Source organism: Notechis scutatus, chromosome 3, assembly GCF_049901735.1.
Source record: "Notechis scutatus isolate UNSWTSFEM ecotype Mainland chromosome 3, rNotScu1.2, whole genome shotgun sequence".
Classification (NCBI taxonomy): Eukaryota; Metazoa; Chordata; class Lepidosauria; order Squamata; family Elapidae; genus Notechis; species Notechis scutatus.
Window position 1 is genome coordinate 52,202,917 of NC_142011.1, and position 72,089 is coordinate 52,275,005.

Below are 72,089 nucleotides of genomic sequence, written 5' to 3' on the forward strand. Positions count from 1 at the left end.
ATAGAGTCAGGAGGCTTTTGCCCTGTATCTGCAGGAGCTGAGGGAATTGAAGACATTTTCAGGTGAAGAAGGGGGACAAATGACAGCATTAGTATAACGTGAAGGTGGAGGTGTTAAAAGAGAAAGTTCATTGTGACCAAATTTTTCAATTGCATGCCTACATAAATGCCACACATGCAAAACTTCCATTTTTGCTCGAGGTTCAGTATGCAAAGTTTTCCCTATACGTTCCCAATCAATTAATTTTAAAGACCCCTTTTCTGGGTACCATAGGCACTGAGCTGCAATCTCCTGGACCAGCCTTAAGAGATTTCTCTGTGGTACCTCAGTATTATTTTTCTTCAACAAATAGCCTAATTCATCTACATGCTTACTTTGTTCCTCAGAAAGCGAAGACTTACATACTTACAGAAACCAAAAGGTTGAAGAAACCACAAAGGTTTGAAGGTGCACCAAATCCTTGCCGGACGAAGTAAGAGGGTCCCTCTTCATGCGCCACTTGTTGTGATGACGAGGCAGTCGAGTTGTTTGATCATGAACAACTGAATCATGATGAACTTTATTGGAGTCTAGTCTTGCATTTATACACATTTTTAGTTATCCTCCATCATTGGTTAACTTTGGTTATTGCTTAACTTTTGTTACTGTTTAGCACAGTAATTAATACAATTAATTATCTCTAGTTAAAGTCTAACATATGTTTACTTCCTCTCTCTAATCCTCTAATCCTCCTTTAGATTAGTGACTTTGTTTGCCTGAGTTGTATTTGCTTGGAAACATTCTTTATCTGAGGTTTGCCATCCAAGATTGGAACATTCCTGCAATTACAACTCTACACGTCATTTTTCTTTTTTTTCATAGGTGTTTGCATTCATGAACTTGAATGACCACGACTTTCTTAGCTTTTCTCTGTGCACTGGGTTGCAGTGAAATTCTGGAGTTATGGATATTTTGAGTTTTGCCGCTCATCTGAAAAAGCATTTACCTCTTGAAGTTACTTTGCCTTTGTTACTTACACTTGCCTTCCATCCTATCAGCCTCGCTGAGTACTAACAACTTATGCTCAGTTAAACAGGTGGACACCGATACAAATTGTGTGAACGAGACGCACCGACTATTGTTTACCTAAACCCCGTTTTCTGGAGACGGGAAGCTACAATGTCGTTTGTGGTTCAGTGCGTGGTGGGCAGAAAAAAAGCTGCCAGTTTAAGGGCTCATTGTTGCAAGGATGGGTATCTCGAGAGTGCCGTATGCGCGACTGATTAAAAAGTAAAAAGACTTTTCCTTTGCCAGTTAGGAAAGGGGGAAAAAAAATCTTTTTTACTTTTTAAATCAGTCGCGCTTTGAGGACATGACTGAACAAGCAGATTCTTCATCCCGAAGCGGAGCCACTGCGGCGAATGTGCCGCGGCGAATTTGAAGCTTAACGCTCTTCCCGACTCCGGAAGCAGGAAGGCCAGAGTGCAGCGGCTGGACTCGCTCGGAGGGGCCTCTCGGGTCCATGTTGGATCCAGGCGACCAGACCCGCCCAGGCGGTTCATGGGGTGAGAAGGCGTTCGCGCTGTCGAGAGAGTCACCGCCAAGCTTGGACCGAGGCTGTCGCTAGGGTGGGGAATGATACTTGCAGGTCGTATTTCTTGGGTGGGGTGGGGGAATCCAGAGAGGGGATGGGTGGGAGATCCGCGCCAAGGGGAGTGGGGCGAGAATCAAGTCCCCGGACCGCCAGGTCGTGGGCGTGTTGGGAAAGGGCAACTCGAATGGCTCCTGGCTGCTTGCCTTGTGGCCAAATGAATTATAGGGCAGCCTGCAACCCAATATACGCGCTTCCTGGGAGTGAGCCCCGTTTGAGGTTATGGGGTTGACTTCCCAGGAGATCATCTCTATCAAGTTTACTCGATTAAAAAGCAAAAGGGAACCAGGTGGGATGGAGAAACACAAGCCCTTTTACTGCTGGTAGGGTGATTGTAAAAAAAAAATATCACAGAAATTCATGTCAGAGGCTTCTGACATGGTGTATTCCGTGCTAGAAACCTGAAACGTGCTTTGAGGGATGAGGATGTTTTTTTTGTTTTTAAACAGCTTCATGTACTTGAGGAAAGTTCTAAATCAATAGGTAACTAGTGGAAATCATGCAGTTTAATTTTACAAGACTTTCCCCTTATGTGATGTTACTTAGCACTAGGATGGATGGATGGACAGACAGGTGTATAGATTTTTTTTAAATAAAATACTATCTTGAATATCTACTATAATTAAATTCTTGATCCTGATGTTAACTTATTTAACTTAGTGCATTCAGATAGTTTAGTATGACAGTACATTCTAGGACTCCAGCAAAGAACATTATGATAATATGGAATTATTGTAACCTATGGATTATAAAGTTTTGCATTCCAGTTAGTCCTTTTGACAGTGTCTTGTAATATATGAAATAGCACCGAATAGCTTGTTGACATTTTGAATATATTTAACATAATCAAAAATTCTTATGAGCATCAATAGCAGCTGACATTAAAAAAAATCTGTCAGTAAGAACCCTTTTGCCTAATTTTGGCAAGGGGTCAGTATAGTCAACAGTGTGTCTGTGTGTCTGTGTATACACCTATTGTGTACTATTTACCACAAGGAGCAGTTAAGTGCCTGAGTTTTATTTTGAAATAAGAAAGCAATGTAATATTAAATGCTCTAAGTATGTCTTCCAAGATCTATATCTGTCAGAAGGAGTTGGCATCTAAAGCATTTCAGTTCTCACTGCTGAATTGCAGGAACAGTAGACATGTATGTGAGTGATTTTGGCTGGTTTTAGGACACATGTGAGTGGTACAAGATAGCAATTCAACAATAGTGGATAGAGTCTAAAACTGCATGCATATATAACAGGGCTGAATAACCCACAAACAACCTGAGAGCTGCTTGCCATCCCCAGCACTCTGTTTGCAACCCTAGAACACCTGACTATCATGACACTGAAATCCAGCCATATAGTTTTCATTCATCTGTGGGTTTTAAGTGTGGGAATAGGAGCATAATCCTCAGTGAGGCAAAGCCTCTGTGGGACCTGATGATAGCTCAGGAGGCCGAGTTGTATTTCCAGTCCAAAAGAAATTGTCCCCACCTGTCTCATAGTCTTCATTTTTCTATTCCAGCATTTGCTGTGGTGCTCAGAGCCTGTTACAGAAGCTGAATAAAGTGAAGCTCATTTTTTTCTTTTATTATTTTTCAGTGTTTTAAGTAAGCAACATGGTTGCAACAAAAGTCTATCATTATTTATTTTATTAAATTTATCTCCCATCTTTCATTCAAGAGCTTAAGATATACATAATATTCTCTCCTATTTTCCCCACACCAACCACTCATTGTGCATTTTGCAGAAATGATTGCTATTAACTATTTAGAAAACAATTTTGTTTCATTAGACATTTGCATAGGAAAGGAGGTTAGAGGAAGTACATAGTCTTGTGGACCAACCTCAAGCCAAGTGGTGTATAGGTACTTATTTTTTACTCCCCTGCCATATCTGAAACACCTTTCAGAGTTCAATACATTTGTACTGTAAGTGATGCTTGAATATATATCCACATAAAACATTGCTCCTGTTGTAATGTTTTTACCTCAGAAAACAATCAAATTAGCAGAAGTCATATGAGTCATGCCTATGTTATTTGATACTCATAAATAGCACAACGAAGAAAATATTGTATTAATGCATTTTGTAAAAGTAAATAGAACTTGGCAAAAGCATGTGGAATTTTACTCCTCTGTGCATTTCCCTTTCATTGGGAATTACGCTGGTGCTGATTATTTGTACAAATGCTTGGTGCAATTGGGGGTAGATGTCTGCCTCTTCTCTACTCAGCATCATAAGGGTAAGGTTAGAAGATTAAAACAATGATGAAAACATTTTCAAATAATAATGTTGCATATATTAGCATAGTGTTCCCTCCTGTTTATCTCTTGATGAAAAGGCACTTTTGGTCTTTTCCCTTTCATAGAAATAGTGTTATTTTACTCCAATGCATGATTGCATGGCGTTATCAGACACCAGGACCTTGAAGAGTCCTTTAAGAAGGATTCAGTGTTCTAAATATTTGCTCTTCTCCGAAAACATGTTATCAGATTTTCTGTTGTGCAAGTATGGGCTGCTCTTGGTATTATATTGCTGAGTACTGTACCATAAATAGAGCAGTATCTCATGGTAAAAGAAACAGTGACTGTGTTGTAGTAAATGGCACTTCGTTTGAAACATTTTATGTATAATATAAAGAAATTTTCTTCATTTTCATGGTTTGAGTATTCATTGACTCGATATAGTGTAGATCGTATCTGTATCTGATAAGTTATAAGCACATAAACGATTGCTTTTGCAATAGTGAAATTGCTTTGCATTCTGAAGTTCTGACTCCTACATTTCATTATTTCTTTGTTGTGTTTGATAAAGTAGGACAACATCCAATTTCTGTTCTTTGTTAACTATTATTCATAGGCGTGAAATAGCTGCAGTACTTCTCCAGAAACTTTAGAGAGTTACAGTAATTCTTGATCTGCCAATTCTGTTTGGTATAAACAAAAGAGAACACACAAGTGTTGCTTGATGGTATCTGTTTGTGGTTGACTGAGATGAATAAAATCACTTTATTCCAAGAATCTAAATGCTGATGCCTTAATTCCATTAATTATACGTTTGAATGAACTAGACTTGCTTCTCGCACAGCCAGATTGACAGGCATACTAGAAAAAACCTACTGTCTTCTTCTGTCACCTTCCTTGAGGCACTGGAATAGTTTCTTTCTTAATTGTGTTGAATTTTCCCTAATAGGATTTTTCGTCAGAGGACATGGAGCTTTCGACTAGTGAACTCAGCATTTATGATAAACTTTCAGAGACTATTGACTTGGTGAGACAGACAGGTTACCAGTGTGGTATGTCTGAAAAGGCCATTGAGAAATTCATCAAACAACTCTTAGAAAAAAATGAACCACAAAGGGGACCACCACGCTTTCCCCTATTAATGGTTCTCTATAAGGTAACACAGTTTTGGATTCTCCATGTTTTTGAAGAAAGTGTACAAGTAGTCCTTGACTTATGACCACAATTGAGCCCAGATTTTATGTTGCTAAGTGAGAAATTTGCTAAGGGAGTTTTTCCATTTTACGACTTTTCTTGCCATATTTGTTAAGTGAATCATTGCAGTTGTTAATAACACTTTTGTTAAGTGAATTTGGCTTCCCCCTTGACTTTGCTTGTCAGAAGGTCACAAAACGCGATCACATGACCCCGCAACCATCATATATATGAACCAGTTGCCAAGCATCCAAATGTAAACCACATGACTATGGATATGCTACAACAGTCGTAAGTGTGAAAAAGGGTCATAAGTCACTTTTTTGGTGACGTAACTTTGGTCACTAAACAAACTGCTGTAAGTTGAGGACCACTTGTACTGCAATTTGAAATCTACATAAGATGAAATGTCTGTAGATCTGATTAGATCCATGGTTCTCAGATTTTAGGTATAATGTTAATTTATTAATGACTTGTTAATATCAGAGAGTATCTCAAAAGTTGCAAAACTACTGTGGATTTCACAGGTAAAATGAGTAGCAAAGTCAAAGTTGTTTTTTTGATACACAATGTGCTCCTGCCATTGAAGCTTGCAGTCAACTTGCCAGGAGAAATTTGGGTGGTAAGTCAAAGTGCTGACCCAACTGATCAGGTTTGAAAATAAACAAGGCAACAAACCAAATGACCCTCCTCTAAATTACACTTATGCCATAATGTGACCCCTGAGCCACAGTTTGAGAATCTCTCAGATAAAAATTTACATCAACAGTCATTTGTGCTATCGTGCTTATTGTATGGGAGAAATGTCAGATGGAATTAGTAATACTAATAAACTTATTCTTTTCTTCTCTTGCAGGGATTGGTTACTCTGGGAGTAGTTTTACTAACGGCATATTTCATGATCCAGCCCTATACGCTTTCACCATCTGAAAACACACTCACCAAAAACCATCCGTGGGGTTCCCTCTTTTATCATATCCGGTTGCTGCCATTACCCATTACCAAGAAATACATGCTGGAGAGTAAGGAAATTATCTAAGCATTTATTTCATCATTAAATTAAAACAGCTGGGTGCTTTACGTATGATAAATGCAGATGACATAAAAATCGCTATTCAGTTCTTTATTTTTAAAATAACAATACATTCCTCTTTTTGTGAAAAGAAAATAAGTCAAATCTGCTTGAAGTAAACACTTCTTGGTTCCACTCTTATTTTTGTAACAAAACTTAACAAATTAGCCAGTGGTGGGATTCAATTTTTTTTACTACTGGTTCTGTGGGTGTGGCTTGGTGGGTGTGGCAGGGGAAGGATACTACAAAATCTCCATTCCCACCCCAATCCAGGGGAAGGATACTGTAAAATCCCCATTCTTTCTCCACCCCACAAACCTACTTTCCAGCTCTGTTCTCCTGTGCAGGGCAACAAAAGAAGACCCAGCCGATCAGCTGGGACTCTGGAGGCAGAGAAGAGGTGGGGGCAGGGCCAGTCAGAGGTGGTATTCTGAACTACTCAAAATTTCTGCTACCGGTTCTCTGAACTACTCAAAATTTCCGCTTCCGGTTCTCTAGAACTGGTCAGAACCTGCTGAATACCACCTCTGAAATTAGCTCTAGTGATGATATTTTGATGCTTTGTGCACTAAATAGCATGTCAATCTATTAAGGTATTTTTCCTTATGCTAAAACTATTTTCTGATTGATCTTAAAAGGCTCATTTTGAAGATTTATACATTTAAGTGCTTTGACTCATTGATCAGTAACTAGATTAATTCAGTTTTGCATTTTTGCAGAATGAAACCTAACCTGCTATCACTGAAATCTTGTATAATGAATTTGTATCTCTCAAAACCTATGCAGAATTATACTTATGCCATTTCTGATACAGTTTATACAAGATGCTTTAGAAAAGAAATAATTTTAAAAAGGTTAAATTTCTAATATTTTGTACTCAGCCTTTATATATTCAAAGTCTTGAAAGACTTGATTTGGTAGTTACTTTATTTCCCACTTTTCCTGTAATCATCTGCTCTCTAGCCTACTTCAAAGCACAATTCCTATTTTTTTTCTTGATGGGTGTCACTATGAGAGACTAGCAATAGCAGCTTTTCCCAACATGTTTTACTCATTACACTTAAAAAAATTACTTTGGCACGTCTGCTCACAGCTTTAACGAATAGAAGAAAAATACAGTGATTTTCCGAGCAATTTTATGATGCTTTCAAGTCAAGGAAAACTTGGTTTTTCACCATTTTTGTTTATACATATGGGTGAAATATGTGATCATTGTTGTAACTTTATAGTATTACTGTTTACTAATACATATAAAAAGGTTAATCTGGGAGAGCTGATACGACATTTACCACTTGGCAAAATTTTGTTTGCACTTGGACTATGAGAATTAAGTCAAAGGATCCAGAAAGAGAATCTGTCCAAGAAGTAATTAATTGCACAGGGGAGTGGGTGATTTACTTTCATTAATTGAAATATACAAGGAAGGCACTGTTAAAAAAAACTTGGAATAAATTAGTCAACAGTTTTCCTTTCTTAGAAAGTCATAACACTGATACAATAAGCAACTAAGGTGTAAGACAAACATGGGTAAAAAACTGTTTGAATTGAACATAGTTGAGAAGTCATTACCACTGAAATGCCTTCTCAATTAGGATAAACAGAAACATCATTTTAGAATGTTGCATTCACACATAATCAGGGAAAAATATTCCTAGGAATTGGCTAATTAAATAATGATAAGTTAATGATAAAAATAAACAGAAGATTCTTGCTCTTAGTGATTCATTTAATAGGATTAAATTCCTAGGAGAAATATTTCTAGGAATATTGGGTATTTAAATAATGATAAATGAATGATAAACAGAAGTTTCTTGCTCTTAGTGATTCATTTATTAGGATTATGTTCTATGTATCATAGTGTCATTTCTATGGACTGTTGGATGTTCATAGCAATAAAAAAAATAAAGACCAATAAACATAGCCTAAGAGCTTGCTCCAGAAAACATAGCCTAGTTTCTATTTCTGGAGCAGCTCTCTAAAAGTATCGAACATGAATGAGTCCTAATCACCTCTGTCTTTAAAGGGGAGATTATTTGGTACATGAAAACAGAAAAATTGAACTTACACTGCACAGTTCCAGCTGTTTACTTAGAAAGGTAGGGTGTATCTGGAATTTCATAGAAGAAGCTGTTAAAAGGGCAACTATGTTATATTGTTTCATTCTGTTTTGTCTGCTGTTGATTGGTGGTATTGTGGTCAGTGATTATAATAAAGAATTGAACTGAAGTAAAAAAGCAATTTTGAGGGGGGAAAAGGACAGTTTGAAAAAATTGTAAGACTTGTCTGCTTGAAGGGACAGGACCTGCCTATCACTTTTCATTCAAGCAGTTTATAACACTCAGGTTCCGTTACCTATGTTACTGTATATGCCATTTAAAATATAATTTTTAAAAAATATATGCCATTTAAAATATAATTTTATTTTACCATGTCTTGGAAGGAAGTCTTTTTTTTTTGTTCATTGGGACATAATGTTAGTAGCATATCAAGAATTGCAGCCGAAATTTACTATTCTTTCAAATAACTTGTGTTTTGATTAGAAATCATTTCTCTTCTCCCTCCCCCGCCCCCAAATATTGTTATGTGAGAAGTGAGATCAGGGATGGTGCATAATTCTGTATGCTAAAGGACATTTTTCAGGTTGTCTCAAGGGTTAACTCACTCCATATTGAACAGCATTCTTACCATAGGCATATGCAGCTCTTTGTCTTTGTTATCTGAATAATTTCCTTCTAAAGTGTGATAGAATACATAGTGATACAAATAAATAGAGGTTAATAGAGAAAAATCTGCTGCCTCAGCTTTTCATAGATGTTTTTTGGTTCTCTGCCACAAATCATTTCATTTATGTATAAAATTTATTGGCTGCCTATCTTATCGTAGGGTAACTCTGGGCGGCTTACAGTTACATCTAAGTTAGAACATAAACAGTTAAAATCAAACATTAAAACCAAAGACACATAGTGGGGGTGGGGTAAGGGAAGATGGGATCAATCAGCCACCTCCATTGTGCTGTTCCCCTACTGTCAAAGTTTCCTGTTGTCCATCACCAAGATACTTCACAAAGACCAGAGTGTTTTAACTCTGTTCGAAGCAAAAATCAAGAACATGGGGGTATAACCTCAAACTGACAGGAGAGAAATTCAAAAGTAAGTTAGAAAGCATTATTTCACAGAAGGAGTAGTAAAAGCTTGGAACCAACTTCCAGCAGAGGTAGTGGGTCTGTAACTGAGTTTGAACATGCTTGGGATAAACACATCCATCATCTGACAAAAATTAAAAAGATAAATAAAAAAATAATTAAAATATATAAATTAATAAGAGAACAAAAAACATATTCAAAGGGCAGACTTGATAGATTACTAGATCTTTTACATGTTTCTGTGAAATGGAGATTAAATTATTATTTTCCATTTTCATACCATGAGCTTCTCAGAAGTTTCTTTAGAAATTAGCATTATGTGGAGATATTGCAATCATCTTTGAAAGAAACTGCACGTGAGAAGTCATTTCACACCTACCACAAACGCTGTTGTTTTCTTGCCATTAATATTTGGGTTGTGATCAAGCTAGAAAAAAAGGCAAGATTGTGTAATGCCTGAAATGGGAGATCCCTTAGCCCTAATTTTAATTTGTTATACTCTTATTGTCTTTGAATAATCCATCAAAAGTGTTGAAAGCTCAGTGGTCTGGAATCAAAAATGTGTGTCATCATCCAAAACTGCTTATAAAAAGCATAGTTGATCTAATTCATTCAAGGTGTCAGAACCAGAACTACAACTTGTACTTCAGTTCTTTCTTGTTTCTGGGGGTAAAGGCCCATCCTTCCATCATATTTAAATATATTTCAGATATATTTAAGTCAGGGGTGCTTTGCTGGCTGAGGAATTCTGGGAGTTGAAGCCCACAAATCTTAAAGTTGCCAAGGTTGGACACCCTGATTTAAGTAATGTATACAGTATATTGCTAATTTTATAAATCCTAAAGAGAAGGAGATTTGTTTGAGGGCTTAATTTAAACTTTAAAATATGAAGACTGACTCTGGAGTTTGAACATGTCCCTTAAGAACATATGCCAGCAATATCTTTGAATTGCTCTGGTACAACTGAGAATTAATTATGTATTTTGACAGGTATGCACCTGCCTCAATGAAATTGTTTGGAAAATGTGGAACAGGAATTGTCAGGTGAAAAATAACTTTGGCTCCTAACAAAAGAGGTTCAGATATTTTTAGAGGCGTCTGATTTTAAAGGATGTGGTAAAGTGCCAATGAAGCATTTAGGTTGGCTCACGAGCAGAGTTCCTTGTGGGCAGTGAGCTGTCATTGAAATCTGAAGTACTGTGGTGTGAGAGGAGTTAAGAGTGGTTTTTGTTTTTGTTTGTTTTTGCTCTTTTTTTGCTTTTTTGTTTTGCATTTCAGAACCTTTAAACAATACTTACAGACCCTAATTTATGAACAAGGGTGGAGTCAGTATCCATTCCATCCCTGGCAAAGTTTGCAGCAATAATCTCTTTCTTTGGCAGCTGCCTTTAGCCTTAGGTGTTTGACTTTCAGCCAGTTTCCAGGACCTTTTCCTACTAAATCCATTTGGATGATCTCAATTAGGGCTGCTCTAGAGCATGCACAGAGATTCCCATTGCAAATGAATACGTTCTTTCAAAGACCCACCAGGAAATAATATTGCCCCAAGAGAATGTTGTCCTCTTGCATAATCCAGCTGCAGCATCCTTCCACCACTCCGGTGTGAACTGTAGCCCAATGCCTCAGAGCTATCATCAGGGTTTAAAATGCTGCCAAACATGCTGACTTTTATTGTAAACAGCCCTTATTATTATAACCTGGAACCTAATAGACACATATGTTGGGATAGTTTTTCATGGACAGTCTGCCCTTTTAAAGATGGGCGGTGCAAGTTCTTTTTAACATACTTTGGCAGTTGTTCAGCAGGAGAATTGTTTGCTTGTAATTTCCGACAGCAGAAACATTGTGGGTACCTGGAAAGCTGAAAGCTCTTCTTTTTTTGCATTTAGGATCGTTTACTTTTTTTAATCAGGTTTATAGATGGTTCTACATGAGTGATTCTTTGGAACACTGTCCAACTTATACAAAAATAAGGATTGCTGTGTGGTGTTTAGTTCAGATGAGACTTACTCTAAAATTTCTTGCAGTTTTGTAATCACCACTTGAACATTCTGTAATAGTTTATTAAGCTGTTCTTCACCACTTCACAAGTTTCCTTTTGTAGTTGAGATTTGAGAATACATTTGCAACTTTCTAGATCACTATGAAAAATAGCTTAGGACATGGGTGTCAAACTCGCGTGGTCACAGCGTCGTCATTGTGACTTTTCCCCCCTTGGCTAAACTGGGCATGGGTGTGGTCTGTATGTGATGCATCTGGCCCGTGGGCCGCAAGTTTGACTCCCCCTGGCTTAAGATACGGTTTCTGAAAAGTAAGGCAAATCTGCTCTCTTTAAAGTGATTACAGTCCTTCTGTATTCTTTTGTTGCCCTTTGCTGATGTACCTGTTCCAGATTTAGGGGTTAAAATAACTCTATTCTGACCATAAAAGGAAGGTTTTTTTAGATATGAATTCATGAAGTATTGTTGCTGATTTTGGCATGGAAATGAGTAGGTTTGCCAGTCTAAGGAACGAAGTTCTCCTTCATTCATTGCTTCAGAATAGTATCTAAAAGACATCTGTGTGGCAAAAAAGAAAAGGAAAAAAAAAGCCATTTTGCATGTAGTTTGCAGTGAACCAACTGCAAACTGCTGTGACTGCTGTTCTTACCAGCTGAGGTAATTTGAGGCTAACAGCACCAAACCCTTATGACTTTCGAAACTGAGTTTTAAGAATGTTGTAGTTTTAATTAACTCCTCATGTCTGGCCTTATGTATTGAATTTCTAGCCTTTGTCTAAAATTTTAAGAGCTTAAAGCAAAAATGGAGCCTGAGAGAGTTTGTAGAAATTAATAACCCTATAATGTTTTTTTTTTTTTTCATAAGGCTGGTGGAGGAGGTACGAGGACCTATAATGTGTTTTTATTGTGTTACTAAATAACATAAAAGTTAGTCTCTGCTATAGCTACTAAATAACTTCAACACCCTGTTCATCAGAGATGGCAATTCCGGGAGCATCAAATTCAACTGTTGATTCCTCTCTTTGTTTACATTCTGCCCTTAACAGTGGCAATTAATATGTTTAAATAATAAGGTTTAAATTTTATGACCAAAGTGTTTATCTGTGTGTGTGTGTGTGTGTGTGTGTGTATGTATGTATGTATGTATGTATATATGTATGTATGGTATTCAGCTTTGTTCGGGTATTTTCACACATCATTATAGTTGTGCTTTTAAAGTTGTAGCAACGTTTCGGCAGAATCTCATCTGCCATCATCAGGCTTCTGTATAGTGTTCGTCTGTGAGTCAGACTTTCACAGCCATTTCTGTTTTAAATTTGGTGCTAGCCAACTGTTAGAATGGTTTTTTCTTCATCCTGATTGGTTGGGAGTCTTGGTCTGTATTTATTGGTCTTGGAGTTTGCTGTGTTCTGCTTGATTAGTGTTTCTAATATCTTCTGTCTGTTTTGTAGCGTTCTTTTGTCTTGATTGACTGGCAACATTGTGTTTCCTGTATTGGAGGCTTTTAGTGCGGCTTGGCTTCAAGTAAACGGACGGCTATCATTTATTAAGAAGCTAGGTTTCATCTGGGTTCCTGGTTGGGGTGGGTTTGAGCTGGAGGTGTCGGGGTGTGTGTGTCTGTTTGTGCCCAGGTGTTTGCTTGGATTGTGGCGTGGAGATTTTTTTGTTTGTGAGTGCAGGCTTCCAGATAATTGACAGTCTGGTAGAGTCATCTCTTCTATTCATGCTTTCAGCTCTTTTTTCTGTGGATTCTCTGATAATTCTGTAGCTGGGTTTTTCTATAGTGGCGAGGGTTTTGGTGCTATTGAAGTCGATGCTATGGCCTGTGGCTTTCATGTGTGGACTAGTGAGGAAGTGTGTTCCAGCTTTTTTACTGCATTTTTGTGTTCATCCAGGCGGGTACTTATTCTTCTATTGGTCTGTCCGATGTATGTGGCAGGGCATGATGTGCAGGGGACTTCATATATGCCTTGGTTTTCCAGGTCAATTTTATCTTTGGGGTTTCTTAGGATGGCTGCTATTTTTCTATTTTGAAGGCAGTCTTGATGTGATGCCTGTGTAGTATCTTACTGATTTTGTCTGTAGTACCTCTTATGTAGGGCAGGACAGCTGTTCTGGAGGCTCTGTGTATCCTTATGGCACTCAGCAGATCTTGGCTGTTCTAAAAAAACTAAGCTTAGTAGGACCTCACTGCCCAGGAGCTGACCTGACCTAGAGAGAGTCTCTCCTGTTTATACTGTCTTAGTGTATCCTTGTGCTGCATTTGTTCAACAACATACATGGGGAATATTGGTTCTCTTTTCTAGCACCAAATGTTTCTTCTCTGGAAGTAAGAAAACAATTTGGCATGGAAAGACCCTCTGCAGCATAACATTTGCACCTAGTCATGCCAAGAAAAAGTGTGGACTATTACTGAAGCTGTGCTGGGTGGGATACATATTACAGTTCCTGCTGCTTGGGTGATTGAACTGTGAGCCAATCTTTGAAAAATATGTGGTGTAATCATGGAATTATTGGGCTTACTCAGTTCCTAATGTACATAAAAGTTCTAAAGTTGACTATACTTGAGCAAATGTGTAGCAAGATGTAAGCCATATGGAATTACATTGGTTTAGAATGAATTTTATTGCTGTGATAAGAGCATTTGCTAGGAATTGTACAGAATTACCAGTTATGGCTTGTTTAGTGTATATATGAGTAATATTTTTATCTGGTCCAGGGCAAGGGTCTCTAAACTTGACAACTTTAAGAGTTGTAGATTTCTGGACATGCTGGGTGGAAAATTCTGGGCATTGACATCCACAAGTCTGGGAAGTTGCCAAGTTTGGAGACTCCTGGCCTAGGGTCAAAACCCACCACATTTAGACATACCTCAATCAGAGACCTTGAGTAGGTGGATGTTTCAGTGGTTCCTGTTAAAGTATAAGTGTCTCTCACATATTTGAATTTCATTCAGTTTTTGAAATAATTTTTTTATTGTAATACAGTGTGAGAAATGTTAGAACAAAATCCACTGAAAATATGTTTAATATATAATAAAATCATAACATTGTACAGGACAGGGCTATTTAAAACAACATCCAACTTCCTGCTTTGTACAGGAATCCAAATTAAAATATCCCTAACAAATGGCTGGTTACTACCCATCTGAACATATCTTTGAATACAATAATTAGTTCCGTTGTTAAGTTGTTAATATTCAGAAATTTTACTATTCACTTGAAAATTGCGTCCTGTAGCTTAAATCCATTCTTTCCTGTCTGACACATTGGATATTTTTAATTTGTGAACAAAAAGTTACATACTGTATATACTCGAGTATAAGCCTAGTTTTTCAGCCCATTTTTTGTGCTGAAAAAATCCCCCTCGGCTTATACTCGAGTCAGATTCCCCTCTGAAAAAAAAATGGTGTGGAGTCGCGGCCTCCGGCGGCAGCGACTCCCAACAGCCCCAGCCGGGAAGGGAAAGGCAAAAAGCGTTTTGCCTTTCCCTTCCCAGGCGGCGGGACTGGGGCCGCTCCGGCGGCAGCAACTCCCAACAGCCCCAGCCGGGAAGGGAAAGGCAAAAGCGCTTTGCCTTTCCCTTCCCGAGGCGGCGGGACTGGGGCCGCGCCGGCGGTAGTGACTCCTGACTCAGGGGGCCTCCGAGGGAGGGGAAGAGAGTGACTCCTGCCTCCCGCTGTCATCATCATCTTCTTCTTTTGGGTTAGTGAATCAATTAAACCTTTCATGATAGTGAGATCGTTTCCCAAATTAATTATTTTTATTTTTGAAATTTACCAGTAGCTGCTGCATTTCCCACCCTCGGCTTATACTCGAGTCAATAAGTTTTCCCAGTTTTTTGTGTAGAATTAGGTGCCTCGGCTTATATTCGGGTCGACTTATACTCGAGTATATACGGTATATGAAATAAAACAAAATAGAAATTAAAAAGGGTAGAAGAGAAAAAGGAAATGATAAAACGAACAAGTAAAAAATGAAATTGATGAATATGAAACAAAAAGTTCAGTTCAGCAGATTTAAACCATTTAACATGCGGAGTAGTTTTGATCAAACTTTGCATAAAAAACCAGTTGATTAAAAAAACCAGTTTATATATAGAAACATGTAAGATCATATGAACGTATATCTTCAGTCTGGATTCAAATCCAGTATAGCAGGGTCAGAAAAAAACTTTTCATTTTTTTAATGCCAGACCATACACAATCCAGTTCTTCATAATATATTTCATTTATATAATTCAACAATGTATTCACATTTTTACCTCTGAATTATCGTGGCACCATGTTGATAACTTTATGGATGGTAAATCAAGGTCCCAAGATAGGAGTCACTGTGTCCTTCATAATATTCTTTGAGGATACTGAACTGAAAGCCAATATTTGTTAAACATGTTTAAGTAATTGCACCTTAAGATGACAGAATACAAATGTAATATTATTTAAAGTTAATTATCCAATTTTTTAAAAATGAGGTATTCTAGTTCATTGTTCAAGGTTTCTTGCAAGATTTCAGTTTTCTATTTCTATCTTGTTCAGACATTTGAATTGTCATAATTAATTGTGACTTTGAAAAACCTCAGATCTTTTCCAGTTATATTGTTAATTTCATGTTAAGAATTTAGAACATTTGCATGTTGTTAATGTACCAGGCTGACACTGGAAGCTTGAAAAAAAATTAAATTTGAAATATTGCCATTCAGCAGTTATTTAAAAAATCTACTCAAAGATTCATATGTATTCTTAGATTCCTATTAACTCTCCCTGTTCTTCTGCATCCTGGAATCTACCGTAAGTGCCTCACATTCCTCTTACACTCTCAGATTCTTCAGCAGGAAGCTGTCACCTAATCAGCCATAGGCATCTTTTCAGGAAATGAGCTTTTTACACTTCACAATACAGCAAAAGGTCTCTTGGAACACATTCTTCTCTTTTATCCTTAGTGAACTGCTCTCACAACCTTTTTATTTTTCACATTTTCTTGCTTAGTAGGATATGGTTATATGAAATGTTATTTAAATAATCAAAATATGTATATCGTACTTTTCTACATTGTTTATTGGGAGTCCTGAAGTCGCACATAAAAAACGTTGCAAGCAAAATTAATTAAAAAAAACAAATATGAACAAAACTTAAATCCCCATTGACATAGTCCAATCTCCAATGAACAGAACTAGCTAGAAAGTAATAGAGGGGAGTGGAAATTTGTCTCAAATGGACAATTGAAACAAAACATTTGCTAGCATTGATATGTCATAGAGAAAACCAATAATGTTCTGGAAATTCAGGTATGAAGGGAGGTAGATATAAATTTTACTTTGCTAAACCTCAGGAGTATATAAAAATGAAATGTGTGCTTTGTAGAAACACAGTCCAGGTAATATAGAATGGAGTATTTAATTAGAGGATTAATAGAGTATTTAATATTTAAATACTCTAGAACAGGGGCTCCCCAACCCCAGGCCTTGAGCTGTTTGGAACTGGGCCACGGAAGTGGTGGGCGCACGCTTGTTTGGAACCATCCCCTCTCCTACCTCTCCAGTTCGCAAAGCTGGAAAGATTGGAGAATTCTACTCTACAGAGTACTTAAAACAGCTGTGGTGGAGCAGTGATTAGAATGCAATATTGCAGGCTAATTTTGCTGATGCTAGGAGTTTAATTCTGACAGGTGAAGATTGACTCACTTCAATCCTTCCAAGGTTGGTAAAATGAGGACCAAGACTTTGGAAGGCAATATGCCTGACTCTGTAAACCGCTTAGAGAGGGCTGTAAAACATTATGAAGCAGTATATAAGTGCTTTTGCTTTTGCTATTGCTATTTTATTTGTCAGATAAAGCTAGGTAGTTCTCTGAAGGATCAAGCAGGTTTATTCATCCTTTGTAGGGTACATAAACAAGATCGGCTACAAGAGAGAGGATAAGGAAGGAAGTTGCTTTGGTAGCTACAGATGTTGTACAGAATGAAAAATGCTGTGATAACAAATCAAAATTGTACCCTAATCACAAAGGGATGCTAAATACTCAAAACATAGAGTGATGTTAAAGTCAGTAATGTCTAGACCGGGGAGCTGTCTTTATCCATGGAGAATGTGCTTCTCTCACTTTTTGTCCTTCAAAGTCTAGACAAGGGTGGGAACCCGTGACCCTCCAGATGTTGCTGAGCTGCAACTTTTAGCTTCCCTCCTGTTGGCCAAGTTGATTGAGTCTATTGGAAATTAGACATCTGGAGGCTAAAGATACCCCACCCAGGCAAAGTTTGAAACTCATACGCTTAATCTAGAATGGTGGAGAGAAAAGCCACAGTTTTAAAAACTCTGCCATGATCTTCAACTCTAATTGTTGCATAGAAAGTGTATGAATGTGCTGATATTTTTGCAGATGTATGTTATAGAACCAATATTTTAGAATAATAAAAATCTGTAGCGGTTCAACAGTTGAGAATGATTGAACTTTACACAAAGCTGTAATTAATAGAATGAGGGAAAAATTCACTCTTCATTGGTGGTCCTTTATCATCCCATGACTTCAGCCAAGAATAATTACTTTTCCAATTGTACATTTTAATGCTATATTTTAATTATAGCATGAAGCAATATTGATAGTTTTTTAGATATCTGCAAGTTGTTCATATACAAACCATGCTACACTGAAAACTGAAATAACCCTCGAGTGTCCCTGGGCAAAGTGATAATCTGAAAGGAATGCAGGAGTGTATTTGGAAAAATAGAAGAATAGTTTTATAAAGGTCTAATTCATTTCCCTTGTGTATTTCTGTAGTTACATTTTCTTTTCCCAGACCATTATTTTTCTTCCCCATCTGCCCAAATTCTAACAAGGCCTTCCATTTCAACTACACTTTTTGAGAAGTTTGCCGCCTCTCAACAATAAAATTCAGATTATTTTTTTAAAAATAAATAAATGCCTGTTTTCAATTCTACTTGGCTATTATCCCAATAACAATAACTCTGAATTATCCAACTGAAATATGTAGTTTAAATTATAGCCAAACAAACTGAATAAAAATTTTGAAACACTTTTCAGAGTTTAACAGTTCAGAAACAATGTAATGGTCTCTTTTATCATGGATTTTCACTGTTTGGTCCTAGCATGCACTTAAGACTATAATAGAAATTGCAACAGAGACTGAAATTTGTCATAGAAGATAAGTCTTGACACTTGCTATCCATAGCCTTGCTAAATAGTTTTCCTAGTCTCTTTTTAATTAAAGCTATGTATGATGAATAGGAAAGATACGTCTTTATCAGAAAGGCATAATGAAACTCTTTTGAAAAATATCATCTTTCAGAGAAATGCAAGGTTATGATCAGCTATCCTTTTGAAATAGTTTTAATGCATCTTTTCCAAACAAATCATATTATGATTGTTTTAGCATATATTACATCAATAATTCAGATTAACTAATGGGAAAGAATTAGTTATGATGTGAGAGAAGAAATCTTTCCCCAAAGAATAGTAGTCTTCTTACCTCTCTCTTCTTAAATATAATTCTGGATATTAATAGTATCATCTTGCAAAAGGATAATAGATCTGAATAGGAAATAATTTTCCTAATATGCAAAGAGGTCTATGCTGAATGAGTTACTTAGGTACTCTGTTATTAACAAAACACTGGACCATTAAAAGATAAAACCTTATTTATCTCTGGTGGTTGTGCAGTATCACAACAAGGCCACTTGAGCTCAGCTGCTTTAGTCAAATGAAAGGATTTCCCAAAAGAATTGTTGCGTGTTGTAATTTCATTGTACTAGTGTAATTATTATCGTTCTAATTAAATTGATAAGGAATCACCGTAATGCCTAAATATATTTTGCATGTAAACTACACTTTTCAGTTTTACACTTGATTATCAAATTGCAAGTATTTATCTGTCTTAATCATGGATCCAGCATTATCAGACGTTACCAAGTTCCAAGAGTTTCTGTAAAGTAGATTATGAGATATGACACTTGGGCTATTTCTGATGTGTCCCATATTGAGTTTAAAAGTTTTTTTTCCTTCATGAATTAGCTTTGGATGGTTTCAGTAATCACTTGATATTCCGCAGCAGGTTTAGAAATGAACTGCTAATGATTGGAATTGGTTGCTATTTGCTTAAAATTGAAATTTTGAACGAAGTCCATACAATTCTTTTCTCCTTCCTTTCCCAAAGGATGTCCAGAGTGGTGGAGCTTAGACTGTAGACGGAATATGTCTTTACCTGCCAAGTGTTCTTGCTGCTGCTCCATGAAAACTCTTGTTGCTCCAGTTGATATCAGGCAGTTATCAGGAAAAAACCTGCAAGGGCAGCCTCTCTTGATCAAGGTAACTTCATAGTATGGGGGGACCTGGCAGATGGGGTCCAACCACTTGGACGCATGAAAAGACTTTTAATAAAAGCAGTGTCATCCTTTTCTCATCAGACAGGACAGCATCGTTCTTATGCTGAAATGAAACATTTTCAGTCCCTCTACCCTGAATTGACAAATTTTGTGGTACAAGAGGAGGCAGCTGAGTTATGGAGCAGCCCGCCCAAGCACCAACCCCCATTTCCTGTTTTCTGGTGAGTTTGAGCTGTTAGAGGTCCTCTGCCTCTCTAGAACTAGCTCAACAGTAGCCCCAGCTGACATTCAGTGACGCAACTTTCAGGAGCCCTGAAGAGCAAGGAGTAGGGATGAGGTGCAGCACTAGAAAAGAGGTATGGTTGCTATCCCCATAATTTTCTTTTTTATTCTTTGAATTCTCTTTCTTGATTGAAATGGGGAAGTGGTCCTGTCAATATGCTGATTTTTTTTAAAAAGGGAATTGAATCACATACTAGTAGTAGGCTATGAAACTCAACAGAATGATGGTTTCCTCTTATTCTGGAAAAATCTCATACTTTAGAGGCTAGACTAAGCCTATGTGGCCGCTAAGGGCTACTATATAATATATAACAATTGCTTTTTGATGTTTTGGATTAGACTGTGAAGCCTGTAAACTGCACTATGGCAGCATGCCCACCTATGGAGGAATATGGATCGTCTGTCTGTGTAGATTGAAGGCCGTGCAAAACTTTTGACCCATGTTTACAACATAGATCTCTGCTACCTTACCAATAGGTTCCAGTAAACGTTTACTGCACTGTTTAAATGATTTCAGGATTCAAGTCCGTCCAAGAAATGCAAAAATTCCAGAAACTTTGAAAAAAAAAATCTTTATTTTTAAAAGGAATTTTTGGAGAAATTAAAATTTATGCAGTGCTTAATTCTTAATATCTGTTAATAACCCTGAAGTGAGGTTGTACAAAGTGTTCTGTGCATGGAACACCTGGTTTGGGATGGTCTGTGCATAGACAAAATACACAAGATTTTCGATGCTTTTTCCGTACAGAATCCTGAACGGTGTTTTATTCCTTCTCTGAATTTCCATTTCCCCCCTATGGGTGAAATGCCCTTGAGTGAATTTATTTTATTGTTTCTGTTCTACGAAGTGTCCCTTTATATAGTTTATTGACCCAAAGCTGGAGTTTTTTTTTTCTTTTCCTGGCTGTGGAATCTCTTAATTTTTTTTTAAAGTTGTAGAACCCTAATCAAAAGGCAAAGCTCTACTGATAAAAGATTGGCAGCATTCAATTTCTCTCTCCCCCTTAATTTCTCCTGGAATCCCATCACATTTTTGCGGGATCCTAAGTTCCACTGAATACAGTTGAGAAGCCTTTTGCAAATCTGTGCTTCTTTGAAAATTCAGTTCAAGGTTAAATTCTTTGTTACCTTGTACACCAGGTTTTTTCCTTCATATTTTTGAATCTTCCAGTGGACATGCTGTCTGGCAATGGGTTGGAAGAACGTGATGTTTTGCATAAATATTGCAGGACTGTAATGGTTGATGCTTTGAGTCATATCTGGGCATTCCCTATTTGTGAAATACAGTGCTCCCTATCATCCAATGCTGGGTTGTTGTTTTTTTAAATGATGGACAGTTGGAGTGCACAGTATCTCAGTATGAATCATGACAAGTCTCCACACTGGGATTTCTCATGTTTCCCTGACCTCCATTTTCCAAGAATGATGAGTAAATTAGGATTCCCAAAGCCTCTCCCATGTGGCTTTGGTTAATGCTGGATTAGGTGACGCCTTTCTTTGTTTTATTTCTTCAGACTTTAATTTGCTAATAAGAGTGACAACCCCCCCCCCCCCGTCCGCTTCACAGAAACTTTAAGATTGTATCTGATCTTAGATAATACCAGTCTCTTGACTCCCTGCCTATATTATTTTCTTGGAGAATATCTAAAGTTAGCTAAAGAAGATCCACTTTCTAATCCAAATGCTCATATTCACACATTGACATCTGATTTGTGTATGACTGTGCTTGTGTTTTCATGTCATACATGTTAACTTAAGCCAGATATAGATAGCCCTTTAGGATGACTGTTTTGAAGTGGTTTAGAACTCAGTAGCAATGCCATTGTGAGGTGCCTGCTTTCTTTCTTATTTTCTAAAATGTCCCATAGGCAAAACCCTCAGAATAAATCTCAGATTCTGCAAGAGATTTTTCCCATCTTCTCTTCGTTGCTGTTTCCAAAGGAGATTTCTTTAAAAAGCTGTTTCCTCATCCACCACCCACGGCTTCAAGATAAGGTTGGTGTGCTTAGTATTAAAATATTTCTGTACTCCTTTTTACATTTAGTTTTACACCAGGAACATTAGGCTGAAAAAGAATGACTTTTTCTAAAAGCACTTGTATTCTGTATTTATGTTTAAAAGGCTCTGGTGATGGTTTACGCAATAGAAAAACTAGAGGGCCTCATACCCTCAGATTAAGAATCAAAAAAGATGTGAGGTGAAAATATATGGAGAGAAAAGGGAGACATGTTCTTAGTGCTAACATTATTCTAAAAGGGTTGATTGGGAAGGAAATGGCTGCCCAGAGAGGGCAGAAGATATTGTCTTCTTCAGGGAAGACAGTTCTGTTCTTCTTTCTCACGGAACTGGTATTTATCCTGTCTTCTGTGAGGAGAAAGGAATGGTCTTTAATCCAGTTGGTTATAGCAATAGGAAGAAGATTCCAAGGCTGGGCTGCTCTTTTTTTCTTGTAAGGCAGGTGGTTGAAAACAAGCAATCATAACTGAAACCCAGTAAATAGCCAGTTCTTCATGCCAGGTGTAATGTTGCTGAGTGTTTGTTCAACCCTATCAGATAAGCAATGGGGTGACAAATTCGATGGGTATTGCCACATGCATGTAGAAAAAGGATGGTGCTCTGATTGCAACATTGAACCTGACATTTGCAGATTTTGCTATGCCAGTGTCACTGGATAGATCAAGCTTTAGATCTGCTTGATTGACAAGATCCTTGAGAGATGGTTATGGGGTCTTACTTTTTTGGCTCTGGTTTGATGTTGAAGAGGAACTCTAGAGAAGAAACCGTTATCTTTGCCTTCCAATCTCTGAATTCAATTTTATGTTTTGTTTCTTTCCAGGAAAACTATAAAGGTTTCTGGGTGATAATAAAATGAACACTCCTTTTTTATTTTTCAGACATACAGACTGCAGAACACCTTTGTGGTAGGAAGTGGTCGGCTCAACTTATATGTTATTCCATCTCTCTTGTGCAGAGAACACTGCAAAACATTGATGGTAGAGCTGGAAGCTGGAGATATTGGTGAGAATTGATACAGCAAAAGGAGCTTATCCTAGAAACAGCAAATGCCGCCGCAACTAACTTGTTACTGCTGGGGGAAGCAAAACCTGACTTGTAGCTCCTGACATTTTGCCCTGCTAAATGCTTTAAGCTTTATAACGCAGTCCCAGAGAAAATATATTCCACACCCTATATCTATTGGGAAAAAAACACGAACTCTGTATACACTATGTGGTCTTCTAAACTGGCTTTCTACCCTAGAAAACTGCATCTGGCATTATAGGAAGACTGTGTTGTGTCTGTTGCAGCAGCCAAAAGTCAAAGTGCTGTTTATGGGAAGGCTACACTATAGTAAATAATGTTGCTTCATTGTTGTACAGGGCTGGACCAGACCAAACTTGATTGATCATCCCAGTTCAAAGAAGAGAATGTAGAACTGCTTACGTATAAACATTATACTGGAATATAGCAAAGGTCGGGCAAGCAAAGGGTGGGCAATCTTTTCAGGCAATGACTTTCCATTCTTTTTTTTTTTTAATTACATGAACTTTTATCCTCAAAATCTCATAAAAGAATGTTGAGGTCTCACAGGTTTTGGGCTGAGTTGGGGTAAACTCATGCTCTCTAGAAGTGTCATGAATGTACTGGTGTTTGTAGAGTTTTGAAGTGGACTCTTGAGATTATTAGGTCTATTTTACTGAAGCCACTTAATGAAATTGTTCCTATGAAGACATATGCTGAAGTAATTTTTTTTTATACTTCCAAAGAAATGCTTGCTTAAGTCTTAACAGATTGATTTTCTCTAAGCTATATCCTATTGTTAAGACCAGAACATACATACACACATACATACATACATAATTTACTTTGTGCACGATACTGGTGGGTCTAGGACAACTCAGCACACCCAGCTCAGCATGGCCAGCTCATCGTCACCAAGTTGCCTCCGCCAACTCATTGCAGGACAACTCAACGCCATGGGAACAACTCCTGGCAGGCAGCCAAAGGTAGAGCTGAACAGGTGGGCAGAGATCAGAGCAGCAGCAGCAGTTGGGGGCTTCCCACCAGAGGGAGAGAGCCGAGTGGGTAAGTGAGCAGGCAGGCAGACTGCAGAATGGCAGTGACAATGGCTGGAGGCTTCCCATTTTCACACTCCCTGCCGCTGCCACTGTGATAAGCTCTGGACCTTTCAGAGTTTGGGTGATTGACAGCGGCAGCAGTGTTCAGACCATTCAGTGGCAGTGATAAGGGTAAGTGGTGGAGCGGTGTTGGAAGTCGGGTAATGTCCCATTTTCACATTCGCCGCTACTGCTGGCGAACCGCCTGCGGTGGTGGAGTGTGTAAATATGGGGTGTACTTGGCCTCTGCCACCTCCTGGCTGCCCCACCTGAACAGCCTGAACACCACTGCTGCTGCCTCACACCCCAAACTCTGAATGGCCTGGATCTTGGTGTGGCAGCAGCAAAGTGTGTGTGTGTGTGAAAATAGGTAGCCCCAGCCATCACCACTCTGTGCTCTGCCCATCTGCTCACATGCTATCTGCCTGGCTCGCTCTCTGGTGGGAAATTTCCAGCTGCTGCAGTCGGTCTCTACTCTGCTTAGTCGCTTGTTCTCCTGCCCTGCTCTCCCTTCAGCTGCCCTCACTGAGTTGTCCCATGTTGAATTGGCCATGATGAGTTGTCCCATTCTGGATACGGGCAAGGAAGCTTGTTGAAGTACTTGCATACCATGGAAATAGAAGGAAGGGATGTTTCGGGACATCATCACCTGCAATAGCGTATAATAATAAATCATCATAATCTGATGTTATTGTTTTTTTCCCAAAGGTTTTACAAATGTAGATTATTGGGCAACAAGTTTTAACTCCAGAGGATCTGAACCTGTTGTCGTTTGTGATGGATCTGCTGGCTGAAAACTCAAATGCGCAAGACCTCAATATCACAAAAGATATGGGGATGATACCACTACAGTTCCCAGTGATAAGTTTTGCCTTCTGATCTGCAACGAAGAAAGCCGTGCACTTTTAAAAGAACATTTTACTCAAGGCCACTGGCATACCTTTTCAGATGTTTTGGTAGAAACTGGAAGATCTCTTTCCCCTAGCCTTTTGTAGAGTAATTCTTGAAAACTGATTGCTGGATTTTGTGGGGGGGAAAGTTCTGTGAAGTTCTTTTGACACTGCAGAAGGAGTTGTCTCAAAATATTTCTTTCCAGACATCCTGGAAGAGGTAACATCCGAGCTGCTGATGAATCGGTCTCTGGATCATTGCTTTAAAAGAGAAAACTACTAAAATATCGGATAGGCTGAGAAATTAAAAATGCCTCTTGAGAAAAGCATTTGCTCAGATTCTTACCCTATGTTACAGTTTGAATGCAGGAATTTGACCCACAGCTGCATTTTTCTTTCTTTCACTGTATTGTGATGACACATCTTCAGAATATTCTTTTCAGTGAAAAAAAAAATCATGTCTTTCTACCTAAGAACACAGCATGACTTTATGTAGTCATCACCAAACTTGTGTGGCTGAGGTGGGGTTTATATGCTTGACAGAGAAAGGCATCCCGCAAATATATTTTTCCATCTCTTTTCACGAATGCTGAAATATGTATTCTTGATACTTTTCCCTGGACTAAGTCAGTGGAATGCCAAATGCAGTTTTCCCCGAAATGAATAATAAGAGCCAAATTTGTTAGAGCAATGACTTGGTGAGCATCCTCTTCTGAAAATTAAGGCTTTGAAGAGGGCCTGAGTTGGACATTCCAAATTAGTTACCATTTTAATTTGTTATCATGGTTGAATTGAGCTTGGAAAAGTATTTCTTGAAAGCATTTTCTAAAATTTTGGTTTGAATGTCTCCAGATCTTTTTAAAATCAAGGTGGATAGTGGGCAGAGTTGCACTGTGGAATGTTTAATGTGTCCCATGAATATGTTTGCCATTCTCTACGAGCATTAATTGCATTTTCTCTTTCATTAGCATTGTCAATGTTTGATCCTTGATTGCCTTTCCAGGTTTTTGCCTTTCCTCATGGTTCTTGTGAACTCATCTATCTAACATCTTTAGAGGGGATTATTTTCCAGGGCTGAAATTGTAGAGGTGTCTCCCTTGAGTGAATCTTTAGGTTCCTGTTTTTTCTAAGATAATTTGCAGATGTGTCAGGCTGAAGTCGGGCCAGCAGTGAGGCTAGTGTGCATATTTGTACAAGTTTATATGCTTTGGGGGATTCTTTTATCAAAATGTAATAAAATGAGAAGCTGAATTGTATTAATTTGTGAAGAAAACAGTTTTAAACAATGGACTAGAATAATATCTTTGTTTTTAGAATCTGTGGATTAATTATTAATCGCTCAGCAGAGTAACATAAAGGAGCCTGTCATCATGATGCCATTCTTGTGGCATAGTACAAATAGATGTATTTTGTTTATTTCCTTCTGTTTCTGACTGCAAACGCATGACTAATTGGGGTATTGAAGGACTAAATTATGACAATGAAATTAGTCTTGGATGGTTAAAGGATTTGGGAATAAATAAATTATAGGACTATGAAACTTAAACTTTTAGAAGGTGGGAACTTAATCTTCATCACTGATGTTTCACTGCATGCTAAGTGTTTTTATCTTTTTTAAAACAAATTTCACACATTATAATGTCACTTTAGATTTGTATAGAAAAAAAGAAACCTTTGTAATCTGGGCTAAGTATTTTGCTAAAGTGTGTGCGCGTGTGTGCATGTGTGCGATAATAGCTATAGAAGTGGCAAATGTATTGTTTGGTTTTTTCATTAATATTTTCTATATCATTTTATATGAGAATAAGCTCAATTAAGTTTAATGGCACTTGCTTCTCAGAAGGCATGTATAGGTAACGGATGAAAAACCTCATTGTATATAAATATTCTAAGTGGAATTTCTTACCTGATATTTCTATACTTTGGGTGGGCTTTTTTTAAATGAAAAAGCTAGAAGGTTTCTAAATTCTCTTTCATTCATTCTTTTACCAACGTTAAATATAGACCTATCTATCCAGAGAATACTGCTCGCTTTGAACTGCATGTTGGTCATATTTTTAATTTTTATGCAAATAATTTAAAAGAAAAAAAAATCCAAAGCATTTTGGATGACAAAGACCACTTTACAAGTTAAAGAAAGTTGTTTCTGCTTTGGTAGTGAAATATGTATGTTTAATAGATTTATGTCAGTGATGCTCACTGTTTAATAATGTGCTGGAAGGCAGGGAATTGATGTCAGTCTAAGGGTCCCTAGATAACAATTTTTTAAAAGGGCAAATATTTCCATAAAATGGTTTGGGGTTTTCTCTCTCTCTCAAATACAAACCAGGATATTGTTAGCATATTGGACAGAGGGTAATGTATCTATCCTACTTTTGGACTCTGGCTTTCCACGTGCACTGTTGTCTTTGGGTTGGCTTTCAGATCTGGGTTTAGGAGGTGCTGTGCATATGTCCAAGTCTCATTCCCTCTGGAGTTTACATCATTTGTTTTCAAACTTCCAGTACATTTTCTCCTCCTTTTCTACAAGCTGCAAGGAATTAAAAGCAGAAGTAATTGCTCAAGAGGAATCCGAGATCCAAGTTTCTGCTTTTTAGCTGATTAAGAGCATTTACTTAGATAAGGCTCTCAGTTGTTTCATTTGGAATGCATACTACTATTGGAAGGCATCAGGCAGGCAAAGACTCTCACAGAGCCTTTGCCAATGAATGAATACATACATATTTGTTGTTGCTATGTTTTCAGCACTTTTGCCACTCTGTTGCATGATATTGATAGATATATATATATATTTTGGCAGAAAATGCTTTAGATTTCCTCTCTGATATTCACTGTATATGTTGGTCAATCTGCTCTTTGCATCTTTTGGAGAAACAACCTCACTGCTCTGTTGTGCGGCAGCACTTATAAAACTTACACATTACATCCTGTAGGTAAAGTCCTAAACTAGCATTGGTAGTTTGTTTCTTGGTTAGGTTCAGTGGCCAAGATGCAAATTTTGGTTTGCTTAACTGCATAGCAGTGAATGACATATTTGTCCTTGGGCAAACAGCATTGAATTGATGAACTGAAGTGATATAATGAGCAGCGTTTACTGAAGCTTACCCAGCTGCCCATTCACATCTATGGATACTTGGGGGTTCAGATCACTATGGTTTTCCTCCTAGATTTCAGTTTTTAAACCTCAGGACCAAGGTATATATAACAAGGGCAAACAAGCTTTATAAAATTTTGTAAACAATTTCAGGGAAATCATACAGGGGTTTCTTTTGCACACAGTAGAAATTGCAGGTACAAATAGTCCTTGACTTACAACTAGTCACTTGGCATGAAATTATGACAGACACCGCCCCCTCTCCAAAAAAGCCTGTATGTACCCATTTTTGAAGTTACGATGGCTGCATGCATACACACTTTGTGGTCACATGATTGCATCTTGAGCACTTGGCAGCCGGGGTCACCTTTACAGCCATTTGCAAGCATCTCACGGTCATGTGACCACAATTTGCTATGGTTTTTTTTTTTTTTTTTTTGCTGGTTTCTGGCTTTTATTTCCAATTTCTGGTAAAAGCCACCCATTGGGGAAAATCGATTCACTTAATGACTGCTGCATTTGCTTAACGAATGCTATGAAAAATGTCAAAAAATTGGGTCTCATCATGTTGATGTTTTGATTTGCGACCTCAGTGACTTTACATCCATAATTCCAGGCTTAATTATACTCTTAAGCTGAGGACTACCTATAAATTATTCATATTTATAGGAGAGTTTTGTGCTTGAAAATAATGGCAATTTTGAAATCTATAACTTTGGCAGAGCCTATGGTATAAGTTAGGGCTGCCCAGTTCGGCCTCCCTGGAGCCACTGTTTGCCTACAAAGACAAATCTTCACCAAAAATTCAGCTACCTTTGAATGGAAGGCATTTATATCTCAGAATATTTCTGGTTTATTTTGTTTGTTTGTTTGTTTTGGGAAATGTACAGCTTAACAAAGCCTGGAAGGGATAACTTTTTAAAGAAACAAAATTATCTGCTCTTTTACTGACTAAGGGAAATTCTCAAGTTCTTGTTTTAAAGTGTGTTTTAATATTATTTGTCCATGCACAGAATAGTGAAAATGGGTCTCATTGCTACCATATACAGTATATTATAAAGGCGAAGGGTTGCCTGGGAAGTAGTTATTTGTGTGTGCTTATTGAATACCCATGTAGTCCAAATTATGGAACTTTTCATATAAATGAATGTAAATATGCAATACATGCAGAGTTTTATGAACAATTATAAAGTAATATATTGCAACTTCTTGTAAATATTGGGAAATAGTTGTAAAGAGTGTACATAAATCAGATTTATATGTTGAAAGTAGAGGTCAATTTTTACTTTTTGCAATTAAATATAATTGCTGATGCACTTTGTCCCATATGGCTTTTTTCCTTTGTTAAATAAACAATGTTCTATCAAAAGCCTCTGTGTATATATGCTGTATCATGAAGTATTTAAATTGGCATGGGGGAGTATGTTTTAGCAATATGCCATCTGCCAAGAAGGGTGGGGGGGGAACAATTTAATTGCTGAAGACCAGACACATACAACTTATATATAGGTTATTTGGTTGCCAAATTTTGACTACAACGTTTGTGACTCTGGGATTTTTTGAATTAAAGAGGGGCTTAGAAAAAGGAAAAGGAGCATCTATTATAGACTCCTGGAAGTCAAGGATATTTCCTGGAAAAATGTTGTCAAAGCATGGGTGTCTTTGGGGAAGATATTTTGGAAATAGAAGGCAGATAACATCCGTCTTGACATCACTGACATTTTTATGCAAGAATTGGAGATAATGAGAAGAAATCAATATATATCAACTAAGCTATTTATTTTGTTCACTTCTTGAAATACAGAATAAGGTATTAATAGCATTAGACTCCCAGCAAATATTAAAATATAATGTTTTCAAATGCTGCTGAAATGAGTAAGCGAACTGAGATATTTTTTTAAAAAACAAGGCCCTAATTTCATAAGTCTTTATACATTTAAAGTCACATTGAGCTGTACCTGAGAAACTATGAGGATTCAATGCAAACTCTGGAAAATAGTGTATCCTTTTGTCAATGTGCCACAAAGGCAAGAGAGTACATTATTACATTTATTTCCAAATAAGATTCCTAATCATGAAATTGTTCCCATGTGATAGTGGTTACGCTAATTTAAACACAAAAAATATGCATTATTATCATCACTAGATATGAATTGAGCATACATGAATATTGCACACCTTCGCCCACATGGAACAAATGAACTTCATTGTAACCTGAATTTTCAGAGCACAGGATTAAATTCATGTTATGAAGATAGACTAACGTATTTTGTAAGCATCATTTAAATGGGTAAGGCTAGGTACATGAAACATCAGCATGCATTCACTTTCTAATCAATGAGGATTAAATTCTGCCTTGCTCCCTGCTTCCAAATCTGAAGAAATAGTTGAACATCTGTCTACAATACTAAAATGTTGATCTTAATTGGAAGTATAGTATGTTGTGCTTTCAGAGTTTCAGATAAAATATGTGTAGGACTTGGGGTATGAGAAAATTTCATGGAGAGAAATTTCACGGAGAGATAAAGCTACTATTGTTTCCACACTTTTCTAGAAACACTCTGTTTTGGTAACCAGAATACTATGAGGCATTTGTGCATCAAATTCTATCTCATTTATTTGGAAGCAGTCTAATCACGATATTTGGGATATGCTGTCATTGAAAGAGAGATGGGAAGGTTAAATTTCAGATTTTTCTAGTGAGTAGGGTGTGTTGAACTATGCCTGTATTACATTTCATGCTTCTACATCATGTGTAGAAACACTGCAGTTTTGGTACTTCAGTAAGATCTGTTTTTATATATTTATGTGGGCAATTTTGATATGGAACAATATTTACAACAGAGTTCAAGGAGTTCATCTTTTAGGCAAATGAATATTTTTACCATTTGACCACGTTAATCTCCTAAAACTATACAGATGAGTCATGTGACAATGTTGGGTAACATTGCCATGCACATGGATGAGGCCACAGCTGCCTACTGTGGTTCTTGGCACTCATTTAAAATACCTGTCTTGAGTTGTCATTTTCTAGGATATTCTGAAATAATTGCATTACTGTTCTGAGCAGAACATTCATATGCTCCTAATATGTTTTTATGCATAGGAATAAGAGCCTCATTGAAAGTCTGTCATCTTGGATCTTAGGCTGCATTTTGTCAAAACCTAAAGCACGTGGCTGTTATATAACTATCTTTTCAGATATAACAAGTATATTATAGTCAGATCATATGTTCAAGGTTAAAGCACTTAATAATGAGAGATAAATTCTTTATGCATTCATTTTAACATTTATTTACAGCCTCATAAAGGATAAGTTTTCCTGTCTGAGTAGAAAAATGTCATTCTGTAATTGGTAACTACAAATAGTTCTGTGAATGGTAAACAACTAGTTCCCCAACCACTTTTCATTACTGGCCTATTAGTACGGTACAATACATGCACAATGTTAACTTTATCCAGGTCCATATAAATACACCAAACACAAAACAGTAAAATCAAGCTAATTCAGCATCGTGGAGGCTCATAGGAAACTTGGTGAAATGAAGATGCTTCTGGCAAATTTGTTACAGAAGTATAATAGAAGTATTGATGGAAGATTGTGGTCCAGGTTATTAGAAGGTATCTTTTTGGTTTCCCTGGTACACTGGCGATGCATTAATACAGTGCACTGATACAGTTGGTTTTGGTGACTTAGTAAGTTAGGTAAACCCAGCCATTGACAGTTTTGTAAATCACAATTTATGGTTTAATATATGAGGTAAATGTAATTATGCTGTATTCAATAAATGGTAATTGAATCTAGCCAGCAACAAATGAAAATGCCTTGCACTCTACTGAAAGTGAATGAAAATCTTAATTCACAAATGGTGGCATGCCTTCACTACATTTAAATATGAGATTTTAAAAACAAAATCTATTTTAATAAATCAGGTTGAAATGGGAAGGGAATTGGATTGTCAACACTGTCCCTATGTTGAAACTTCCATACGCGTCTGGGAGAATTGCAAAACAAACATTAGTGAAGCAAAGAAAAATTCAGGATTCTTACAGGAAAGGGAACATATGGGGCTTTTCATATGTTTGTTTAGATGCCTTAATGGACATGGTCTGTATTTATAAAAAGCTGCTAAGATGTGGCTGGTCCAGAAAGTCATTAGGAATAGAACATAAAGTGGAACACTTCCCTGCTGCAAGTAATTATTGCTGCTAGGAATATTTCCTTGAAGTGTCAATAGCTATTATCTAATTTATGTATGTTCTTATTTATATTTTGCCTTTAATTTGCTTACAAATATAAAAATTTAATAGTTGAATGGTATGTTTCTGAAAATAGAACTTTTAATGATACATCAGAAAATAAACATGAGCCAAAAAAAGGTACTGGGATAAAATGTTTATTTCCCAAATACTTTCAGGTCCTAAGACATTGTTGGAAAGTCAGAACAAGTAGGAGGCATGACAGAACCCTACTTGAAGAGAATTCAACAACTATAGAGCCAGTGAGGATGATCTGAACTCTTTTCAGTTCAGATTCAGGTCTGAATCTGGGATGGAAGCCACATTGGTCACTTTTGTGGATAAACTGTGGTGGGCCCAAGAAAAAAGGAAAGCCATTCCTCTGATGTTAAGTGGAAATCTTGGTTGCCTTAAAGACCATCCATCATAGTATTGTTCCAGGCTATGGAGATCTCTCTCTGGTAGGCTAGTTAGGGCTGGACTGTGCTATAGTATTGCATTGAGTCTTCTTCATGTGTGTCCAGTTCAGTCATTTGGGAGGAGAAGAAAGATCCAGTTGTTGGGTGCTCCATCATGGTAGACTGCATTGGTCCTTCCTTTTATTCTATCTCTCTGAAGGCACTGGTGGAGGTATCATCAATATATATGATGAAAGCCCATTATTCAGAGTCACTCTGGGCCAGGAAAGAGGCAGTTGAGATCTTGCCTTTGTTCCTGTCTTACTGCCTGGAGATTGGAGCAGCATATAAATCTAGAAGATGAGTGAATAAGCTTATCTACCCAAAGTAGGAATTTGAATTGTGCTTAGTAAGCCAGATTTTCCTATAAAAATATCAAACTCCATATAAATCTGTAGTTTGAAGCTTATGTAGAGAAAGCAGCTGTTAGGTATAACATTGATACCAAATATGGTTTGGGTGAATAAATATATAAAACTTAGATATCATGGTTTAAGTGCTTATCACTTTAAGCACAATGCAGCAGGCAATTAGCCGATTAAGGGTGCGGTTAGAAGTTACAATATAAGGAAGCATTAGAAGCTGGAAAGCTTACTGTCTGTAACTGTGTGCTGCTGCGACTTACTGTGTGTTACTGAGAATAACTGTGATTACTGACTGTGAGTGCCTGTGACTGAACTGTTATTGTTTGCTACTGTTTGCTGATTTACTGCGTAATTCTACTGAATATCCAGCGTTTGTTTCTCTGGAGAGTGAAACCGGAGGAGGAGAAGATATCTTTATCGGCTGATAAAGATATTGCAAGGACTCTTAACTTGGACAATACTAGTGAGTCTTACTGGATGGAAATACTGTGAATGAATTAATGGACTGAATGACAATGCTTAAACTCTAACTGGATTAAAAACTATTTAAACTACAAACAGTGTTTGTGTTCAGTGTGTGTATACTCTGGGGCCCTTCCGCTCTCCTTTGGTTGCCTGGCTTGACTACTGCTGCAATACTCTTCTAGGGGTTAATTCCAAAACCCAAACATTGGTTATGGGCCCAGCAGCATAGTCTAACTAACCAGGATATAGCAGAGAGAGTTGGTGTGAGTTGCACATTACTGTAAAAACAAACTGTTTTAATTAGTTTAAAATAGTCAAAATATCTGAAGAGTAATGGCACAAGTAAATTTGTCACAACTGTCCATGATATCCAGGCTGGATGGAACAAACTATGTTTCATGGTCAATGAAATGTAGTTTACTTCTACGCAGAGAAGGTTTGTGGGACATTATAGCAAACCCACCAGATGTGAGTAGCTGGGATCCTGCTAATGATGATGATAAAGAAAAGTTACAAGACTTTAAACTGAAGAATGAGCAGGCTTTATGCATCATAGGACTGACTCTCTGTGATCAGCAGCTTGTCCATATTCGTGGAGAAGAAAATGCTGCAAACTGCTGGGAGAACCTCAGGAAGATTTATGTTCGGGACAGTGTAGGAGCACATATAAATCTTACACGGAAGCTTTTTCGAACGCATCTTCAGAGGAATGGAGATATGTTAGTTCATTTAAACTGTATGAAGAGCATTTTTCAAGATTTGCAAGAAAAAGAGCTTATATTTAATGAACTGCAACAAGTCTACATAATATTATCTTCATTAGATCAAAGCTATGATGACTATGTGACTTCGTTAGAGGTATTGCCAAAAGAAAGACTCTCATTAACCGAGATTACAGGCAGGCTACTAGAAGAAGCCAGAAGAAGGCGTGAGCGTGACGAGCTGAGAGAAGATAAGAAAGAAGAGAAATTATCTTCAAAGTTTGAAAGAAACCAGCAAAGCAAAGTAAAGCACCTGGAAGAAGAGAATTTATCTTCAACGGCATACACAATTAAAAAGTGTTTTAATTGTGGAGGCAGAGGACATTTGGCAAGATTCTGAAAAAGAGAAAAAGCCAGAATGTAAAAAAGCCAAAGAAAGCATTTGAACTAGCCACGTTTAACAACTCTGATGTGAAGAATAATCTATGGGTGGTTGACAGTGGCGCATCCCAATGCATCACAAGAGATAAGACAAAATTTATAAAAATGTCTAAAAGCTCTCAACATATATCTCTTGCTAACGGCTGGAACCTGAAAGCGAAAGGTCAAGGTTTTGCACGTTGTCAGTACATAAACCAGGATATAAAAATGTTGTATGTACCGCAACTAAAGTTTAATTTGCTTTCAGTAAGGGTATTAGATAAATTAGGTTATGTAATTACTTTTAAGGATAATAATTGCATAATTGAAAAAGATAACAAAGGGTAACTGCAGCTTTAAATGGAACATTATATGTCTTAGATAATAGTAAGAAAGGGGAGGCACAAACTGTATTTAATAATATTAAGCCTCATGATGAATGTATCCATTTATTGCATAGGCGTTTGGGGCATGTAAATTTTAAAATGCTAAAACGTACAGTTGAGTTATCTGAAGGAATAAGGTTAAAACCTTGTGATAAATATTTGCGTTGTAATGTTTGCTGTGAAGATAAGAGCAAAGTATTGCCTGCAAATAGGCTAAATGGTTTCAAAACAAAAGAACCTTTAGAAGTAGTATTTGCAGACATAATAGGTCCAAAGAAACCCAGTATGGGGGTGCTAGATATATACTGAGCATTATGGACCATTATTCTAGATATGGGTTTTGCTATTTAATGAAAAGCAAAACTGAAACATATCAACATTTTTTCAATTGGCTTAGGTTTGCTGAAAGAAAGTCTAAACGGCAACTGATAACCCTGGTGACAGATAATGGTACGGAATTTATTAATAACAAATTCCAGAACAGACTTAAGATAGCTGGAATAGAGCATAAGAAGTCTGCTCCATACAGGCCAGAACATAACGCTTTTATTGAAAGAAGAGGCCAAACACTACAGGCAATGGTTAGAACAATGTTAAATGATTCTGGGTTACCTGATTCTTTGTGGGGAGGCTACAATGTGTGCTAATAACATATTGAACAACGTTGTTAATACAACAACAGGTGAAATACCATTCACCAGATGGCATGGCAGGAAACCTGACCTAAGTTACCTGCACACATTTGGTGCACCAGCATGGGTGCATATTCCTGCACAACTCAGAAAAAAGGGCAACATAGAGCTAAAAGATTTTTCTTCGTTGGTTATCAGGCAAACCATAGGGCATATAGATTTTGGGAGAAAGGCACATCTAAAGTGTTTTGTAGTGCTAGTGCCCAATTTCTAGAACATGAAGGATGGGAGAAATTAGAACAGGATGCCAATAAAGATGTAATTATTGAATCCTATAGAAATCCCATTAGTTATCCCTGTAACTTTAAAAATAAAGTAAAGAGAAAAATACAGGATGAGATAGTGCCCATAAAGGAAGAAACAGATTCAATAGCTGAACAGGATGAGGAAGATGAACAGGTAGTAGTTCAAGAAAGTCCTCCTGTAAGCCCTGTAATTCCCAGAAGAACTACACGATATCTAGACCGCCTGATAGGTATCAGGCTAACACAGTGTGCCAGATTAATCAAGTTCCTAATTCTGTAGAAGAAATTAAAAAGTATCCTAATAAGGAAAAAGAAAGATGGTATGCAGCAATGAATAAGGAACTGAATTCATTAAGAGATATGAAGGTGTATGAAAATGCCAAATTACCTGCAGGAAAGAAAACCATTGGCTGCAAATGGATTTTTAAGGTAAAAATAGATAAGGATGGTAATTTAATCCATAAGGCAAGGTTAGTAGCCCAAGGTTTTAGGCAGAATGCTAATGACTATGATGAGGTGTTTGCACCTAGTCTTAAGGCAGCAACCTTGAGAGCAGCTTTAGTGTGGGCAGCTAGTAAAAACTATATAGTTAACCATTTAGATGTGGAAACTGCTTACTTGCACGCCCATTAAAACATACTATTTATATGAAAAAACCTGTTGGTATTAAAAGTGAAAATAAGGATAATAATGATTGTTGGTTGTTAAAGAAAAGCCTCTATGGTCTTAAACAATCAGGCTATGAATGGAACCAGTATATTGTAAAGGAACTAGACAATATAGGATTTAAAGCTGGTTTAGCGATCCATGTTTGTTTAAGAGGGAGACAAATGGGAAAGTATCATTATTATTACTATTCACAGATGACATTGCATTGATAACTGAAACTAATGATGAAGCAAATAAAATAATAGCATCATTAGGAAAGAGAATAAAGATCAAGCAATTAGGGAGATAAAGAAGTATCTCGGTTTGAATATAAAGAAAACACGGAAAGGTTTTAAGATATCTCAGGAAGATAAGATAAGCAAATTGCTAAAAGATTACAAGATGGAGCTTTGTAAGCCAGCTAAGACTCCAATGAGTCAGGAGTTTAGCAATACTGATGTAAAAAGCCCTGAGTTTGATAAGGTGATTTATCAATCTTTAATTGGTAGTTTGAGTTATATTAGTAATTGGTCTAGACCAGATATATCGTACTGCGTGAATCAGTTGGCTAGATTCAATTCTGCACCATGTGAAAGACACTGGATTGCAGCTAAGAGGATATTAAGATATCTTAAAAAGACAATGAATTATTCATTGTATTTAGAACCAAAGGGTGATTTAATTCTGTGTGCTTATGCAAATGCTAGCTTTGCATCAGAAAGAGACACTAGAAAGTCGACTTCAGGAACAGCCATAATGCTGGGTAAGTCATTAATAGGCTGGAAGTCAATTAGACAACAGCATATAAGTTTGTCTACTATGGAGTCAGAATTCTCCTGTTTATCATTGTTATGTACAGAATTAATAATGTATAAACAAATGTTAATTGATATAGGTATAACAGTAGATTATCCTATAATTATACATGAAGATAATCAGGCAGCAATTCAAATGGCCACAAATATTGGAGTAAAAACAAGAAGCAAGCATACAGATCTAAGATACCTAAACGTGAGACAATCTGTAAGAAGTAAGATGATTCAGCTAGAGTACTGTATGTCGGAGGACAATTTAGCTGATAATTTTACTAAAGCCCAAGGTGCCAGTAAGCACCAGGAGAGTTGTGAAAAAATATGGGGTTAGATTGTAAGGTATTATATATTTATTTCACCCAAAAGGGGAGTATGTTAGGTATAACATTGATACCAAATATGGTTTGGGTGAATAAATATATAAAACTTAGATATCATGGTTTAAGTGCTTATCACTTTAAGCACAATGCAGCAGGCAATTAGCCGATTAAGGGTGCGGTTAGAAGTTACAATATAAGGAAGCATTAGAAGCTGGAAAGCTTACTGTCTGTAACTGTGTGCTGCTGCGACTTACTGTGTGTTACTGAGAATAACTGTGATTACTGACTGTGAGTGCCTGTGACTGAACTGTTATTGTTTGCTACTGTTTGCTGATTTACTGCGTAATTCTACTGAATATCCAGCGTTTGTTTCTCTGGAGAGTGAAACCGGAGGAGGAGAAGATATCTTTATCGGCTGATAAAGATATTGCAAGGACTCTTAACTTGGACAATACTAGTGAGTCTTACTGGATGGAAATACTGTGAATGAATTAATGGACTGAATGACAATGCTTAAACTCTAACTGGATTAAAAACTATTTAAACTACAAACAGTGTTTGTGTTCAGTGTGTGTATACTCTGGGGCCCTTCCGCTCTCCTTTGGTTGCCTGGCTTGACTACTGCTGCAATACTCTTCTAGGGGTTAATTCCAAAACCCTAACAGCAGCTTAACAAGCAAGCTATATATAGTTTATTAAACCACAGTTTGACAATGGGACATGTTTTTCAAGGTTTGAGGTAAGGGATGAAAGTAGGACTGGGTATAAGGATGGTGGACAGTTTAAACCCCTCCTGATAAAGCCTTAACACTGATAAGAATTTGTGAGGTTAGATTATACCAGTGCAGGCACTTCAAATCACTTCAGTACTGACAAATATAATTGGGTAGAAGTGGTCTCTCAAATAATCTGGCCCCATGCCACAAAGGGCTTTAAAGGACAAAGGTAGCACATTGAAGTAGATCCGGAAGCGAACTCGAGAGTAGACCATCTTAGAACAATCCAATTGGGAGGTGACTGAGGCATGAGTATAATATAACAAATAGTTATATTAACAGTTCACAGTTAAGGAATGGCATAACTGGCACACAAAATGAAGGTATGCAAATGCCCCCTTAGCCCTAACAGCCACTTGCTCTTTGAACCCAGAAGAACCCCCAGTTTACATTCTGAGGCTGTCGGGATCTGTACAAGCAGAGCACCCAAGACAGCATAGTCCTAGATCTGACAGGCCCCAAAACTCAAAGACACTCAACTTTGCTCGGGTTGAGCTGATGCCTATTGTTCTCCATCAGGCTTTTACGGAGATGTATAATTGAGTATCATCAGTATACTCATTCCATGAGTGATGGATGATCTCACCAAGCAGCTGCATGTAGATGTTGAACCCTGTGGCACCCCACACTGTACAGGCCAGGGGTGGGATCTCTTCTTCCCCATTCCACCACTTACTGGAATTGACCCTGGAGAAAGAAGGTGAACCAGGAAACACAATGCCACCCATTCCCAGACCCTTGACCCAATCCAGAAGGATACTATGGCCGATGGTATCGAAAGCAGCAAAGAGATCAAGTAGGGCAAGGATGAATTCACAAACTCCATTCCATCCTCATCCAGGACTGAATCCTGACTGAAAGAGATCTGGAAAATCCACTTCAAAATCCAAAATCCTCTGAAGCTGCTGTGCAACCACCTTCTCCACTATTTTCCCCAGAAAACAGAAGTTAGATAATAGATAAAAATTGTCCAGTAGAGTGGGATCCACTGATGACTTCTTGCGCTGGGAGCAAACCAAGGCCTCTTTAAGAGGTAAAGAAACAAACCCCTCATTCAGGGAAGAATTCACCACAGCTAGAATCCATTCATACACCACTATCACGACCCTGGGCCAAGTTGACAGGCTGCAGGGGTTCGCAGTTTGGCTTGGTGTTCAGTCCTCCAGACCGGGGGTTGCTGCAGCAGGATCTTTCTGGACTGCCTTCTCCTTTTGGGATTGTACCTTTTTCACTAGCTCCCCTTCAGGGTTTTTTGTTTTTGTTTTGCTTTCCCAAATGTTTGCACACACAGATGTCTTCAGATTGCTTTCCCACGTTCTCTAATGCTAATGTAGACCATTTCTTTTTTCTTTCTTTTGGTGTCTCATTGTTGCTCTGATGCCACAAGGATCAAACAAGGAACAGATCGCTCCTTTGAACCTATATTTCTGCTGTAGAAATGTTTGTAACAAGTTGAGTTTCACAAATGCAAAAAGAACATTCATTGGGATTGTGCAGCTTCGTTCCAAAGTGCCTTCCTTCATTGCAACTTAAAAAAATGTAAATAACAAAAAATGGCAAGGGGAAACTTGCAGCACTGTTGTGTGTGTGTGTGTGTGTGGGGGAATGTAAGAGAAATATGCTTCACCACATCTGGGCAGAAATGATGCCCACTGGGAGATGTAAAGGTTGAATGGAGCAAAGACCTTCTAGGACAGACAGGAAGACTTGTGGCAAAGAAAGTTTATTTACTTAATCAACCGCAAGATTAAAAAAAAAAAAAAAGCATCTGCTGACTAGTGGAGAACATAACACATCATCAATCCAGGATAAAAAGGTTGCAGAGGACAGTGACCGGCAATGAGAGGAAGGGGTGTGCTAGGCATTGTAGCAACGATAAACCATCCACTTAAAAGGCTTAAAACCTTCTAAGATGGAAAACAGCAGTTTTGAAGTGGAGCTGGGGAGACTCCATTTGCAATAGGATGGGAGTCAGTGGAGGGTGACCTTCATTCTAGCAGTCAGCAAGTGGTGGGTGGCCCATTCTGAGTATGGGACAAGCCAAAAGAGCAGATCTGTCTTTGGGATGGAGAATCCAGGGTGGCCATCAAAAACCTTAGTATTGCCATGGGTCTGGTCTGGTTTGCTGGATCGCAAAAATTGGGGTCGGAGAACTGAGATAGAGGTCATATCACAGTCCCAGCCAATGTCTTATGTGTTTTATGACCCTGGCTGTATCCTTATTGGCAGTTCCGCAGACTCTGTGTCTCCTCAGCTGTTTAGCTGCACTCTGACTTTTACGCTCACTAGAACTTAATACAAACATAAGCAAGGCCAGAAAGAGAAAAAGAACAACAATCCTGTCTCTCATCACAAAATGCAGCTTCATGTTTCAGACTTCATCGAAGTCATAAAGCAATTCAAAAGTATAGCAAAAACACTGCATTGGCAAACACAGGAAAAATACAGAAATTCCTAACAGTACACACATTAAAACATCTTAACCATCTGGCTGTTTGAAATGTGTTTTGAGGGAGGGGAGTGAATTATAAAGAGGATTGCAGTTTTTAGAATGTACTCCATTCATATCTACAATACGCACATGGAGTTGGAGCCCATCCCAAAATAAATTTATTTACTTATATTTATATATTTTTTTATCCTGCCTTTATTATTTTTATAAGTAATTCAAGGCTGCAAACATACCTAATACTTCTTCCTTCTTCTTAGCAACAATCAGAGATGGTATTCAGCAGGTTCTGACCAGTTCCGGAGAACCGGTAGCAGAAATTTTGAGTACTACGGAGAACCGGCAAATACCACCTCTGACTGGAGATTTTACAGTATCCTTCCCCTGCCACGGCCACCAAGCCACACCCACAGAACCAGTAGTAAAAAAATTTGAATCCCGCCACTGGCAACAACCCTGTGAAGTGGATTGGGCTGAGAGAGATTGGCCCAAAGTCATCCAGCCGGTTTTCATGCCTAAAGTGGGACTAGAACTCACAGTCTCCTGGTGCTTTAACCTCTACACAAAACTTACTTCAAGAAATTGGAGACTTTCTTTGAGCTATTCTCACATTCATGGCAGGAATGAATAGAACTCAATATATAAATCCTTGTGACATTCAAGATATGTCAACAAAGTATGAGCTATAAGAATAAATATTGCATAGACATATTTTTTTTTGTATGGTGAAGAATCTCTGTTAAGTTTTATGTCTGCTGTTGGAAATAGCATAGTTGGGTCTCAAATTAGTTCTGCAGGTTCATGCACCTTTGCACCTGCCTTTTTGATCCTATGGCCAAAATGTAGCCACTATGACATTGGCTACTATGTTCAATATATATGTTTTCAATCTTATTGATCAATCAGATTTTAGATGCTACAACAGAGTTCCCCATTCTTGGTTTATCCAACTAGCTAATTCTAGCCTAGATTCCAATTTCTTTAAGTGTCTTACATCAAGTGTTGCCTGCAATATTGATGGATCAGGTGAATTTATATAGATCACGGGTGTCAAACTCTCAGTGTCACGTTGCCATCATGTGATGTTTTGCGAAGGTTTTTTTTCCTTTGCACAGCTAGGATGGGTGTGGCCTGTGCATGACGCATCCAGCTCATGGGCTGCAGTTTGACACCCCTGATATAGATGATGGAGAAGGAGACCAAGGGAAGCTTATTTTTAGACAAAAACAAATATATTATGAGGATTTGACATTCTTCTGAAATGAATGTGTACTACAAAATAACCCTATTAAAATAATGCTGCTTTATTTTTTACGCTGTGTTCAATCTGAAAGGATTTTCTAATGGAATTTTCCTGAATACAATTAGTTAATGACCTTATTTTGGAATAAAAACTTGGAGCTTATTCATCACTTCTACTAATGTACAAATTGCTTTTTTAAATCACTCCTCTGCTAGCTTATTTATTTTTATAAGTGTAAGGGGTCTATAAAACAAATTGATATTGTATAAGCAGATTATGAATAACACTCATTTTAATGGTTTTACTTTACATGTAAACAAGTTATGATTAGTAATAGTAAACCAGCCCATTAGCATTCATCATATTTCACAAGTAATTGTTACTACATATTATGGGAAGCTGACAAACCTGATATTGTCTGAAATATCCTTATGGATTTACAACTAAATTCCTCATTAATGTCAATGATTCAAAGATTCATAGCAGAGTCTGGGTCTACACAATTATATGGTGGATATGCAGAATGCAAATAGACATGATAATTAGACAGTACTAATTATGACAACCTAATTTCAAGATTAGGGCTGCTTCCTCTGTAATTATTTTATTTATCAGTCCTTAGCTATAGCGATCCACTTAAGCAAGAAAAAACCAGCCAACCAACCATTATTTAAATGTAACACGTGCTATGTTTTTTGAAAATAATGCTAGATAGCAAGATTTGTACTTTACGCAGTATTGAAAAACCTGAAATGGTACTAAATTTCTTTGACCAAGGATGGAAGCTAGAAGTCTTTAGAACTAAAACAAACTAAAAACAAACAAACAAACAAGCCATGAGCAAACAAACTATGAACTCTGGATTCATGCGAGTTTCAAAATATAACAATCGTATCTATTTTAGATAAAAAATATCATCTGGAAATATAAGCAACTACATATTAACCTTTTTCAAAACCCAAGGTCAGGTAGTATGGGCAGAAGGAGAGTCTCTTATTGAATTATTGCAGCACATTTATTTTTTTGTTCTCGGTTTCCAGAGGATGTCAAAATAATATACATTACACACCTTTTTCAGTTCAACCAGGATCAGTGCTGTGAATGCAAAATTGTCACTAATATTTTTTCCATCTGAGTACAGGGATGGCAAACCGCAACCTCCATGTAGTTTGCAGTCCATCATATCCCCATATCTGAAAAGGATTGCCCTTTCTTATCACTTCACCTTGCCACATTTCCTGAGCCTGAGAGGATCATTGATGGTCTGAAAGGACCCCAGGGCTGAGTCAGTTTAGCAATGGCTTTGATCCCATTTCTTTTTCCCTTTAAGAAGTCAGTATTGCTGATTGCATCACTACATGAAATCCTTGTGTCCAAAGAGATTTTTTTCCAACGAGCGAAGAAATTCTGGTGGGCAGTTTAGTGTTAAAAGTGTTTGGAGAAGAAGAATGTGAGGAGAGCGTGTGGAACATGCACGGCTCGCTCCAGTGGGTTAAATTTTAGAGCTAATAATGTGTCGAGCAAAGCTTGGAGCAGCCTGGCCTGCCAAACAACCTGCCCTTTACCAATTTGATCAAACAGCCATGGCTTCTCTGACTGTCCCTGAAGGACCGTTCATCTTCCATCAGTGATCCTAGATGAGATGGGTGTGTTCCCTCTGTGGCTCTTGAAAGGCATTTCTAGTAAAAAAAAAAAAGATAAATATCCTCCTTGCAGTTCTTGGGCTTTGGGTGTTCCTTACTCTGGGAAAGGATTTAAAGCTGTCTGCCAGACCCGTGGGCTGTTACAACAAGACAGTGCCACAATGCTGAGCTCAGGCCTGCGGATTCCCCTCCTTTCCCCCCTCCTCCTGCTGCTGCTCGCAGAGATGGAGCTGAGCTGGTCCTTTACAGATGAGGAAAAGAAGCAGATCGTGGACCAACACAACCTGTATCGTTCCGTGGTTTCCCCGTCAGCTGCAGACATGCGGAAAATGGTAAGTTTGTTGGTGATGGGCTTGGGTGAAGTTGGGGAATTCAGAGATTTCTATCTCTCATCACGAATACATGGCAGCTTTTCTTGAGTGTTATAAAAAACGAATTTAAAAAATAAACCCCTTTGGTGTCCCTGTGTTCAGTTGATGAAGAAAAGAAAGGTGAGGAATTTGAATTCAATGACCAGTTAAATGTGACCTTTCTGGACATGCTTTGTGACTCCTGGTGTATTTTACAAGTTAACTACTTTTTAAAACAACTGTGAGCTAATTTTGTGCAAAGGGTAATGTGTGTGTGTGTGTCTCTCTGTATGTGTTTCTCTGTATCTTTTCTGTTCAAGTCAATCTGTTCACCTGGAATTTACAGAAAACTAACTTTTCTTTTGGAACTTTTGAATGGAGCAATTCTCTGATTCTTACCAAATTCCTGCATTTCATGAATTAAGAGTTATGATAAAAGTATTTTGTGTGAATCTAAGGTAAGGAAGCCAGTGTGGGCCATTGTTACAGGAGTTCTGTACTAAGTTATAATACTAGGGCTATAAACGTCTAAAAGGGCTTTCATTTTTGGTATGAAGAGCCCATAGATATTGGATTATAGTTTTATTCAGAAAACATCTTCTGGGCTTTTACAGGTGGGTGGTGACAGGGGTATATGTATGCACGTTTTTTCCTTTTAGAAGATATGGTTTCAGCACATGAAACTCATTAGTTGCATGGGATACAAAACAGACTTTTTACACCCCAGTTCCGCTACTGTTCTATGAAAGATAATAATCAAACAGGAATTTGCTGTTACTGATTGCATTATTTTCCCTTCTCCATGCCTGCCTGCCAACCAGCTGCAACTTCATTAAGGTTCTGTTTATAACAAGTAGGATAATACTGACAATGTTACTGACGACAAGGTAAATATATTGACCCACTACTTCCCACTACACACGCACATTTTTGTGTATTTTTTAAACTTTTGCTGTTCAGACTGGTTTCTGCCCCTCTTATTAGTATTATTTTGGTTGGCTTATTATTATTATTATTTTGGAGGGTACAAGATACAGATTCAGACTCTTACAACCTGTGTTAACAAAAGAAGAATCTCAGGATTTGCTTTGCTTGGTGGCAATCTAAGGCTGGACATCTCCCAAATATATTTGTAAATGAAGGCAAACTGTTCTGTTGGGATTTCAAGTAGCCATTGATGGAAAACCAGCAGCACATTTTGAGACTATGGCCATGTTGTCCTGTTGCCATAATGGGATGACAATTGTTTCTGGAGGGCAGTAAGGGATGATGTCACTCTCTATTAATCCCACACTCATGCCTAAATCAATGTCAGGAGACATTTTCCTGATTCACATCCAAAATACACTTTTCTACGTTATGTCACCTTGAGTTCCTGCCCATTTGGGTTAGTATGCTTCAGTTCATTCAAATTAACTCCAGCATTAATTGGCTCCTGTGATGAAGCAGAAACACTCCTTCAACTGAAGCAGAGCCTACCATGCGCTTTCAAAACTTTCGGAGCTGCATTTTACTTTGAATTCTAGGATAGCACAGTGACTACAGGTGGTCCTTGACTTATGACCATGATTGAGCCCATGATTGATTGTGGAGGCATTTATTAAATGAGTTTGCCTCCTTTAACGACCTTTCTTGCCACAGTTATTAAGTGAATCACTGCGGTTGGTAATGTCAGTAACCCCGTTACTGCCGAAACGTTGCTTACAACTTTAAAACCACAACTGTAATGACGTGGGAAAATATATATATCTTAAGTAGGGTATTCAGCTTTGTTCAGGTATTTTCCCATGTCATTATAGTTGTGCTTTTAAAGTTGTAGCAACGTTTTGGCAGAATCTCATCTGCCATCATCAGGCTTGTGTAGACAAACACAATATACAAGCTTGATGACGGCAGATGAGATTCTGCCGAAACGTTGCTACAACTTTAAAAGCACAACTATAATGACGTGGGAAAATACCCGAACAAAGCTGAATAACATACATACATACATACATAGTCTGGACCCAATTTTCTCAAGCCTTTGTAGAATGAAGGTGACATGAGCACAGGAGCCAAGCAGTAAGCACAGACAGGCCCTTTCTTTCAGCTGGTGGACAGCTGCATCTACTGAGAGCTTTGAGCAGGTATGAGTAAGGTAAGAAAAAAATATGGAGGGGAAAGCTTGCTAGGGGAGAAATTTGTCCTTTGCCTGAAAATGAATTCAAGTAGAAATGATTTGTGTAGGGGATTTATTTATTTATTTATTTATTTATTTATTTGATTTGCCAATTGTTTACAAGATAATAAGTATAAGTGTATACATAGTTGTGAATACATGAAATGGGTACATATAAGAAAAATAAAAGAGGAATAAGAGAAACAATAGGACAGGGACGGTAGGCACGTTAGTGCGCTTATGCACGCCCCCAACAGACCTCTTAGGAAAGGGGTGAGGTCAATAGTAGACAGTCTAAGGTTAAAGTTTTTGGGGTTTGGGGAAGAAACTACAGAGTCGGGTAGAGTATTCCAGACATTGACCACTCTATTGCTGAAGTCGTAATACATTAGATTGGAGTAAATACATTAGATTGGAGTAATACATTAGATTGGAGTAAAATGAAAGGGCGATGATGGCTGTTTGCTCATAGCTGTGGCTCAGACCACACCTCTGCCTTGCGTTCTGTGTGGTTTTTAGCAGGTTGTTCCCAGGAGTCCAAGTGAACCTGCCATGGAATCCTGAGAATAGAGTCTTTTTGATGACAAACATCAGTAGAAATGTAGCCAAAGATTAAAGGGCCGTGGCAGATTTTGGTGGGCTGTTTTCTCATTCCTTTTACTAGCCTTGAAAGTAGAAAAAATATATGAATTTCCTTTATGGGTTCATCCAAGGAAGCATGTGTCATTGGTGGCCGAAGGCTGCATTTTATCTTTGTGATGGAGGAGAAAGATGCAGCAGGTGGATAAATCACATCATAGCATAGGTGGTGCTGGATTTTTCCATTTATCTATCTCTTGGTTTGGGGAGAAAGTTGAGACTTTGCTTATTCTAAAAAAGGTATCTGTGAGTTATTATAAAAGAAACAACCTTTCTCAGGATAATATAAACACCATATGAAGGCAAGGACAGGGAACGATGCCACAGACTAAATAAAAATAAGGGCCCACCATAATAGTAATGGCAATTAATGCAACATAAAATCCCAATAATTACGTGGTAAAGACAATCTCCCTCCAACCAAAGCAAAGTTCTGAGAAACGAAAAATGTATTGAGACTGTTCTTAATTGTCCAAAGCCTGTTTTAGGTCTTAACACTTCAGTATTGAAAGACAGCAGTGTAGTCAGATTTGCATGGGTCATAAAAAGGGCTGTGAAGGCACAAACGCCGTATTAGTAAGACAGTGTCTTCCCAGATTAGCTCAGGTGTCAATCTGACCATCATACTTTCAGGCCATGAGAAAAATGACTGCTCTGAATCAATCCTTTTCTCTTATTAGAACTCAGTGCTAATCAGTCTGGCTGACAAGGATATTTGCCCACACCTAAAAAGGGCTGGTGGGGCTTTGATGGTGTGGCCCTGCCATCACCTTGTTGACCCCAGGGGCTGACAGTCCTCTTTTGTTCCCTTTCTTCCCTAAAGCATGAGAAAGACCTCTAAGGGTGCTACATTTTGCTCAGGGGTTTTGTGAATGGAAGGCATGCCATGAGCAAAAAGCATGAGCAAAAAGCAAGATCCCATTGAGTTCAGTGCAATTTTTTTGGGAAGGGGGGTGCTTTTGGCTCATGCTGATTCCCTCAATTCTAAATGTGCTTGTCGGATGATTATCTTGACAATCTGCATCAGAGTTATTTATTTTTTAGGGCAGGTTTTAGGGTCCCATGGTTAGCTCCTTTTCCTGTTATGAATTCCTGTCCAGAGTCATGCTTTTTATTTTGTTTGGGTCAGTAAGTGCTGGTTGTCATGGAAATACATACATTGAGCTATGCTTGCCAAGCCATATTTAATGGAATGAGAAATGCAGCCATTAGAGCCTTCCATTTGGCTGTGAATCACAAAAAGGGGATAACACAGCCAGCCTGGCTCTAAATCAGCATCTCAGTGATTACATCTATGTTCGTATGAGTTTAAACCATTTCATTTGCAATCATCAACATGCCAGCCTCAAATAGATGTTAGTCCTTAACTTACCACCATGGTTGAGCTGGAATTTTGTTCGTAAGTCACTGGGGTCATCAGTTGAGTCACCCTATCATTGTTTTCACTATGCTTGTTAAGCAAGTTGCCAACATGATTAAGCAAATCATGCAGTTGTTAAGTGAATCATGGAAACATAAGTCAAATCCAGCTTAATGAACACCTTTTGTCAGTTTTTGTTTTTTGCCAGAAATACAGTCATTTGACTGTGAAACGCTGCAGCTGGTCAGAAATGCAAGCCAGTTGCCAGGGGCTTTGAGGTGTAATCACTTGACTACCAGGGGGTGATGTGGCAGTTGTAACTTTGAAGACAGGTTGTAAGTAACTTTTTGAGTGTGCCGTAACGTGGAATGGTTGTTAAATGACTGGTTATAAGTTAATGGCTACTTGTACATTTTGTGCTAGAATTGGAGCAAGACTATCCAGCAGTTGATTAATCTGTTTGAAATGAAAATCTCATTATTTATCCAGTCGATTGGAATAGGCAGTGAGAGTGTAACATAGGGGTCCCCAAACTTGGCAACTTTAAGACTTGTGGATTCCCAGAATTCTGGGAGTTGAAGTCCACAAGTCTTAAAGTTGCCAAGTTTGGAGACCTCTGGTGTAACAGAACACATGTCATGTAGCCCACAATAATTCTGTTGCACCAGTCATGAAACAGGGACTTCCACAAGGGGAAGGAAGCCAAAGAAATTCAAGATCGTAGTCATGATAACTCAAACAAAGTCCTCCACCTTTTGTAACCTCTCTTGCATGCACAAGGCTCATAAAATGGGTGCCTTTGAATACATAGTTGCGGTTGTTCTTTGGACGTTTTGACCACATCCCAGCCCTGTATGTGCAGCAGGGTAGAGAAGAGGCAAAACAAGATGTTGATGGACAGCCAAGAGAGTCTTAGATAAAGACCTTCATCGTCTGTCTTTGGGAAATGGCAGCGATTATGTGGATGAACTCTAAGTGGAATGGTACTGTAAAATATTGTTTTTAAAATAAAAAATAACAAACCAGTCAGAACATTTCAGAACAGCTTCACACTATTTTTCTTTGTCTTTGGTTCTTCAGCCATGTTTTCATTCATTTATCCAATATTTGAATGTATGCTCAAAAGATTGAATTAGACATGTTTAAAAAGGCGGCTTTATTGAATTTGGAAATCTTTGGGGTAGTTCATTTATTTTCTGGTTCTCTTCTATGATTATTCTGTCTAAATGATAATAGATTTTGCTTGGATTCTTATTTCTATAAAGATAGGTTAGCTGATTACAGATAGTTCTCGACTTATAATCATTTGTTTAGTGACCAAAGTTACAAGGGCCCTCAAAAAAGTGAATTACAACTGTTCCTTGTGTGTAGCATCAGCACAATCATGTGATCAAAATTTGGGCACTTGGCAACCTGCATATATTTATGAGGGTTGCAGCATCCTGGAATCATGTGATCGCCATTTGCGATATTCCCAGCTGGCTTCCAACAAGCAAAGACAATGGGGGAAGCCAAATTCATTTAACAACCACATAATTCACTTAACTGGACTGATTCATTTAACAGCTATGGCAAAAAGTTTGTAAAATTGGGTGTGACTCACGTAGCATTCATCTTGCCTAGTAACCAAAATTCTGGTGTTAATTGTGGTCATAATTGTATGCCTTTTGTTGGGACCCAAGATTGCAAATGTTTGTATAAGGATGGATTTTTCGGAGAGGTCCCAGTTATGCTCCTTTGTTCTCATAATTAAATCTACCATCTTGAATCTTCCTCTCCACTAAGATTCCAATGCAGCTGGTTTTTGGTGCTGGATCTTGAATCTTCCTCTCCACTAAGATTCCAATGCAGCTGGTTTTTGGTGCTGGATCTTGAATCTTCCTCTCCACTAAGATTCCAATGCAGCTGGTTTTTGGTGCTGCTAAAGCACCAAGACAATTCCTGGATCAGAACTTTGTTTAAGAGGTTTGTTGAGCATGTTATCTTTGCTTATTTAGGAAGATGACATTTGGAGGGAATGCTATCTATTGCCATGGAACAATAGATCCCACACTTGTTTCATGTGTTTGATAGGTAGGAAATATGAAGGTACGTTTTCTGAGTGTTATGGTGCAGACAACTTTGCAATGATCATGTATGTCTTAAGAAAGAAAAGGGATTCACCTAGGTTTCTCAGTGAGATGAAGGAATTTTGGACACTTTCATACAAAGACTTTAGCTGCTTGTTTCGGCTATATCTGAGATCAGCATTAAAAACCGCAGGTTGGATTGTACTGGGTTGGTAAATTGGCAATTGGGTTGGATTGATGCTCAGTTTTCATTATGGCCCCTGCTGTCCTTGACTGGTGGTTCCCCTGCTGCTTGCCATTCTCATCCATGCACGGACAGCAAATCTTACATACTAGAACCTCTGTGGATAATTTACCAATGCCTACCTTTTCCTTTCCAGCATTATTCCCTCCTTATTAGTCCCCATTCTTTCCTTTGCTCTCCCATATGTTTGCACACTCCTCAGGGGGGGCATCTTCTAATCCCCCACCCCGTCCAATACAAGCCTTGCTCAGTCTGTACTAGCCAACCTGCTCCTCCCTCAATCTTCTGGGTTTGATGCCCATTCATCAGTGTACTGTTTGCTCTTCTCTCTAACCCCCCAAATAAGGGTCTCAGCTGGATTCTCTTCTTCTTCACAAGATGAACAAATTGACCAGCCTTTTTAACTCAGAAACCAAAAGAATAAACCCAGGATCATCAAAGAAAACACGGATTCTGCTCCTCCAGCTCTCAACCCTGATACACAGAAGAAGATTCTGACTTAATTGGAAATTAAGCTCGCAACTTATGGGAATGGCAGTGTCAGTGCGGGGAGTATCAGAAGATTATCAGGCAAAGGATTTTGGCCAGGGGAAGTCAATTGAAGGCAGCTGCTTTACAAATCTGACCTCATAAATTAGGCTTGTTTAGCTTCGACTGAGCATGGGTGGGGAATAAGAGCTTTAGGCATTTAAGGGCTTTCTAGAAAGGAGATATAGTGATAACCTATAAGTTATGTGTATTCCTTAGTTTGAACAACTTGGATTGACTCCCTCTTGGAAACCAACTGTGGTACTTGACCATTACAGTTAGAATGGACATTTTGCATCTCAGACTGACTCAGTCACAATATGATCTTTTGTGACTTGGGTGAAAAATTATATCAGATTTATAGCTTGACCAGCATACATCACCCTCAGTGCATTTCCTAGTTTATGACCGATTCATTGATTTTCTTTTGGAGTCTAGTTTACTAGGTCTTGCCAAAAGTTTAATCTTTCTGTTTTTTACATTTTTAAATAGGCCAGCATATTGTGTGATCACATACTTTGCTGTACAATGTGTGTGCCCAAATAAGCATCATGAAAAGAAGAAGAAAGAGATGGACCAGCTATGGATATGGCTACTCACAATAAGTGTTAATGTGCCTCTGTTTCCTACTGTTGATGCTTCCTCAGATGAACTAAGACTCTAAGATGCTAATCTTGTATCTTAGAACAATTAACCAGTGGAATGGTCGGCCTTCATAAGTTATGGGTGTTCCATCACTGGAGATTTTTAGGTATAGATTCTCCTGCTTGAGCAGGGTGTTGGACTAGAAGACCTCCGAGGTCCCTTCCAGCTTTGCTCTTCTGTTGTTCTGTTATCTCATAGCCCAGGCCAACCAAAGGCCTGCAAAGCCATATCTGTAGGGAATGGGATCAAAAATTTTAAATAGTAGCAATTACTTCACCCTGGCATTCTTCCATAGGTGTTGCATGTATGGTACATGTAAGAAAGGCCCAAGGGCCCAAGGCTTTAATTGTGGGCTTGTAGTTGCCATTTGGGGCTTTTGTGATATCATCTCTCACACATATCCTAGCTTCTGTGAAGGAGCAGACTAAGCTTGAAGTGCTCATCTGCTGTGAGTCAGTTCTTTATTTGTGGAAGAAAAAAGATGCATGTCCATGTATGTGTGTGTATTTGTGCATAGTCTGTGCAAGTACAAATATTTAAATATTTAAAAATGACATTACTGTAGAACAGGGATGTCAAACTTGTGGCCCACAGGCCAGATGAGTCACGTGCTGGCCCCGCCTGGTTTAGCAAAGGGGGAAAAAGTCCCGATACGTCACGTGATGCCCCACTGTGACACGGCAAGTTTGACACCCCTACTTTAGAACTATCTCAAGGGGTCAGGTTTCTATCCTCTTGTTCTGATGTATATTATAGTTCTGGGTTTCTTTCTATAGAGCTTTTAATAATGCAGAATTGTAAAAAATCCCTTTTCTCCAGGAATTTGCAACTTCAATAAAACTGGGGTGGTAGAAATGCGGCTTACTTTAAACACAAATTCTTGAAGAAATGGTCTCACCTGCTTATTGGTTCCAACCTGAAATGGTTGAAATTCTGAATGTGGTTCAATGATCCAAACTCTTTTATCAATGCTTATTTTAACGAGCTACTTTCCTTTCTTATTAAAGCCACCTTAAGCTTTAGGATTACTGGTTTTATACTAGAATAAATGTGGGAAGCTTTTCTTTCTGTTAAGTATCCACCCTAAAATCAACCTTTTGACTCTGGTATCTCCTTGTGCCATTTATTTTTCTCTCCCAGCCCTGCCCAAGACCAGATGAGCAAACGTATAGTCTTTGTTCATTTGCCATATAAAAACAGGATAATTTGAAATAAGAAAAGTTTTCTATGGTACATCTGTGTTACTCAGTTGGGTTTCTGCAGGTTTCCTTATAATACCTCTTGTCCTCAGTCACTGGCAGGGTTCATGGGAACAGTGAAAAGCTCCACATTGAAGAAGACTGTTCTAGAGCAGTGTGGTGGGGTTAGATAGGGCTGCAGATCTCTGTAATCCTAGAATTGGCCCACATTCTCACTTTGAATTGGCTGTCTATTGACAGAAAAGGAAGAGCAGGCGATACATTGTAGGTGCTCTGTGTTCAACTCATTTAAAAAGGAAGTTGTATTTTATATTGTCTTGAATTGCATAGAAATAGATGCATTTCATTATTATTGCACTATATATCCTTTCTTTCCCTTCTATTAAATCTTATTAAAAGAGTTGGATTTTTCAGTATTGCGTTGCCATTTAGTGCCAACTTGGATTTATATAGTAAAAATATGCTAGTCCTACATTTAGGCCAGAGGGAAATTGTGAAAATGGCAAGTCAACAGTAGACTTCTGTAGAGATAGATGATTCCCTGAAGTACAAATTCTATTGCTTTTGGTTCCATTCATCTTTGGATTTATTTCCTTTATAAAATCAGATATGCAACAGATTCTGTGAACTTACTGTTTTCAATGAGATTGAGACACAATCCGTTCAAGGAAAAATCCATAGTTCATTGAAATCTAGTACAAATTAATAAGATTACATCACTAAACATATGTCTATCTGTGGAACTGATAGTTTGAATCTTGCCTAATACTGTATATATAACTGTGACCAAGTTCTACAGAATAATATGGTCTGCACCAGAAGCCACATTTATCACAGGGATACAGATCCTACGTTCCATATCAGATCGACACCACTGTTATGTTATGTTACATCCTTTGGAATTAAAACAAATTTCATTCCGTTCTTGACTGAAGCGCTGAGCATTCTGCATTGCAAATTAGTCCTTTCAGGATGTCGGCTGAGCCCTTCTGCAACTGAATCTATGCCCTTGCCTGACTATTTTGCATCAAAACTTAGAGACACTTGGAACTGTATAACAGAATATTATGTACTATGGTGCACAACTCAAGTTAGCGCTCAGTTCTATGGTCTAGAACTGAGCACTAACTTGAGTTGCATACCATAGTATTCCCTAGTCATCTTCCATACATAAAAGTTATTCCTGCTTGACAACTGCTTCTAAAGTAGCGTAAGGAGCACAGCTGGATAAGAAGGGCCTGTCTAGCACTACACTGGAGGGATCGGTTGACAAACAGCTGTTGGACTCTATTAAGCATTGCATGCCAGATGTTTGCATTGGCTCTAGTCTAGCACAGCTGTTCAATTAGGCATGTGGTGGCAGGGAGTGTTTGCATATTTACAATCCTTTCCCCTTCATGGGAAAAGAGGATTCATACCAGCTACTGGCCAGAGAATCTTCCTCTACATTATGTCAAATGAGGTGGCAGCCTGTGAGTTTTTGGATTGAACCTCTTTCTGATAGGTGGGCCAGATTATTGCACCAAGAGAACATTTTTAGATGTATCACAGCCCTATTGCATAAAACCCTGGCTTGGTCTAATGACCTAGTCCAGCACAAGAGTTAGCCTCACTCCTTTCTTTTTCCCTTTCCCTTTCCCTTTCCCTTGTGGGGTGGGGTGGGAGAGGGAGGATATGTGCTACTTTACTTCATATGAAGATAGTGCCATGGAGACTTTAAAAATATTGTATTGCTATCGTCCAAAATATTACTACCTCATTCAGCAAGTTTTCAGTAAACCCACTTGATAGGTTTGGCACTGTGTAAGTTTGCAATATGTACCATAGGATGCAAGGAAAGATACTGAAATATTTTTAAAATGTTGTACGGCTGTTATAGCCATGGATTAAATATAAAAATAGATGTTGACACTGCCTGTGTTACATGACATGATATGGAAACAAATATGCTTATCAAGTAAGGAAGATAAAAACATGCAGAATCTCAGTATTATAGCTCTCATTGCAAATAGTTCTATATGGCATATATGTCTGAAAACTCATCTTTTCTTTACATCCTCTCAGCTTCCTTATTTCAGCAATAACATGAAAAAAGGAACAATTATGCAATGATTTAATAATCTTGAATTCTGATGACATACTTACCTTTGTAAATGTTGCTAGAGGAATTCAGGAACCAGCATTCATTTTCTTTAATAGCCAGAAATTATTAAGATTGTAACCTTGAGACGCTTCCACTTTCCAAAAGTCACTGAACAACCTGGAATGTGGGGTATATGAACTAATTTGGATGGATGATATTTGGCATACAAAGTGCAAATGACTCCCAGCTGAAACCGGGAACAACCCTCAAGATTCTTGACCCCATATTTCTAGCCCCTAATGCTGGCACTAAGTGCAACTATTGCCAGGAAGCCTGGGACTCTGGCCATTTTTCTGGGTATTCATTTCTGTACTTTGACCCTCTGGGAGATTTTGATGTTGATGATGTTTTGGATTATTGTGATTTCAGCACTGGGATTCAGAACTGGAAGCCTTTGCCAAAAACTACTCAACAAAATGTATTTGGGAACATAATAAAGATCGTGGCTACCGAGGAGAGAATCTTTTTGCCATGTCTGGAAACCTGGATCTGGAGACAGCGGTGAACGATTGGTATATTGAGTACCAGTATTATAACTACAGCACATTGGCATGTGAAGAAGGGAGAATGTGTGGTCATTACACCCAGGTATCTAATTATATCTTGGTAAAGGCTTAGAGTCAATGCCTACGAAGTGGTGTATCATTGTGCTATCTCCTGAAATGAAGAGCCCCAGAGTGATAGAGAGCTTATAAGTGAAAGAAAGATAAAAGTTATTCAATAGAGCACAGAATTGACAGTGATTGCAAGTGAGTGGATTTTTTTAGGTTCTGAATTCCATTTTAATTCCCAGCTAAGATTATAATAGAGAAGTTGTTCCCTTAGTCTTGTGAGAGGCATCTTAAGCCACTTGTCAGTTACCAAGTTTTCTTTTTCATTTCAAAAGAGCTTGGGTGCACACAGTGCTGGTTAGATTAGTATATAATATAACTTTTAACAAAACAATAAATCCACTTCCATTAACTATAAATTAGATCCATCAACTGTGACTACAATTCTAATGAAACCAATGGGACACACATTCATGAAAAAGAATCCTGTCGATTTTCAGTGGTACTGAAATAGATGACATGGTCTGAATTCAGCTGAAAACTCCAACCAGTTCTTGCAGTTGGGAAAAGTTCATTTTCATGTCCCTTTGTGGGAAAGCCATGAAATTATCATCCTGCCCACCTGCAGATTTCAATCTTTAGTCCTGGTGGATTGTTTTCATTTGACATTGCTCTTATATTTGTTGAGAACGAATGCTAATATTTCAATAGGATGTGTAAGGCTTGCACAAGACTTGTGCTATTCTCCTCTGTAGTCTATCTTCACAATGTTGTTTAAAGTAGGCAGGCTGAGAGGAGTGACTCAAACCCATCATACTTCAAAGCTGACTGAGTAGTTGAACCCAGAACTCCCCCAATCTAACCTTGAGATTATTGCTAAATGGAAGGGGTGCAGTTGCTTCCACACTTTCTTTCCAAAACAGTATACAGGATACTGCATAATGTCAATTTGTATTTTTTTAAAATAATAATAAATGACGACTTGAAAATTTCTGATCTTCTGATTCTCTAGGACAAGGGTCGCCAACCTTTTGGACCTCAGGGACCACCAAACTCATAATTTTAGATCACAGGGACCACTAACTGGTTCTGTGGGTGTAGCCTAATTTGTGAGTGTGGCTTGGTGGTCATGTGACTGGCTGGGCATGGCTTGTATGTAAATATTATATTTATATAAACATTGAATTTTTTATTTTAAAAAGAGCAACTTTTACCCAAAATCAGGCAAAGCAGGCAGGCAGATTGAGTTGCTCACAGAATCACAGATTCATTCAGAGATCTATCTATCTGCCATTGGCTAGCTCAGTCTGTCACATAAAGTTTGCTTGCAAGCAAACTCATAAAATTTGCTAGCAAGCAAACTCACAAAATTAACTCACAATACACCATGTATGTAAATATTGAATTTTTTATTAAAAAAGAGCAACTTTTACCCAAAATCAGGCAAAGCAGGCAGATTGAGTTGCTCACAGAATCATTCAGTGATCTATCTATCTGCCATTGACTAGCTCAGTCTCTCAAATTTGCTCGCTGTGAGTCTGCACTGAATTTGCTTGCAAGCAAACCTTCAGTCCTAAGGGAGGTTCGGCTGTACTTAAAAGCAGAGCTGAAGATCTAAAGACGAGCTTGAAAGCAAGAAATCCAGCCATTTCCTGCTTCCTAGCTAATCTAAATCTCCTAGCACAGCAGAACAGATGATGGTTGGAAAAAGGAAAAATAGCAATTTAGTGGCCAAGTTTACTGGGTAAGGAGTGAGTGGGCAGGGAGGGTTCCCGCGGGCCATCTGGGTGGCGTAGCCTTGTGTTTCTGTGCAGCCTGGATTAATTGCTTTGGGGGGGGGGTGCTCTGGGGGTGAGATTTCTCTGTGGCCCACCAAAATTTTCTCACAGCCCACCGGTTGGCGACCGCTGCTCTAGGACTCTTAATATCTGTAATGTGGCCTAATGTGAATGAGCAATGAGTATCCCTACCCTTGTAATAAGACAAATTGGATTTTATTTCAAGGCACATACACATCTTGTGATGAAAATAACGAACTGAGGATGGAGAGAGAGGAATTGTCGCATGCCAATCCCCTCATGGAGAAATATTTGATTAAATACCATCTCTAACAAGGTCAAGTCTATGCTTCTAAAGAAGGTGAAACTGATAGTAACGTATTGCTTCACACTAGGAAAAAAATGCACTGTAAACTGTAATAGGAGGTCAGGAATGAGCCTTTAGAAAACTTAGGTAAAAATATTGGCCAATATGTGTGAAAAATCCATGCATGCACAATTTGAAAACTTGCTTGAAGAAAACATATGGATAAATGTCCCAAAGAGGCTTTATCAAGAGACTTTCTGGTTTTCTCCAAGAAGCTTCTTCAGCTTCATGAATTCCATTCAGAATCTCCATAGACATGTGGATAAATGGTTTCAGTAGTTAAGTAAAGGTTAGGCAGATGTCACCCATAGACATCCTTTTGGTCTGATAATGAATAAATGGGCTATTGCTTTCTTCCATAGGTAGTTTGGGCCACCAGTGAACGTGTTGGCTGTGGAACAACGTTCTGTGAAACCCTGGAACTGATAAACGATACTGACATGCATTTGTTTGTTTGCAATTACCACCCCCCGTAAGTTTCTTTCTCCCCCTGCTTATTGTTTCCTCATTGTTCTGATGCTCTAAAGCTAAAGATTAAAGAAAAAGAACAGCTTGTTCCTTCATTCTTGTGTTCCACTACAGGTCCATGCAAACTTTGTAGCAGGGAAGAATCGATACTTCCACTTAATCAAAAAACAAATAAGAACGGACAGGGAAGTTTTGTAGATAAGGGGTAGGAAAGCAAGGGAACCAACCATCTTTCCCATAATCTGGGCAGAAAATGAAAAAGTGCCCACTGGGAAATGTGAGATTAGAATGGAGTGATGAATTTCTAGAAAGAACAATCATTGGCTTATAGGCCATCATTGAATCAATCAAAGACTGTAAGAAAACAGTTACTGACTATAAGATTTATCACAGGAACCTGGATGCCAAGGATAAAGTTGCATAGAGCAGCAACCAGCCCACTGGAAAGGTGGGAAGAATGTGCCATGCCCTGTAACTAATTAAATATGTTGCTGTCAGTGGGTTGGAAGGAAGTAGAGCAAACCATCTGCTTAAGCTGACTTAAACTGGAAAAGAGCATTCAAGGAGTGCTGGGCCACCAGTGCACAAACAGGATTCTACTGAAAGCAAAGCAAGAGTTAAAAGACTCCACCAACCCATGAGAATATATTGTTTTGATGTGCTGATGGAAATTCCTCAGCTGTTGCATTGGCAGTTGCTTCAAACAGCTTTGCAGTGGGGGTGAGCCATTCCATAATCAAAGGGATCTGCTAACAAGAAGGTGACACAGAAAAAGTCAGTATTGCTCCCCACGAAATGTAGTTGCAAACAGTGCACCACAAAACTGCCTCATTTACTATGTAAGAGTGTGTATCATAGTTGTATAACTATTGTGTCAGCAGTTTGCAATATTGGATTGTTTGGTTATTTCTTGTAATTTCTCTTTTGTGCTAGAAACCTGTAAAATATGAAGTGTGTATGAAGGAGTGTATGCAGGGTATAGCAAACCCTGACACATATAAAAAGTGGACAGAACTTCAATCATATCATCATGGTCACCTATTCCAAGAACATTCCTGAATATGAACTAATATCAATAATGAATATGCAAATGAATTATCTTACTAAGTGTTAACCTATTTTGAAAGTGAATAGTTCAAAATGACTGTGTATATTCAATTAAACAGAGTAGCTCTAGTAATATTTCACTTTCTTTCAAGGCAAGTCAGCCACAGAAAATATAAATACAATTTATAGAATTAAATATACAGAATTACAACTGCTAATCCGATAATGTTACCTTGTACAAAAGAAGCATTATTCCATTTCTAATTAAAGTATAACTAACATTTGATCACAGTATGTAATATTAATAATTGTCTGGATTTAATTGTGTATATGTTTCTAGTTCTGGAATGTGTTAAGACCCCTAGAGATTTCATTGTAAACCAATTTCAGGAGTCAATCTTACCTAAATTGCAATTATTCTCGGTATCAATCTTAAAATTAAAGAAAAATTGTTCTTAAATTAGCCTAAGTTCTGGAGTAAAGGATTCACTGGATGATAGTTAATTAACTTTTGGAGTATAAATATTTACACAAATATATAGTTAGCATGAATACAATTATATTCTCTTTTTCACCATTCAAAGAAGGAACATCCCAGGGGATAGTGTTAGAAAGTAAAGATGTTAACTGTGACCACACAAAACACACCACGACCCCTTTAAAATGTGTTGTCAATATGGTACATGTAAAAATGGGGTGAGATTTTTAATGAACAGATGTGGTTGTCATTTTGACTTTATTTTAACTTCTTTCCCTCACATATATCTCTGAATCAAAGTATGCAAAGTGCCAAATAAAAACACAAATACTTAGAAATTTATTACAAACGTTTACATGTCCAGAATACATAAACATGTGGACAAATGTAAACTATGTAAATTATATTATAATGTAAATGTAAATTACATAAATTATTGCAGAATGACATAGCATCTTTTTCTTAGCTCTCTCTCCTTATGGAATTCCTGGTATTAAGTAATCACTGATGGATACCAAAGTTGACCACTTTCTATAATTTAGTGATTGCTACCTTCTATAGGAGAGGAACAAGCTGCTTCTGCTTTGCTCTTTTGCATCACATGTCCACTTTTTAATTCCTAGGGGAAATATAAGGGGACATAAGCCATATATCCTGGGAGATTCATGTTCCATGTGCCCAGATGGCTACTCCTGCAACGACAATCTCTGTGGTAAGTTGAGAGGCTAAATATTCTCATCTGACTGCAGGTCTGAAAAAAGGCATCTTGTTTATGTCCTAGATTAATCCTTTCCTTCGTGATTATCTGTTGAGTTTAAATTTAATTAATTCTGCTGCTAGTAGCTACTACATAAATACACCATTTCAAAAACTGATGACCAGTAGATGTGTTTGACTTATACTGTCCTAAGAGGGAAGATGATTTACTTTTTTAACAATTCAGTAACTGCGATTACTGTGATAAAGTGCATGTCTAAAATAGATTAAACATTTCAGACTAAGCTTTCTGTCCCATGTGACCACAAATCAAACATATTTCTATGGAGACAGTGATATATTCAATTGAAATCCATCATGAACAAAGTAATGAGAGGATTACTTCATCTTCTCTCATAGCTATGCTATTCTGAATAATGAGGGGATTAAAATATGGACATTTATTGCTGACAAATTACCCAAGAGTTCCAACTGAGGTTTATACTGGAAAAGAATGGTTTTAAATCACTATTTTTCTCTCATGATGAAGTCCTTTATAGCTCAAAATTCTTTCCAGGTCTGTATAGCATCTACATGAAGATGCGAAAGGGAGGTCATTCAAAGGCATTAGGTTAGGCCCAGTAACTGATGATACCTAGTTATTTATCTCAATCCCTATCTGACCAAGTGATGCTATTAAGGTTTTGTCACAGAGCCTGAGGCTGATGGAGATGACTTAGGCTAAATCCTGGCAAACAGAGTAGTGCTTATAGATATTGGAGCCATTCAGTTCCAAAAAACTCCAATTACCAGAATCCTTGCCTACCAACTAGTCGTTCAGTATCACCATCAAATTATGATGGTGCTGAATGAATAGTACATATGACTCGTCCTCAAAGTTCCAGCTGGTGCACTTTGATTTTAGTTACGTGATTACAATTTGGTTATTTGGCAATCGGCTCACACTTAAGATGGCTGCAGCACCTTTAGTTATGTGATAGCTGTTTGTGACCTTCGTTTCAGCAAATGGGAAGCTGGTAGGCAAGATCACAAATAGCCCTAATAGCCTCCCACCCAACCTCCCTGGACTTGCATGGTGCTACATATAGCCACTGGTCCCCAATACCCTCCCACAAGAGGTGGTATTCAGAAGGTTCTGACCAGTTCTGGAGAACTGGTAGCAGAAATTTTGAGTAGTTCAGAGAAGCAGAAAATACCACCTCTGACTGGAAATTTTACAGTATCCTTCCCTTGCCATTGCCCACCAAGCCACGCCCACAGAACCGGTAGGAATTTTTTTTGAATCCTACCACTGCATCCCACTCTTTACCTGATACTCCCACCTTTCCCACTTAATGACCCAAGGTTATGACAGCAACCAGGACTGTCCGAATCGCTGTTGCGAAGCAATGCAGTCATGTGACATGGGCTTTATGACCTGGTCACTTACCCATGGCAATTCCAGTCCCAACTGCCTTCACAACCCAAGGACTACCTGCATTGGTTCTCAATGGGGTTGCAATTCTCCAGATAGAAGAGATCTGAAATTTAGGGGCTCTTCTAGACTCTTGGTTCCTGCTCAAAAAGCAGTTGCAAGCTGTGGCTATGTAAAACTTTGCATAGTTCATTTTGTGTGCTATTGCATTCATAGCAAATAGCACACAATGCAGGGAGACTATACTCACAATCATTTATGCCTTAGAGATTTCTCACTTGGACTATTGCAATATGTGTTCCATGGTGTTGTCCTTGAAGACAGCTCAGTAGCACCTTAGTATGCCTATGTAAACTACTATTGCGCGAAATGCACTCATGGAATTCCCAGTTACCAGTGGAATTACTAGCGCAATACAAAGTATTGATGTTCCTCTATAGGATGGCAGAAAACCTGCAGCACAGTCTGTCTCTAATTATCACTGACTAATTTACAAGATCCAATAGGATTGGCATGCTCTGGATTCCATCAAGTAAACAGGTCACAGTGACTGCCTCATGGAACAGCATCTCCCAAAAGATTTGGCTAACACCAACCCTCCCATTAAGAAAGTTTGGAAAACCTATATTTTCTCTTAGGCACTAGACTGGGTGGTCACATAAGAGAAGAGACCAAACATTTCATACTAAGCTTTCTGTCTCATGTAGCTACAAATCAAATATTTCTGCTGGAAATGTGAATATGTTGTTGTGCCTTACTTCTAGATTTGCTATGCATTTTATTTCTTTATGGTTGTTTTTTTGTTGCAATGCTTTATAAACCCCGTTAGTCACCTGGAATTGATATGTGAATAGGCAGCCATATGCATTTAATTAATTAATTAAAATCATGAGTTGGTCCTTAGGAATGTGGCTTTTTGATGAAATTTGATTGGAATGATACAATTGTCTGCTTTATGGTGGTTTGCAAACATAACATCCCCAGTCAGGTATGATAGATGTGGTCTAAATCCTTTTCCTTAAACATTGTCATCTTATGGGACCTCACAAGGACCTCTTCTCGATAGCCATCCTGTCCTTTAGAATAGCTTTCCTTATATATTTGCCTTCCAGAAGGTTATGAAACCTTGCCTCTTCCCTCCAAAATTGGGCTCGGTTAGAAGATCAATGTTCTGGGAATAGCAATAGCACTTAGACATATACTGCCCTATAGTGTTTAACACAACTCTCCAGGTGGTTTACAAATGTCAGCATATTGCCCCCAACAATCTGGGTTCTCATTTTACTGATTTTGGAAGGATGGAAGGCTGAGTCAACCCGTCAGGATTGAACTCCTGGTGTGTGGGCAGAGTTAGCCTGCAATGTTGCATTCTAACCACTGTGCCACTAAGGCTCTGGTGGGTATGGAAGGGTAGGAAAGGATATGATCTATTGTTACATTGTTTTTATGGGTTGTTGTGAACTGCCTGGGATCACTGTATGAGATAAGCAGCCAAGTAAGTTATGGGTGAGGTAAAAGGAAACCAATGCTAATGGATATGTACACACATGTTTCACAGTATTTTATGTCAATCGATGCTAAATATGAGAATAAATCTGTTGTCTGTGATAGAAAATCCCAGTGGTATCTTCTTCTTGATATTGTTTAAAAATATAAGAATTAAATAACCTTTTCCTAATCTGGTACCCAGGTTGGTGAAGGCTAAACTAAATAATTAACGTTCATTGCGTCCTAATGGAGTCCTATTTAAATGATGCTCTATTTGCAGTGCCTCTGGGAGGCCCAAATGCTTATTTCATCTTTTATTTCATCTTTTATTTCTTTTAAGAAATAAATGTCTGAACTCGGAATTCCTTACAATGGATTGCAATGGAGTTTTCCAGGGCCCAACTAAGCAACACTGGCATCTGTTAAAATCCAGATAGCATCTAAGTTAATTTAAAAGCAAATGTTTACGTGCTGCTTTTTAAAGGCATCCAAAATCTTCAACCTGGGATAGCCTCATACATAGTCTCTTACACAGCAACCCCTTCCAGTAGCATAAAAATGTGTGTTGAACTACAATGCTATTTCCCTGCCCCACAAATTATTGCTGACTTGCTGTCAATCTATGTATTTTCTACCAGATCCCACCGCTGATGTAGGAGAAACTACTGTACTACCCACAGTCCCTGAGTTGGAAACAACTACTATCCTAACTGCAAGCCCAAGTTTGCAGTCTATCATAACCGTTTCAACAGAACACATACCAGGAACTCCCCAAATTGGCACTGAAACAGGATCAGAACCTCCCAGTACAGATGATCAAGGCACCGCTTCAGGCTTCCAAATTCGCACCGAAGCACAACCCATTGTGACAGAAGGGCCAGATGTGGTATCTGACCTGCACGCAGGCACGGATGGGATTGATGAATTCTTGATGACCACAACCAGTGCTACGTCTTTTATAAACGTAATCCCTTCTTCTATTTCTCCTGAAACGGAAACTGAAAAAACTACTGGCACAGAGCAGCCATCTTCTACTGATGTCTTAATCACAACCCAAACATCCCTGATCAAGACTGAGCGACCTGTAGCTACTCTCACAACTACAAAGACTGTCTCCACTCCCAAACTGCCATCTGTACCTAAGCCCCCCTCCGTGCCCAAGCCCCCTCCGATCTCAAGCCCCCTCCGATCTCAAGCCCCCTCCGATCTCAAGCCCCCTCCGTGCCCAAGCCCCCTCCGTGCCCAAGCCCCCTCCGTGCCCAAGCCCCCTCCGTGCCCAAGCCCCCTCTGTCCCTAAGCCTCCCTCTGTCCCTAAGCCTCATATTTTTCCTAAGCCACCCCCCATCCCTAAAGAACGCCCCATCTCTAAAAAACCAGCACGCTATCGTTTGATGGCCTATTCCAAAGCCATCCAGAGCAGCAGCAATTCTTTCCAGTCTTCTGCAGGTAAGGCAGCCTCAATATCTGTCTGCCTGCCCTGCCTTGGGTGCAAACAGATCAGCCAACCAGAGGACATAAAGGTTGCGCTTAAAGAGCTGACCTTCAGGTATCCCTATGCACCTTGCTATGGCTCCCTTCCCCGATGGCAACGACACAGCAAGTGCAGTTGGTGTGGGCACACTCAAAACAATGCACTTAGAAACACCAGGCCTTACTGGCTCCACACTTCATAGTTGTACCTAATCTAACGTATTTACAGGTAGTCCTCAACTTACAACAATTTGTTTAGTGAACGTTTCAAAGCGACTTATGACTGTTTTTCACACTTACGACTGCTGCAGCATCCCCAGGGCCACATGATCAAAATTTGGGGTGCTTGCCAACTTACTCATATTTATGATGGTGGCAGGGTCCCGGTCCTGTGATCTCCTTTAGCACCTTTCTGACAAGCAAAGTCAATGAGAAAACCAGATTCACTTAACAACTGTGTCGCTAAGTTTAACAGCCTCAGTGATTTATTTAACAACTATGGCAAGAAAGGGTGTAAAATGGGGGAAAAAAATCACTTAACAAATGTTTCACTTAGCAACAGAAATGTTGGGCTCAATTGAGGGTGTAAGTCGAGGACTACCTGAATATGTAAACTCCTTCCTCCTTTTCCTTTGTTCTTGCTTGTATATGAGTGTCCGTGTGCACATTTGTGCCTTTTTCTCTTTTCCTGTAGCTGAGCAAACATTCCATAAAATGTGGATGGAATTGGTACAAAGAACAGAATTTTCAGCGAGGCTTGTTGGGAATCGTTCTCTGTTTCCACTACTTCTACATTTTCCTCAGTTCAGGCTGTGGGAAAACATCTAATTTCTTCTTTGCTTTTCTCAGGATTTTGGCCTGAGTCAAAGTCCAGTAATAACAGGCCCTTGGCTTGTGTGTCTGATCTGAAGCCCTGACGCAATTTTCCACATCACCTTACTTGTGGCATATTTATTTATAGGATTTTGCCCGCATGCCATTCTCATACCTCCCACCCTGCTTTTGAGTTAGAGTTAGAATGTCCCCAGTACGCTCTTCTTTATTGATCTGTTCTCTGCCAAAAATGCCAGACTATTAAAAGAAATCTGGAACTTGAAAATGGAATAAATCACACAGGCAAAGCATAGGCATGCACCTTTACTGACTTCTTTAGCTTATTTCAAAATAGGAGTTCATTTGTGCTTTCTTGGTGTAGATGCTGAAGCTTTCTGACCTAGAAAAAACATAAACGCAAACAAACTTCTGGATTCATCATATCCTCTGGAAATGTAAGGCAGGCTGATACTGTACTGCATGTCCTATTTGTGGAATTGGATACAGTAAATGATTGACTAGGAAAACTTGGCTAAGGAGTTTCCAGAGAAACCCAGTATACAACAATTTAATCTTAGACTAAATAAGCAATGCCCATGGGGATAAAATATTGAGTGTGAAGTGAATGGAGTGTCCTCATCCAAATGTTACGTACAGATTTTTTGAAAAAACTTTCAGGACTCTTCACTATTTTGATCAGGCAATATTATTAATGAACGATTTAAAAAAAAAAAGCTGCTTTTGTGTCTGCATATGTAAATGGAATCATTTTGTGAGAAATGATTCTTTCTAAGCTGTCATGCAATGTGGTTGATTTAAAAAAAAACATTGTAGCCATTGGATACAGGAAATCCTTGACTTACAGCCATTCATTTAGTGACCAAAGTTACAAAAGCACTAAAAAAAGTACTGATGAGCCTTTTTCACGCTTATGACCATTGTTCATGTGATCAAAATTTGGATGCTTGTATTTATGATGGTTGCGGTATCCTGGGGTCATATGATCACCTTTTGTGACATTCTGGCAAGCAAAGTCAAGAGAAGCCAGATTCACTTAACAACCATGTTATAACTTAACAAGTGCAGTAATTCACAATATCTATGGTAAGAAAGGTCATAAAATGGAGCCAAACTCATTAACAACTGTCTTGCTTAGCAACAGAAATTTTAAGCTCAATTGTGGTCATAAGTTGAGGACTACCTATACAGACATGATGCTTGATTATTGGTAATCACATTAGTATCTCTGTGAACAGGATGCATTTAAGTTCAACCTGAAGCTACTTGATGGTCCTGAAATGTTTCAGTCATTTACGTAGGCCAGAAGAGTCAAGCTTGCGTCATCACGGTGGTATCATGTGATGCATCATGACTTTTTCTCCTTTCGCTAAACTAGGCATGGGCATGGCCAGCGTGTGTTGCATCCAGCCCAGGGCCGCAAGTTTGACATAGACATTTATTTTGTTAGTTTCAATGGTGTTTACAGTACCTTCAAGTGAATTTATAATTGCAACACTATATCTCCTCTAAAGATATGGATAGCTACAATAGCACACTTCATTTAGCAAGTCAGTTCTATGGTGTAGCATCTTTCATTTGAAGTACCACAAGGAATTATTATTATTATTATTATTAAGAATGACATATGAAAACTTACTTTAACCCAGCTGAACAGCATATAGAAAAGTTGCTTTCAAAGCTAACAGTATATGAATCTTAGCTGTTGTGTCAGACAGATATTCTGTTTTGCAGCAATATCAGTTGACATGTTTGAATGCTTTGGTGCTCTATTCTGGAATAATTTGTGACACCTCATAATATGACACTGATATTACCTTTCTGTCCATCCCTATACTGTAGATTAGGTTTGTCTGTACTTCACAAAGATGATCAGACTGTTCGTTGGTTGTGATCTTGATTCATTCCCATGATTCCACAGGCAGTGATCAATCTTGAAAAAAATCATGTCTGCAGTTTTTATATTTAGCTGTAGCTAGCCTGTTCCCCCTCCTAATGTAGAGAGATGTTTGATGTATTGCAGTGTAAATTCACTCAGTTGTATCTAAAATAAATCAGGAGTATCATCTGCTCCTTATTAACCCCAATTAGACAGCAGGAATGTGTGACTCATGAAAATATGAGAAATGTTTTCAAAGGCATAACTAGATAAATGTAGCTTTAAATTATGAAGAACGGAGGCCCAAGTGTTGCAGCTGGATCTCTTTACACATCACAGCCAGACAAATGCTGATCTGATCCATATCTGTTACAGTTTTCAGAGTTCACCTCTTGGCAAACCTCAGCTGGCCTAGCTAAGAACCAGTTGAAGGTGCCTCTTGTAGCAAACATCTGCAAATGCTGTATTTTTGTTAACGGAACCTTGGGAAAGGTACAGCATCTTCTTAAATGGTACAGCCTTTTAAATGGTACAACAAAGCAACATTGCAAGGCATGATTTTTAATACTTCTGAAATAAATGTTATTTCAAAAATATTTTGCCTATAAAATGCATTGGTTTTTTTTATTGGCTAGCTGATCTTTATGACAATTTATTAAAGGGAAAGTTGAAGCGGAATGTCTGGGAAGCTTTTCTTGGTTCATATCAAATAGCCCATACAACAACAACAAATTTTACTAAGGCCATTGGCCAATCAACAGGTGACCTATCCCACTGTGCTTGTCAAATAAATAATACCCTAATGAGGCTTTCAATTTTTAAGTAATCAGCCCCTGGAACACAGGAAAAAGAGTTCCTAACATGCAGCCATGAGGTGCATTTGCCACCCTTTACCCCAAGCCTATATGATATCTGCATGCACATGTGTATATATATATACCTGTTTGCAAATATGTACACATTTTTGAGATGCGCGCATACAGGGGTATTTTCAGGTAAAAATTTGCTAACAATTTTTATTGAACTTTTGCAAAAGGTAAAGCTGTAGATTTCATTTCATTTGATACTTATTTGGACCTATATATGTTAAGTTAATCACTCTGGGATTGTTGTGGTCTAAAAAGTACTTTATGCATTTCAGGGAATGATTTTAAAATCTCTTTTTTATATAATCAAGTTTTTTTATTTCAATCTACATACACAATACATTAACAGTGTGACATCAATATATCACACATTTTAGTATAGGCAAAGTTAATAAGACCAATCATATCTCTTAATACACATATTCACATTAAGTCACAATCCTTCATTGCTTATTTTCAACATTTCAATACTCTCTCCTAATGCCAACCACCATATCAGTTAAACATACCTAGTAATTTCATTATTCAATGTTCTCCCCAATTTTTATTTTTGTTTTAAATAAAAAATTCTAATTTGGCAAGCAGTGTGGTTCCAGGTTTCACATCTCAATACAAACATGACCATAGTTACCTATTCATTTTATTTATTCAATTTCATATCACATTATCCTTATTAATATTAAGTATTATCTTATCAAATTCCAGTTCATGTTATAACTTGTTTCATTTTTCTTAGGGTATTCTCATATCTTATTTTACAATATTATCTAAAATTCTTATCTCATTTCTACGTTCATTTCCCATATTACCTTTTTCCGTCACATTTGCAATTTTATCAATTTTATTCTATTAATTCTAAATTGTCCGCTCTGGTTAATAATTCGAGCTAGCCAACTTCATTCTACCTTAACACCAACCTTCCTATTTACTATATATCACAAATATATATATATATATATATTGTCAGATTCCACAGTAGATTTTCTCAATCACCTTATAACTCATCTATACCAGTGGTGGGATTCAAAATATTTTACTACTGGTTCTGTGGGTGTGGCTTGGTGGACGTGGCATGGCTTGGTGGGTATGGCTTGGTGGGCGTGGCAGGGGAAGGATACTGTAAAATCTCTATTCCCACCCCACTCCTGGGAAAAGGTTACTGCAAAATCCCCATTCCCTCCCCACCCCACTAACCTGCTTTCCAGCTCTGTTCTCCTGTGCAGGACAACAAAAGAAAACCCAGCCAATTGGCTGGGACTTGGGAGGCAGAGAATAGATGGGGGCGGGGCTAGTCAGAGGTGGTATTTGCCAGTTCTCAAAGTTTCCACTACTGGTTCTCCAGAACTGTTCAGAACCTTTTGAATACCACCTCTGATCTATATTAATCTAATCAATTAATAATAGCAACTGATATTAATCTTTCCATAATGATTCTCATTTCATCTTTTTTTTTCTTATAAATCACTAATCATCAATTAACATACAATATTTTTATTATAAATTCCCATTTCCATATTTATTTCATTGTTCCATGTCTAATGTAGCGATAATCCTTTAATTAAAAAAAGAGAAAGAAGAAAGTAACTAAAGAAAAAACCATATCAGTTACATTCTTATCTATTTTCAGTACTTATTCTTATGTATCACAACATGTTACCTTGCCGAACCTCCTTCCCTATCCTTTTTTTTCACCCATTATCTCTCGCTCTCCTAGCAATGTAATTCCTTTTCATCCTTGTTTGCTTCCTGTTTCTCTTTATTATCTGGTCCTTTCTCTTAAATCCCTTTTTCCCCATTCTTATTCCTCTCCATTTCTCATTCCAATTATTAAGTTTTTCTCCCTCCCTCTTTCAATTTTTTCTTTTGTACTTTCCTTTTCTGCTTTTCCCCCTTCTCCTTTTTTTCATTTTCTGAACCATTCTCCCTTTTATTATCACATCAGACCACAATTTTTTTTGCCTGGTTCACACTCTGCTTGCTGCTTCTCCCCTCCAGCAAGCAGTTTCCCGGACTGTTCTTTATCTTTGTGGGGCCAGTTTGGGACCACCGCTGCAACTTACCTTTGGAGGGTTTTTTTCCTGTCAGGGAGGGGAGTTGCTGCTCCCCTGAACCCTCCAGGCGATTCCCCCTTTCTTCATCACCCCTCCAGGGTGGTTCCGGTCTTAATCAGGACCCTCCAGCAAGTGAGCTCGGAGCAAGGCTGCGCACGATCACGAATTCTACTCTGACTCCAATGAGGAACAAACCGGAAGTCTGATTTTAAAATCTCCTGAGAATGAAACCTTTTAGAAAAAGGGGACAAATGCAGGCTGGGGCTGCATTTTTAGGACTCCTTTTCCTGTATTAAAGGAATTTTTAAAAAAACTCCACAAAAATTAAAAGCATATTAGGTTATTACACATTTTACAATGCACAAAATACGATTTGTCCCCCAAACACTCATGCTAGGGTTCTGTTAATTATTTACTTTATTTTGGTGTGAATGTCCATAGAATTAGGTTTAGCATTAAGCTAAGCATGTATCCCTTGGTTAACTGTCATCCTTTTTTTGATGGGATTAGGTTCAACATACCTAAATTCAATCCTACAGTTAGAGTTATGACCTTGCAATTGTTGCATCATGAGGAGGGAGAGAGTTATGCAGGTCATATCTGGGGGGAATTATATTCGTCACTTCTAGGTGACCTGATGATGCCCCAGTTAAAAAAAGTATACATTCTTACTAATAGTTGAAGACTTGATCCTATCCTGAACCTTAGAAGAAACCAATAGCAACTCTGACTGCCCTCTGTCCAGTCACCTAATGGGTGTATGTGAGACAGCTGTGCTTTGCCTCAATCAAATGCTTTGTGCTGCAAGGAACACAATGTGCCTTGACATGTTCCTTCTGGAAGCTTCCTTCTCATGCCAATAGCTGGGAGAGGTTTCAGCACTGAGCACGTGGCATCTTTATTTCATTGTTTAAAAGCCAGACATTGCCAATCAAGGCAGTTTTTAAGAAACCTCTTGAAGCAAAGTGAGTCTGCCATGACTTGTATTACCCAAATACAATATCATATGCAAGATCTTCCAGAACCATTCAGATTTTTCTCTGTATTTCCAGCATAACAAAGATGAGGTCAGCTGAACAAACAGAATTCAGCAAGTATGTACAAACAGTTCTGCTCTCCCCCCTCTGTTGAATGTTGGAATGTAACAAGTTCCTTATTACTTAACTATCCTACAATTCAAAAATTAACTATCACTCTGCTGGCAATGGCACAGCTTTCATTGAAACAACGGTATTCCTAAGAGGTTGCTGCTAATGAATTTCCCAAAGAGTTAATCAGGGACTCAGTTAATCTTAGTTGGAAGCTTCCAATGGGGTCTTTTTTAGGGGGGGGGTCTTCAGTTTCTCTTCTCTTACTGGATATCGATGTACAAAAATTATTCCATGTCGTCTCATTTTCCTGAAAAGGTGATTGTTACATCAAATCCATTTTGGTGGACTCGAATCCTGCTGGAACTTGCTTTTCTTCAGCAGCCAAAGAAAGCCCAGTTCTATCT

General features: G+C 38.2%; 2 protein-coding genes across 4 annotated transcripts; both read left to right on the forward strand.

Annotated features, from left to right (window-relative positions):
• The first annotated feature begins 1,437 nt into the window (after nucleotides 1-1,437).
• Nucleotides 1,438-29,361, forward strand: C3H6orf89 (chromosome 3 C6orf89 homolog). Of its 2 annotated transcripts, none has more exons than XM_026677841.2 (8): nucleotides 1,438-1,607; nucleotides 4,817-5,023; nucleotides 5,918-6,083; nucleotides 19,443-19,594; nucleotides 19,693-19,832; nucleotides 21,762-21,888; nucleotides 22,788-22,911; nucleotides 24,717-29,361. In XM_026677841.2, exons 2-8 carry the CDS (start codon nucleotides 4,835-4,837, stop codon nucleotides 24,800-24,802), a joined length of 984 nt encoding a protein of 327 aa, XP_026533626.1. In that variant the 5' UTR covers nucleotides 1,438-1,607; nucleotides 4,817-4,834; the 3' UTR covers nucleotides 24,803-29,361. The 2 variants fall into 2 exon arrangements, with proteins under 2 accessions (XP_026533626.1, XP_026533627.1); XM_026677842.2 differs by having other exon boundaries at nucleotides 1,438-1,544.
• A 14,460-nt stretch (nucleotides 29,362-43,821) lies between these two features.
• PI16 (peptidase inhibitor 16) lies at nucleotides 43,822-68,303 on the forward strand. Of its 2 annotated transcripts, XR_015748539.1 has the most exons (6): nucleotides 43,822-44,186; nucleotides 55,559-55,777; nucleotides 58,248-58,357; nucleotides 60,502-60,590; nucleotides 64,136-66,412; nucleotides 66,867-68,303. XR_015748539.1 is itself a non-coding variant. In XM_026678156.2 (5 exons), exons 1-5 carry the CDS (start codon nucleotides 43,854-43,856, stop codon nucleotides 64,792-64,794), a joined length of 1,410 nt encoding a protein of 469 aa, XP_026533941.2. In that variant the 5' UTR covers nucleotides 43,822-43,853; the 3' UTR covers nucleotides 64,795-68,303. The 2 variants fall into 2 exon arrangements, 1 of the variants encoding a protein (XP_026533941.2); XM_026678156.2 differs by having other exon boundaries at nucleotides 64,136-68,303.
• Nucleotides 68,304-72,089: the final 3,786 nt, after the last annotated feature.

Excerpts from the sequence above, each read along its gene's own strand:
- C3H6orf89 (XM_026677841.2), top strand. The coding sequence starts at position 4,835 with ATGGAGCTTTCGACTAGTGAACTCAGCATTTATGATAAACTTTCAGAG. Across the intron at positions 5,024-5,917 it reads TATTAATGGTTCTCTATAAG|GGATTGGTTACTCTGGGAGT; the intron begins GTAACACAGTTT and ends CTTCTCTTGCAG. Across the intron at positions 19,595-19,692 it reads GGCAGCCTCTCTTGATCAAG|ACAGGACAGCATCGTTCTTA; the intron begins GTAACTTCATAG and ends TTTTCTCATCAG.
- PI16 (XM_026678156.2), top strand. The coding sequence starts at position 43,854 with ATGGGTGTGTTCCCTCTGTGGCTCTTGAAAGGCATTTCTAGTAAAAAA. Across the intron at positions 58,358-60,501 it reads GTTTGCAATTACCACCCCCC|GGGAAATATAAGGGGACATA; the intron begins GTAAGTTTCTTT and ends TTTAATTCCTAG. Across the intron at positions 60,591-64,135 it reads CTGCAACGACAATCTCTGTG|ATCCCACCGCTGATGTAGGA; the intron begins GTAAGTTGAGAG and ends ATTTTCTACCAG.